Below are 72,089 nucleotides of genomic sequence, written 5' to 3'. Positions count from 1 at the left end.
ACGTGGTCGTCTCTGTTGTTGTTTCTTCTGGATGGACCAGAGGCTCAGAACGGTATATCTGTTAATGTCTCACTCCTTACAGAGTTAAGACCCAGAACCGTGTATCTGTTGTGTCTCAGCTTCGCAAGCCGGGACTCAGAACAATATCTGTTATGTCTCACCCGATGGGAGACTCAGAACGCTATATTTGTTACGTCTTCCCCCTTTCAAGGGCAGACTCAGAACAATATCTGTTACGTCTTTCCCTGTTTGAAGGGCAGACTCAGAACAAGGAGTGTCGGTAGAAAGGGTACCTTTATCCCTTTCCGATGAGGAGGAGATTGCATTTTGGCGCTTCTCCATTCGAGTGCTGTGATTGGCTGCTGGCATCAGAGGGGACACACAGAGTGTGGCCCACCCTTCTCTCCCCTGTGGAACTCATTTGCATAAAGCACAAAGTTGGAAGTCTTTACAGTGTCTTTAAAGTTTACCAATGCATTTCTCACTTTCCAAACCACCACCAGAATACCTTTGGCAATATTCTAAACAAATAGAGACTAAACATGATGGAAAAAGATTGAACTGTCATTCAATTGTACATTAACAGCTGTATTTGTATCAGATGTTGCACTACAAATGGCTGTCACTGAGAATACTTATTTCGGTGAATAAGTATCAAATGGATGTGTAGTTTGCATCAGTTCTAAGGTTTTCAAACATAGTTTTGAATGGATTCGGATGGATCTTTGTGATCTTTCTTTGTTTCACCCATTTCTGCTAAGGTCCCAAGGAATTTTTATGGCAGTCTCTGGCCAACTTTAGGAAACAATGTCTAGATGGGTGAAGGGCAGTAACTGCCTGTGGACCAATGAGAAGCCTTGTCCTTCCCAGGCTTGGTACAAGAGGTCTTCTTCTTACCCTCTAAGAGAGGTCTGGATGTTGTCCTTCCATCTTTATCTGATGGCGTTGGACAGTTTGTTTGTGTTAGGCCACCAAGATCCAATCAAAATGTAGCAAACGTTTGTCCGCTGTTACGGACAGAGAGAGGCCCGGCCATAAACTGGGCCCTAGAATGTGCTGTTCACTACATCCCCCCTGATCGGCTTGATCGAGGACCTTAAGTCGTTGATTCGGGACGATGCACTGAAAAGGAACAGTTGGAACAAAACACACACACCTCACCTCCTCCGTCTGACCAATGGCATTGGAAATAACATTTGGCTCGATATGTTCTACTTAGAGTTCAATGAGCTAAATGAAATGTCAATTACAATAATTTCTAAACAGGTTAGAAGCATTCTAGAGAAGGTACCTATGTGTGGATGAAAATCTCTAAAGAGTATTACGAGTGAGAGTAAACATTAAAAAAATGTTTAAGCAGATTTAGCAGGAAGCCAGTTCTTTAAATGTCTGGATTGACATAATTTGGTATGGCACTTTTCAAGCTGTAAGCTAAGTGCACCTGCTTTGTTAAATAGTTCCTTGCATTGCCTGATTACAAGAATCCTCAACTAGTTCACCTGGTACCACAAATGACAAGACTGTATCTATTGTCACCTTATCAGGAGCAAAGCTCACAAGTAATAATTGCACTAATATACAGACAAATTAATGGCAGTAGTCCTATTGTGTGACATACATTATCTTGGCTACCCTAGATGGTGTAGCTCAAGGGGCTGTATGTTGACCAGCAGTGGGGGTTGGGAATTTAAGTGTTCTGTCTAAAGTCTGCAGCTTCCTCTGGAGGGCTGCACCACATGTCCAATCCACTATCTCTTATTTTGGAGGTCTCCTATAAGGAAGTTTGAATGACTGGAATGGAGAACAAAATAAACAACCTTGGCTGTGATCTGCAATACTCTACATGTGGCCAGTAAACTAGCTGAATGGGAATTTCACAGGAGACTTTGACCCCCCTTTCCTGACATCCAAAGTGATTGTCATGGGCATGCAAAATAAACCTTGTGGTTTATAGAAATTGACTGAAAAGTCTGAAGCGAACATGAAGTGGAAAGTAATGAATCCTTCTTAGGCTGAAGTTGAGGTCTAAAAGTTACAGGGTTTTGATGTCTGATGAATCTAAAAGTCCCTGTTCAGTTATGGGCTACCCCCTTTCCCTGGCTGTTGTCCACAGTCTGAGATGTTAGGTGGAGGGGAAGGGGCCCCGAACTGGTTATGCTGATAAAACCAGGTCTCTGTCAGTGGAGATGTACTCCTCTGACTTAAGGTCTTTGAGGGCTTTGAGAAGTATGTGCTGGATCTCTGCTAAGTTCTCAGCATCCTTACTTTTGATCCCTCTAGATTTCCTACTCCTATTATGGCTACTCTGTTTTTGGCCATTCTCAGAGTTATCTCTACCCTTCTTCTGTCTTTGCCCTCTGTCATCCCACTGCCTGCTCTCATTTCTGGGGGCATACCTGTGATTGTTATGTCCCCTGTAACCTGAGAACCTTGGGCTCTCTGTGCTCTGCTGGAGATTGCTGCAATGGTCATAGCTGTTTTGGGGAAGTTCTGACTCTTCCATTTGAATGGGAGTTTTAGAGTCATGTCTAGATTCATGCACAGAAGCAAATGGCTCTCTATATTCCCTGTCTGTGCCTACCTTCTCACTGTCCCAGGCTCGGATGGCGAGTTGCCTCAGTTCTCCTGCAGACATGTTCTCAATGTCTACCATGGGTATGAGTGGTTTCCTAACAGTGGGGTAAAGGTTACTTACAAACAGGCTCTTAAACATTACATCTTCTTCTGCCCTAGGGTCATCTTTGCCAGCAAAATACATTTTCCTCAATCGCTCATAGTACTCTCTGGGAGACTCATGGCGGCCTTGCTTAATTCGGAAGGCTGAGAGGCGAGAGGCAGAGGGGTTCTGATACAGAGTATACTCTACCAGAAGGGCTTTACACAATTTGTCATAATTGTTAGCGATAGCTGGGCTTTGTCTATCCATGAAGCCATGGACAATCTGGGCTGTGGTCTTTCTCAGAAGAAAGACTTTGTCAGCCATGCTGGCCTCAGGAAAGTATGTCAAGGCTGCATTTACATCCTTTAAATACAACTCTATGTTGTTATCAGTGGTCTCAGGGTTAAAAACCTCTATGTCACGTGCTAATTCTCTAAGAATTTTCAGTCTGTTGCTAGATGTTAGCATGCTAGGAAGCTCAGGTAAGGAGCGGACAGGTTTAGGAGAGTCACTTACAGTTAGGCTGCTTGAGGCTGTGACATCACTGTCCTGATAATGCTTTCTCTTTTCAAAGCCATAAAACAGTGGGTCCCTAACAGTTGAACCAAAGGAGCGGGGGTGCACACTTTGTGGTTCTGGTTGCTGCTGGGGAAGACGCCTGCCTTTCTCCAATTCACTGATCCTTGTTCCTATTCCTTCACATCTCTGCCTTGCAATGCTATCTTTGTTGACCAACATAGATGTTTTAGCTGCAGTCTCAGCTCCTACTCTACCCAAGTGTTCCCTACATTGGATTTGGGTACCATTTGAGTCAGGAAGCCGTTGTTTGAACAGAACACAAGTTTTGTTTTCTATTTCTTGTTGCTTTTTCAGCTCAGAAATTTCAAGCAAAGCTGAACGTAACTCAGCTTTAGTCCTAGTCTCACTAGAGCTTAGAAAATTTAACTTCTCTGTCTGTATCAGCAGGTCATTTCGAGTATGGGTCAACTCTGCTTGCAGAGTGGCCATGTCAGTTTTGACTCTTTTAAGTTCAACATCCTGACTGTCAGTAATGGACTGTAAGCTTTTTGTCTCTGATGACAATCTGCATATTTTAGCCCTTAATTTCAAATTATCCCTACGCAGATCAGCCAGCTCATTTTTGAATTTCTGGAACAAATCTTTGTTCTGTTCTTGGGCAAGGGATATTTTGTCTGTGGCCTGGTTTGGTTGTACAGGCCAATTTAGTGCTAGGCTGGAAAGAAGCTTTATAAGTGAAGCGCCCTTTAAGGCCTGGCTTACTGCTTCAGCGGTCATATCAGCCATCTTTATTTAATATATATACTTGTCTTGTATATATAATAAATAAATACACCACCCGAACTAGCTAAACTCTGAAAGTTTACCACTAGCAGCTCTAAGCCACTCTAGACAATGAATGTCACACACACTAGGGGGTGAGAATTCTAGCACTTGTCTATAACTCGTCAGAGGGCACTACCCTTACCTGACAGGTTCACATAAAAATTCCAAAACCATATGATAGACTTAGAAGGTGAACACCATATGCTATGTTTCTAGTAGTAATTAGTTATAATCAACAATTACAACATTGCAAAAATAATGCAAGCTCTAGACAATGAAATCACAATTCTATACACTTTGCAACCAATCCTATTCATTAATAGTACCAAAGAGTCTAGCAGGGAAACTATCAATCAGGCTTAGAGAGAACCACTCTTGCTATGCAATTGGTTTCTGACTTGGTGAAAGACTTTGTTTCCTGCTAAAGTTACTTTGTCTGTTATCTTTCAGTGTATTGACTTGTGTTGATAAAACAGAAGGCTCATTTCAATCTAAGTTAGCCCACCCAGGGACGCCAATTATGTAGTGATTTTTATCTGAAAATCTGAAAGATTGGTAAAATTGCTAACTTGTAGAGCCTTTTCTGTATTATCAGCACAAGGAAGACACAAGTGTAATAAAATAAATTTTATTAACAAAAAGATAAACAAGAATAACTAACACAACTACTAAATGAATACCATGAATGATAAAGGAATAAAGTGCAGAAGATACATAGAATACAAGTGATTAAGTTGAGTGTGGCTATGGAAGAGTTTCTCTGAAAATAATAAGGTATTATGCACCAAACAAATAAACGAGAGATTATTTGTTATTAACTAACATCAGCTATATTACATCTAATGGAAATTAGGAAATTATATACTGATAAAATACAACAATGCCAAGGTCTCTGGAAAGAGGTTTGGTTAAGTGATATTTACGTTCCACTTGGTCGAGTCCGATGACGGTGACGTCTTCCACTGGTTGTGCCGGGTGACAATGCAGTGGGGAGAGGAGCCAGAATCTGTTTCAACAGTCTTGAACACGAAGCTCTGTGGGATGCTGATCTCCTAGAGCACCAAAGGGTCCTAAAATCTGGAACACGCAGACGAGGCCCTGGCGTAGGTGCAGAAGGTCCTTAACCATCTGGAACAAGCAGACGAAGGTACCTTGAAGTGAAGGTTTGCTCTCCTGAGCTTAACCTTGTTGCAGATGTCGTCACTGTCTCGCTGGACTGAAACTTTGAACGTAGTGTTGTTTAATGTCTCTTTCCTCAAAAGCTGGAAGCTTAGAACGTGGTCGTCTCTGTTGTTGTTTCTTCTGGATGGACCAGAGGCTCAGAACGGTATATCTGTTAATGTCTCACTCCTTACAGCGTTAAGACCCAGAACCGTGTATCTGTTGTGTCTCAGCTTCGCAAGCCGGGACTCAGAACAATATCTGTTATGTCTCACCCGATGGGAGACTCAGAACGCTATATCTGTTACGTCTTCCCCCTTTCAAGGGCAGACTCAGAACAATATCTGTTACGTCTTTCCCTGTTTGAAGGGCAGACTCAGAACAAGGAGTGTCGGTAGAAAGGGTACCTTTATCCCTTTCCGATGAGGAGGAGATTGCATTTTGGCGCTTCTCCATTCGAGTGCTGTGATTGGCTGCTGGCATCAGAGGGGACACACAGAGTGTGGCCCACCCTTCTCTCCCCTGTGGAACTCATTTGCATAAAGCACAAAGTTGGAAGTCTTTACAGTGTCTTTAAAGTTTACCAATGCATTTCTCACTTTCCAAACCACCACCAGAATACCTTTGGCAATATTCTAAACAAATAGAGACTAAACATGATGGAAAAAGATTGAACTGTCATTCAATTGCAACAACAACATTAACAGCTGTATTTGTATCAGATGTTGCACTACAAATGGCTGTCACTGAGAATACTTATTTCGGTGAATAAGTATCAAATGGATGTGTAGTTTGCATCAGTTCTAAGGTTTTCAAACATAGTTTTGAATGGATTCGGATGGATCTTTGTGATCTCTCTTTGTTTCACCCATTTCTGCTAAGGTCCCAAGGAATTTTTATGGCAGTCTCTGGCCAACTTTAGGAAACAATGTCTAGATGGGTGAAGGGCAGTAACTGAGAAGCCTTGTCCTTCCCAGGCTTGGTACAAGAGGTCTTCTTCTTACCCTCTAAGAGAGGTCTGGATGTTGTCCTTCCATCTTTATCTGATGGCGTTGGACAGTTTGTTTGTGTTAGGCCACCAAGATCCAATCAAAATGTAGCAAACGTTTGTCCGCTGTTACGGACAGAGAGAGGCCCGGCCATAAACTGGGCCCTAGAATGTGCTCTTCACTACAATTGTTTATAATTTTGATGAAAACTAACAAGTAACCAGCCAACCAGACAAAATCAGTGATGCAATTTTTCTTTATTAGACAATTCAAAGAAATTTATGGGCATTTTTTTTTACACCATGTCAGAGATAGAATACAAAGGGATACATTGATTTTGAGGCCTTTTAATGAATTACAACTTTAAAATACACAAAATATAAGTTATATTAACTACTTTTATAGTATGGTCCTTTTTGACAGGTCCTCATCACTGTTTGCATTCATTCTATTAAAAAAAAAAAAATTGCCATGGACATTCTGCCCAACATAATTATGTGTTCCATGAAAGAGAGTCAATCAGGTTTGGAACAATATGAGGGTAAGTACAAAACAGGGCTAGGTTGACTAAAGCCTTGTCCAAATAACCCACACCAGTCCTTGTTGTTGGGGATTTTAATATCCATGTAGATAATAAAAGACATTTTAAACTTCATGGTGTTAGACAACACGTGTCAGGACCCATTCATTGTCGTAATCATACTTTAGATCTAATATTGTCACATGGAATCGATATTGATGCCGTTGAAATTCTGCAGCAGAGTGATGACATCTCAGATCATTATCTGGTCTCATATATACTACATTTAGTCAAAGAGGCTAAACTGGCTCCCTGCCATAAATATGGTAGAACCATCACTTCTACCACTAAAGATCGCTTTATAAATAATCTTCCTAATCAGTTTCATCACCTTAGCATACCAGACAGCTTAGAAGACCTTGATGTTGCAACAGAAACTATTGCCTCTGTCTTTTCCAGCACATTAGACTCAGTTGCTCCTTTGCATTTAAAAAAGATTAAGGAAATTTATCCAACGCCATGGTACAATGAGCACACTCGGGCCCTAAAAACAGCAGCTAGAAAAATGGAGCGCAGCTGGAAGAAAACAAAACTAGAAGTATTTCACATTTCGTGGAGAGAGAAAATTATTGAGTACAGAAAGGCCTTAAAAACTGCTAGATCTGCCTATTTTTCAAAACTTTTAGAAGGAAATAAACACAACCCTAGGTATTTATTTGGTACAGTGGCTAAATTAACAAGAAATAAAGCTTCAACTTCTGATGTTTCCAAAGAGCATAGCAGTAATGACTTTATGAACTTCTTTACTTGCAAGATTGATAATATTAGAGAGAGAATTATAACCATGCAACCTACTACTACAGTATTGTGTCAGACTGTGCATTGTAGTGTCCCTGAAGAAAAATTCAATTCATTTTCTGCTTTAGGAGAGGAAGAATTGCCTAAACTTTTTAAATCATCAAAATCAACAACATGTATGTTAGACCCTATACCGACTGAGCTATTGAAAGAGATGATTCCGGAGGTCATAGATCCTCTTCTTAATATTGTTAATTCATCTTTATCACTAGGATACGTACCAAAAACTTTTAAGCTGGCTGTTATTAAACCTCTTATTAAAAAAAACACAACTTGTTCCTAGAGAATTAGTCAATTACAGGCCGATTTCAAATCTCACTTTTCTATCAAAAATACTAGAAAAGGCAGTTTCATCACAACTATGTTCCTTTTTAGAAAGAAATAGTATCTGTGAGGATTTCCAGTCAGGATTTAGACCGTACCATAGTACTGAGACTGCTCTCAATAGAGTTACTAATGATTTGCTCTTATCATCAGATCGTGGTTGTATCTCTCTATTAGTGTTACTGGATCTTAGTGCTGCATTTGACACTATTGATCACAATATTCTTCTAAATACTCGAAAACTATGTTGGCATTAGTGGAATTGCATTGGCATGGTTCAAATCATACTTATCTGACCGTTATCAGTTTGTAGTAGTAAACAATGACATGTCATATCAATCACAAGTTAAATATGGAGTACCGCAAGGCTCAGTACTAGGACCGTTGCTTTTCACTCTGTACATGCTACCCTTGGGAGATATCAATAGGAAGTATGGCATTAGTTTTCATTGTTACGCTGATGATACTCAGCTCTATATTTCTTCATGCCCTGACGAAACTTACCAAATCGCTAAATTAACAAAATGTATAGCTGATGACCAGTAATTTCCTACTACTAAATTCAGAAAAAACAGAGATTCTAATTTTTGGACCAAAAACTACTTCACGCAGTAACCTAGAATGTCTAACACCTGATGGCTGCTCTGTTAAGTCTTCATCGTCAGTTAGGAACCTGGGTGTGCTCTTTGATACCAATCTTTCATTTGAAGGCATGTTACTAGCATCTGCAAAACCGCATTGTTCCATCTTAAAAATATATCTAAACTACGACATATGCTCTCAATGACAATTGCAGAACAGTTAGTTCATGCGTTCATGACCTCAAGGCTAGATTACTGTAACGCTCTACTGGGTGGTTGTTCCTCCCGCTTGATAAATAAACTACAGCTCGTACAAAATGCAGCAGCTAGAGTTCTTACTAGAACTAGGAAGTATGACCATATTAGCCCAGTTCTGTCATCACTGCATTGGCTTCCTGTTAAACATTGTATAGATTTTAAAATCTTGTTAATTACTTACAAAGCCCTAAATGGTTTAGCTCCCCAGTACCTGAGCGAGCTCTTAATGCATTATAGTCCTTCACATTTATTGTGATCTGAGAATTCAGGCCAGCTGATACCTAGAATATCAAAATCAACTGCAGGCGGTAGATCCTTCTCCTATTTGGCACCCAAACTCTGGAACAATCTTCCTAGCATTGTTCGGGATGCAGACACACTCTGTCAGTTTAAATCTAGACTAAAAACACATCTCTTTAACCTGGCATACACATAACACATTATCAATTTATATTTTCAAATCCATTAAAGGATTATTAGGTCAGCCGGAACCGGGAACACTTCCTATAACACCAGATATACTCATTACATCAGAAAAAGAATGGCATCTACGCTAATATTAGTCTTTCTGTTTATCCCGAGGTTTACCGTAGTCAACCGGATCCGGGACGTATCCAGCTGAGACCAAGGACCTGCGCCAGAGATCGAGACGACTAGATCATCCATTGTGAAGACATCATCAACACGACAGCCAGTGCCACAGTTCCTCAACAAACCGACCATACCGGTGTGATGAATACGATCCTCAATTGGACATGACCACAACGCAGCCCTGAAGTATCAGCAGAGATTGAGTTGACTAGATCATCCACTGTGATGGCCTCATCGACACGACAGCCAGTAGCACAGTTCCTCAACAAACCGTCCATACCGGCGTGATGAATACGATCCTCAACTGGATGGAACTGAAATAAATACTTTGAATGTTGCGATCCTATCAGATTTATGATAGCAACCTGATTCGTAACAAAGCACTGTTCGCCAGATGAGAACTGGCCCCCCGACTAAGCCTGGTTTCTCCCAAGGTTTTTTTTTCTCCATTTTAACACCTATTTGCCACTTGTTTGCCACCTGATGTCACCTGTTGGAGTTTGGGTTTCTTGCCGCTGTCGCCTTTGGCTTGCTTAGTTGGGGACACTTGACTTGCTTTGATCTGCCTGCATTGACACTATTCTTTAAGAGCTGCTATGCAGCAAAAATTATGTACCATTTATCAATGTAAAGCTGCTTTGATACAATCTGCATTGTAAAAAGCGCTATATAAATAAAGGTGACTTGACTTGACTTGACACTTGCGGTCTTTGCACTTGGCCACTTGTCTACTTACATGACATATTTCCTGTATTTGTCTCAAGTGTTCAAGTGGGCATGAAGACTGCAAGTGTGTGTAGAACTTTTGATTGCCCGATGGGACACACTTATAATCTTGCAAAAAATGCAAGTGTTTACAGCTTTTGTTATCATTATTATCATTTTATTATTTTCAGTACTTTGCATTTTAAAATAGCTTACACTTCTAAATGTCTGATCAGTGGTCGCTATGTAACTAACAGAAGAGACTATTTTAAAATTGTGAAGCTTCAAGTGATAAAAAGCAAAATACACATAGCCCACTCATCTTTGCATCAATAAAATGCACAACATTTTATATTTTATTACCAAATTATATGCAATGTAAATTAATTTAACTTACAGTCATATGTTTTACTTGACATCTCATGATTTCGGGACATGCGAGTTCCCGAACATAATGCATTATGGGATACGCTTAGCCTTGAATACTGCTCAGAAGCGGTATTCAAGGTAGTGTGGTGTAACACAGTTCGTAAATATGGGAAGAAGGAGGCGGGAACCGGCGAACATTCAACAAAACTTTAATTCCAAAATAAACAAAGAACAAAATGAAAAACGACCCTCGCGGACGTCTGCCGGCCACACAAACATAATAAAACATAAAATAATATCCAGGCCTGGTCCTCTCTCGTCCTTCACTGTCGTCGCTCCTCCTTTTATGCTCCCGGAGCTCCTCCGTGAGAGACTCAAGGCCGGTGCACCTCCCAGGTATAGCTCGTTAACTCTTATGCCACCGGCCTCGTGCTGTTCCCTCACGGCTCTCGCCCACCCTGGTCGCCACATGTGGGTTTAGTGTGCATTAAGGGCACTGCACTTGGGCATTTTTAAGAAATGGGACAGTCTTGCGCATTTACTTCCTGTCGCGTGCACGAGCTCTCAAGTGGTCAAGACCGCAAGTGTGGCAAATATCAAGGGATTTTTTAGTTTAAGCCGTTTGATGCGGTTAAGCCGTTTGATTCAGTATTCAGGAGATGGCTCCCTCTGGCGGTTGGAGGAATGGATGGCAGATGCAGATGTTACACAATCCCTCCCCCTATGAACACCTCCAGGTGTTTTTCGTTGTGTGCCTGGTGGAACTCCTGGGTCAAGGATGGGTCTAAGACATCCTTGGCAGCCACACATGATCTCTCCTCTGGACCATAGCCCTCACAGTCCACCAGGTATTGCAACCAGCCCCCATGACGCCTGGAATCCAGAATCCAGCTCCTGGAATGGAGCCGGAGCTCCATCAATGTCAAGTGGTGGAGGGGGTTCCCTCTCCTCAGTAGTGGGGCCGAAAGCAGGGTAGACCTGTTTCAGAGATACATGAAAAGGAGGAGAAATATGGTAATGAGCAGGAAGCTCCAGCCTGTAGGTTACTGGATTAATCTGTCGTAAGATACGAAATGGGCCTACATACCATGGGCTGAGCTTCCTGCTGGGCAGCCGCAACCGTGGATCTCGAGTCGACAACCAGACCTTCTGACCCGGCTTGTAGTTTGGATGGGGACGCCTCCTGCAGTCTGCCTTGATTCTCTGGGCTCTGATTGCCCTCTGCAGCCTCACAAGGGCACTGTCCCACACCCGTTCACTTCTTCTGACCCAATTGTCCACCACAGGCACTTCAGAAGGTTCTCCAGACCAAGGGAACATGGGAGGCTGATAACCTAAGACACACTTGAAGGAGGTAAGTCCTGTAGATGAATGAGTGAGTGAATTGTGCATATTCCGCCCAAGGTAAAAAGTCACTCCAACGTTGTTGTTCCCAGCTACAGTAAGATCTGAGATAACGCCCCAATTCTTGGTTCAATCTCTCAACCTGTCCATTAGCCTGGGGATGATAGCCAAATGTTAAGCTCACATTTATTACGACCAGTCTAGGTTTAATCGCAATAAAAAAAAATAAAAGGAAAAGGGATGCCTTCCCCAGTCATCAGACCAAAAAAAAACATAGAAAATTGATGGACAAATAAATCACTAGATTCAGGATTCAAGAAAAACGATTGACGTTTTATTAAGATGAAAGGAATTAAGTAATAAACATTTGAAAGTTTCCAGGATAACTTAAACCAGTGGGTGCATAAACTTCAGGAAGACCCAAGGCCCAAAATAACAAACAAAACGGGTAATAAAAAAAACAAGAATGTCCGAAATAACTTCCCTCGACATATCAAAATAAAATACAACAAATTACCCTTACTACACTAGCAAAAACAGAGCGAACTTAGTTTCAAAAGAAAAGGGCAGGTCATCCCTACAGAACACCTTCACTGTAAACCAAAAATAACATAATCAAAGTTAATGCACAACATTAAAAGGTGGTCTGGCGGCTGGAGAGGAGGCAGGAGAGGTGCGACTGGCCCGAAGCCGCAACAACTCGCCGGCAGGAAACGGAAGAGATGGTTTTAAACCCTTGCTCAGTAACTGTAACCCAATCCCGGCAGAGAGAGGTGGAGCCATCCCGTGATAGCCCGCTTGACAGAAACAAAACAAAAAGAACACACACACATATAACAATAAACCAAATAAACAATATACAGGATTACACAGTTCCGTAACACATTGGTGATTAAACAGGGGAGTTGTAACTGGAGTTGGAGGCAATGGCTGTAGCAATGTGGTGACATTTTAGTAAGCTCTTTGGAATTCCAGGAAATCTGTGGATTATGAAAAGTTAGCCATGGATTCCCAAGACTACAGGATGCTGGGATGTTGATGTTGCATACAAAGAGATGGTTTCTAAGAGGAACAGGCCTATCTTGACTGTAATGGGAACAGTTTGATGAGTAATTCCTCCACCAATAGGTTGGCTATTAATGGCCGTTATGTTGATAGGTGGTATGCACGGGATAACAGGTATGTTGAGTTTATGGACCAGTTCATGATGAATCAAATTCAATGCCAAGCCGGAATCAATTAGCGCTGGAACACATTGAGCAGAATTAGCATAGGAAAGTGTTAGGAGAAGATTAAAACATCTAGTCAGCATTGTCGTTAAGGAAGTACTCACTTTGGTCTGGGTGGGCTTGTTAGGGCATGAACAACACTGATGACCTGGTTGACCACAGTAGAAACATAGACAGTTAACTCTGCATCGTTCGCGTTCCTCCATAGACACTCTAATATATCCGATCTGCATGGGCTCAACTGGTGCCTGAAAATTAGTGGCTGGGGTAGACGTTGAGGTTGCAAACAAACTTGGTGGGTTATTACATAGGAGGTTATCAATTTTTATAGCCATTGTAACAACCCCTTGGATCCGAGAGCCTCAACTGATGCGTGAAGTTTCTTTTAATTCACCATGCATGACAACGCGATGTATTCAAACAGCATCTTTATTCCGTATAAATCAGTTGTTGAAGATCTGTGCCCACGTCCTTGCATGCAAGTTCAGCCTGTAACATCTGACTGAGGCCCTGCTTAAACACTGGTTTCAGTGCTACCTCATTCCAGCCATTTTGCGCCGCTTGTGTGCGAAATTCAACGCCATAATCAGCTGCTGTGCGATTTCCTTGGCGTAATTGTAACAGCTGCAACAAAACATCTCTCCCTCCCATGGGATATTCAAAAACTTCACGTATTTGCTTGGAGAAGTAATTAAACAAGGTTCTTAAACAGTCATCTTGATCCCAAACAGCTGATGCCCACTCGAGAGCCCTTCCTGTTAATAATGACATCATGAAAGAGCACTTAGTTGAATCTCTAAAGAAAAGCTTCAGGCTGGTTATCAAAATAGATGACGCAAAAATCCTCTCCATTTTTCAGCTGAACCATCAAACTTGTCAGGTAAAAAGAATCTTACCGGATCAGGCCTGGTTGGTGGGAGGGATTGAATATATCGTGTGAGATGTTTGTTTGCATCCAAAATTACATACTCTCAAAAATGAAAATAATGTAATTTATTACTCACCCTCATGCTGTTCCACACCTGTAAGACCTTCGTTAAACTTCGAAACACAAATTAAGATATTTTTGTTGAAATCTGATGGCTCAGTGAGGCCTCCATAGCCAGCAATGACATTCAAGATCCTCTCTCAAGATCCATTAATGTACTAAAAACATATTTAAATCAGTTCCTGTGAGTACAGTGGTTCAATATTAATATTATAAAATGACAAGAATATTTTTGGTGTGCCAAAAAAACAAAATAACGACTTATTTAGTAATGGCTGATTTCAAAACACTGCTTCAGGAAGCTTCGGCGTGTTATGATTCTTCTGTGTCAAATCATGATTCATAATGCTCCAAAGCTTCCTGAAGCAGTGTTCTGAAATCGGTCATCATTATATCAGTATATCACTATATTGGTGATCACTATAGTCATCATTTATTTTTTTTTTTTGGTCCACCAAAAATATTCTTGTCGCTTTATAATATTAATATTGAATCACTGTACTCACATGAACTGATTTAAATATGTTTTTAGTACCTTTATGGATCTTGAGAGAGGAAATGTCATTGCTCCCTATGCAGACCTCACGGAGCCATCGGATTTCAACAGAAATATCTTAATTTTTGTTTAGAAGATTAACGAAGGTCTTACAGGTGTGGAACGGCATAAGGGTGAGTAATGAATGACAGAATTTTCATTTTTGGGTGAACTAACCCTTTGAGTAGGCACTTATATTTAATAAATAATTAGGCTACTTCACGACCGCCAAAAAGGTATGTTACATATAGAATGTGTGTAGTATGAATGTAATCCGGTTGTACTTGTCATGATTGAATACAGGAAGCAATAGCAAGTTAACACATTTATTGAAAATAATGATGTTGACAATACGCTGAATGAGGATCCAAGGGTGGTGCAGGGACTGAGATGGTCAGCTCGAAGAGTGGTGCGTTGGTGAGATGAAGCGTGCTGGTAAATGATGATAGACGAATCCAGACATAGAACGAAACCCATGAAGACACCGGACAGGAACAGGAAGCACGAGACTGGAACGCCGAACAGGAATGGGATGGGACACAAGCACAGAGACATCAAACAACGATCTGACAAAGGAGATGAGAAATGAGTGAGCATATGAAGGGTGAGTGAATGAGCTGCAGCTGGTGCTGTGATGAGTGTCAGCTGGAACCGGTGATGATCCATGAGGCTTGGATGTGCCCACAAACACACACACCCACAAACAACACACACCCACACACACACACAACAACGACACGAGACAAGAAGGAAACAATGCATCCAAATTCCGTGACAGTACCCCTCCTCCTAGGAACGCCTCTTGGCATTCCCCGACTCCCTTACCTGTCGATTGTAATCATCGATAAGGGAGTGATCCAGAATGTCTCTGGCAGGTACCCAACTTCTCTCCTCCGGACCGTAACCTTCCCAGTACACCAAGTACTGGAATCCGCATCCCATCGACCTTGGCCTTGGTGCGCTCCCACACCTGGAGTAGAGTCTCACAGGCTCTAGTCCAAGTGCGGTCACACCTCTGTCAGAAACCACGTCTGTCTGGAGGCCATGTAAGCGAAAGACGTGATTAACGACTATCAACGCTGTCTCCTTGGCTGATGGTAATTTGGGCAAGGGAATGAAATGAGCTGCCTTCAAGAATCGGTCCACCACGGTTAAAACTACCGTGTATCCTTGAGAGAGCAGAAGGGCAGTGATGAAATCTAGCGCAATATGGGACCAGGGTCTCGAAGGGACAGGCAGCGGTTGGAGTAGCCCATCAGGGGGTCGATTAGAAGTCTTACCAGTGGCACAAACTGAGCAAGCCAAAACAAAACTGTGAACGTCACGAGCCATAAGCGGCCACCAGAATCGATGCTTGACTAGAAATTTAGTGCGTTTAACTCCTGGATGACAAGCCACATTAGAACAATGGCGATTTCAACATTCATCTAGAGAAGCCTTATGCTTCTGACTTCCACTCTCTGCTAGCCTCATTCGAAATTAATCGGCTCATAACCACAAGTACACACAAATCTGGCAACCAACTTGATCTCATTTACACTCGCAACTGCATCACCGACAACATTCTGGTAAAACCTCTGCACTTTTCTGATCATTTTTTCATTACTTTTAATCTTCAACTCCCCATTTTTTCACCACCAACCCCGCTACCAGTTACCTTCAGACGAAACCTGCGCTCTCTTTCTTATTCTCATCTTTCCTCTACTGTATCATCCTCCCTTCCCTCACCCTCACAATTCTCATCTCTGGATGTGAATACAGCAACAGACACTTTATGTTCCACATTAACTTCTTCTCTAGATAGTATCTGTCCTCTGTCATCCAGGCCTGCACGTGCCACTCCCTCTAATCCCTGGTTATCTGATGTTCTTCGTGAACATCGGACCAAACTCAGGGCTGCAGAGAGGAAGTGGCACAAATCAAAAGATCAATTTGACCTTTGTAGCTATCAGTCTCTGCTCTCATCCTTTTCTGCTGAAATTCATGCTGCTAAATCCTCCTATTTCCACAACAAAATCAACAGCGCTTCAAACACACGCACACTTTTCAAAACATTCAACTCTCTCCTCTGTCCCCCTCCACCACCACCCACCTCATCCCTTACTGCTGATAATTTTGCTACATTTTTCACTAACAAAACATCTACCATCAGCAGTCAGTTCTCCGCTCCACACACACAGGAACTCAGACCAACCACACACTCAGCCACACACCTCCTCTCTTCATTCTCTCCCCTCACTGAGACAGAAGTATCCAAACTTCTCCTCTCCAATCATCATACTACCTGCCCTCTAGATCCCATCCCCACACACCTTCTACAAGCCATCGCTCCCACACTTTTACCAGCACTGACACACATCATCAACGCATCTGTCCACACTGGCACTTTCCCTAACACATTCAAACAGGCTCGGGTAACCCCACTGCTTAAGAAACCCACATTAAACACGTCTCTTGTAGACAGCTACAGACCTGTTTCTCTCCTACCATTCATACGAAAAACACTTGAACGAGTTGTTTTCAACCAGGTGTCATCTTTCCTCTCACATAGCAACCAATTGGATGTTAATCAATCTGGTTTCAAGAGTGGCCACTCGACTGAGACTGCACTGCTGTCGGTCACTGAATCCCTGCGGATTGCAAAGACTGATTCCAAATCATCAGTTCTCATTCTGCTCGCTCTATCAGCTGCCTTTGACACGGTGAATCATCAGATCCTCCTGTCCACCCTCTCATCACTGGGCATCACAGGTACTCCACTTCTCTGGTTTGAATCCTATCTCACAGGAAGGTCTTTCAGGGTTGCCTGGAGAGGGGAGGTATCCAAAGCTCATCAGCTGACCACGGGTGTTCCTCAGGGTTCAGTTCTTGGACCCCTCCTCTTCTCCATTTACACTACATCACTTGGTCCCATCATTCAGGCACATGGTTTCTCCTACCATTGCTATGCTGATGACACACAACTCTTCCTTTCCAATCAGATGATCCCACAGTAACTGCACGAATCTCAAGCTGTCTGGCGGACATCTCGGCATGGATGAAAGAACATCATCTACAGCTCAACCTGGCTAAGACTGAGCTTCTCGTCTTCCCTGCCAATCCGACTCTAAATCACGATTTCAGCATCCAGCTAGGCACATCCTCAATTACCCCATCAAATTCGGCCAGAAATCTTGGAGCAATCCTTGATGATCAACTGACCTTCAAAGACCACATTGCAATGACAGCTCGGTCATGCAGATTTGCACTATACAACATCAGAAAAATCAGGCCCTTTCTAACAGAACATGCAACACAACTTCTGGTCCAGGCTCTGGTCATTTCTAGGCTTGATTACTGCAATGCTCTTCTGGCTGGACTGCCATCATGCACAATCAAGCCTCTACAAATGATTCAGAACGCAGCAGCACGTCTCGTCTTCAACGAGCCCAAAAGAGCCCACGTCACGCCTCTCTTCATCTCTCTTCACTGGCTACCACTTGCTGCTCGCATCAAATTCAAGGTGTTGACGCTTGCTTACAGATCTACCACAGGCTCAGCACCCTCCTACTTCCGCTCACTCTTACGAGTCTACACTCCTACCAGAAACCTGCGCTCATTAAAGGAGCGAAGGCTTGTGGTACCATCACAGAGAGGCACGAAATCACTTTCCAGAACATTCTCATTCACTGTCCCTTGCTGGTGGAATGATCTTCCTGCCTTCATCCGGAATGCGGAATCCCTGGCAATATTCAAAAGACAGCTGAAAACCCATCTCTTTCATGAGCACTTAACCTCATCTTAAAAAAATAAATAAAAAAAAACAACTTCTTATTCCTATCCTTTCACTTCCTCTAATCCCTCTCTATTGTATTTTAGGATAATCTGAGCACTGCCTATAACTTGTATTATGAGCACTTCTTGTCTATTTGCCTCGTCATGACGACTCTCTTGTTGTATTTCCTCACTTGTAAGTCGCTTTGGATAAAAGCGTCTGCCAAATGAATAAAATGTAAATGTAAAATGTAATGTAAAATGTCCCCACTGGATGACCATGGGCCGTAATCCCTCTGGCACCAATAACCGGTTCGGTGGGCACCTGGGCGGAGGCGTTACCCCTTCTAAGGCCGTCTTGACCTTTGATTCAACCTCCCATGTGAGTGTGGAGACAACTAGAGTCTCAGGTAAAATGCACTTGGGAGTAGACGGGTGCTCGGACTGGTCAAAAATGCGCGATAATGATTTGGGTTTGATGTTTTGGAACCCGGGCGGTACGAGAGATTAAAATCAAAATGACCGAAAAAAAGTGCCCACTGAGCCTGCCTGGAGTTCAGTCTTTTAGCGGTTCTGATATATTCCAAGTTCTTGTGGTCGGTCCATACGATAAAAGGCACCTCTGAACCTTCTAACCAGTGACGCCACTCTTCCAATGCAAGCTTGACCGCCAGCAACTGGCAACAGTTACCAATGTCATAATTACGTTCAGCAGGAGATAACCGATGTGAAAAAAACGTGCAAGGGTGCATCTTGTCGTCTGTGGGAGAACGTTGGGATAACACCGCACCTACCCCCACATCTGACGCATCAACCTCCACCACGAACAGCCATGATGGATCAGGGGCAATGAGAATGGGGGCTGAAACAAAGCAACCCTTCAGTTTGGCAAACACAGCCTCGGCTGTGTCTGACCACCTGATCGTAGTTCTGGGGGAGGTCAATGCAATCAGAGGCGCGGCTAGTTGGCTGAAATTGCGAATAAAACGCTGGTAGAAATTGGTGAATCACAGAAACCTCTGTAGGGCCTTACGGGAATCTGGACTTGGCCAATCCACCACAGCCTTAACCTTCTACGGATCCATGCGTACTCCCTCAGTCGACACAATGTACCCTAGAAAAGGAACAGACTGTACATGAAAAACGCATTTCTCTACCTTGACAAAAAGCCCATTCACTAGCAACCTCTGAAGCACTCGTCAAACATGCTGCACGTGTTCCTGGAGAGAAGAGGAAAAAATCAATATGTCGTCCAGGTAGACATATATGAACTGGTCGACCATATCTCGCAGCACGTCATTGACAAGTGCCTGGAAGACCACCGGGGAGTTGGAAAGCCCTAACGGCATAACCAAATATTCAAAGTGCCCCCTAGGCGTGTTAAACGCGGTCTTCCATTCATCCCCCTCCCTAATGCGGACCAAATGATAAGTTTTACGTAAATCAACAGCAAAGGTGTTCTTAACTGTGATGTTGTTCAGCCCCCGGTAATCAATACAAGGTCACAGAGATCCGTCCTTCTTCCCCACAAAAAAAAACCTCGCCCCCGCTGGAGAAGAGGAAGGGAGGATGAACCTCGATGCCAGTGAATCAGAAATATATTTCTCCATAGCCTCCCTTTTTGGAACAGAAAGTGAATATAACTTGCCTTTGGGCAGAGATTTACCTGGCAATAAATCTATGGCACAGTCATAGGGGCAATGCGGAGGAAGAGAAGCAGAGACTTACTGAACACCTCCTTCAGGTCGCGCTACTCAGCGGGCACGTTAGATAATTCCACTGTTTCCTCCTGAAAAACAGAGACAGAGACAGACGGACATGTCAAGTCAAGTCAAGTCAAATTTATTTATATAGCGCTTTTACAATTGGTAATTGTTTCAAAGCAGCTTTACATATTAGAAGCACAGAAAAAAAGGCAAGTGGTTAAAAATAAGCTGTACAAACAAGCGTGGTAATATGTAACATATACAAGATGGTGCTACATTAAGCCAATGTCGGCTGACTCCCAGGGGTGGAAAAAAACCCCTAGGAGAAAAACCCAGCGTGCTTGCACTGGGAAAAAAGTCCTAGGAGGGAAAAACACACAGGTTCTCCATCTGATCTGGATACGGCCTGGATCCAGCACCCGGCAAACATCAGGATAAGCAGAGAGACAGATATTAGCGTAGATGCCATTCTTATTCTGATGTACAGGTATATCTAGTGTTATAGGAAATGTTTTCGGTTCCGAGCCAAGATGTGTTTAATTGCCTCAGTCTGCTTCTTTACTGCTGAGAACTACTGGGCAGAGACAAAGTGAACTTACATGCCTTGGATCCGAGCCAAGATTCTGCCAGGAGGCAGGGTTTTGCAATCGTAAATGTACCACGACTGCACGCTCCACCTCTGTGTATCCACTAGCACTGAGGGCGATATGAGGGCAACAGTTGAGGTTAATGAGAGTGGAAGAGCCTGTGAAGCATGATCTGGCAGTAAAAGTTGCCTTCCATGAGTTTGTGAGATCTTCATGCCCTTCTGGGAGGAAGGGCACTGGGTGGGGCATGGCTGTGAGCCCAGATATACCCTTTTTCCACCAAGGCAGTTTGAGTGCTGGTTCGGAGCCAGAGCCTAGTTTCAAATCAGTTCTTTGTCCTTCGACACCTAAAGCTCCAGCTCCGAACCAGGAAAAGTGGTTCATAAGTAGCACCAAAACATTGCTGGTCTAGAAGTAAGAACCGCTCTTGTCAGGGGCTGGGGATGGGTTTACCGTGACCAACAAGAAACTTGTGACCTTCATTTTAAAAATATCAGCTAATCCAGCTAATAGCAGCTCGATTTAATCTCCATCTATCTACAAATTACAGTGAGCCGTGTTTGGATGCTGATGTAGGTTCACAAAACGTCCGCCATTGTTGATGGAAGGCTTATTCAAGATGCATCGGAGCAGCACCGGCCGATCGGCAAGTGACATTGGAGTGCCACGGGAGCGTTTGTAGAGCATACGACTCTTTGTGCTTTTTGGATCGATTATGCACCGATTGCTCTGCAAGAAGCCGATACATTTTTAACAAGCTTGGTGTGTTTGTGTTTGTGTTTGGCCCTCCGTGCTAGCTTTGCTGTGAAATATGAGACGTATACAGTGACGTAAGACCTGACTCTGTGCTGGCTCTCTAGCCCATGGAAAGGCAAACCAGTCCTTAGAAGGCTCATCAGTTGAACCAACTCCGAACTGGCACTAGCACTAGCTATGAACTAGCACCCAGTTTGTGCTGGTGTAATAAAAAGGGGTAGGTAGTGGCACGTTGAAGTGACTGAATCATCCAACCGAGAGCACTCGTGACAGAGTGGAGGATTCCATTCCAGCCTGATTCACTGGGTAGCCTGGGCAAGCATGGCCGCCAACTCACAGACTGGGCCACTGCACCCAAAGGTGGGAGTCCAGTCGAGTCCTCCATGTTGGAAGGCACTAGCCCACCCTCCGATGCTGCTGTTGACAGCTCATCCTCATCTGGAGCCCTGAATGAGAAATCAGGTGCATAATGTGACACAATGTCAAACTCATCCGGAAGTTGCCCCAAGTGCAACATGCGTGGCGAAAAATCCCGTTGGGATTGACCCAGCGGAAACACTCTCGTTGTTGCCCTCATATCGCCCTCAGTGCTAGTTGTCGCTGCTTTATGTATTCCAGAATTAACAGAGTGGGGAGAGGCTGAGGTTACTCCTCTCTAACCAGAAAGGAGAATCACAATGAGAGAACATTGAGCCATCCATGAAAGTTTTCTCAGCGTGTGAATGGCCCAGACACACAAGGCAGCGATCTGTGCCGTCTGAGGCTGACAAGTATTGACAGCATCCTTTAAAATGACATTCTCCAGCGTTTTGCTTTTTTAGAGGATAACTCTTATTTTCAGATTGCTGAAGTGCCCATTGGAAGCTCTCACTACACGTGGGGTGGAGAGGTCGCTGCAATGTGCTTTAATCTTCCAGCTATGAGGTAAATGAGAATAAGCAACTATCTGTAGTGATGTCAGCTCCATTTATACACGTATGTCCGGGGGAGTGGTGCATGACAATTCCACTCACCAATTCTCATTGGCCTTTTATGAAGTATCACAGGTGTTTGGAGCTCTCAAGTGTGACCCCTAGTGTCAGCATTCGACACCACATCGAAGTGACTGACTCATTACTAAACTAGAAAAAAAGCACTATAGAGGACAATTTGATTAAATAGCAAATTACTTTAATAGTTTGGACTCTGTTTTTTATATTAACTATTAAGGTACCAACTGACAGGGATCCCTATATAGTTTACTGCTAAATAAGACAGATTTTTCCTTAAATAATGAAGACATACTGCACCTGATATATATCTAAATGAATCAATATTGAATCAAGATCAAAATCAAATTGAATCAAATTTTCATATTTGCATGAACTATTCTTTTAAATCTCAGCATACATACTTCATATGACCTGTCAACCCCCTTGCTGCTGTAACTAGGACTCCTGTCAAGGGTCACCGGAGTCCCCCCTCACCCTCAGCCCTCACATACACAAACTCTGCTGACACTGAGACCTCTTTGGGATGGGCAAGTACCTTCATCTTCTCCAATGGGCTGTCACTTTCCCTCAGCCACTTGACCTTTCATCCTCTGTGCTGATGAAGTTTCATAAAAAATGGACTTGTCCATCAAGTGGTTTTGACGGGGGTGTGGCCAGCTTAGACATTTCCTTTCCATCATCTGTTGAATCTCTATCTCCAGTAATATGCCTCCTGACCTCTCCAGGGAATAGGTGACTGACCGTTTTAATTTGTGTTATGTCTTCACATTTTCACTCTGTATACTTTCATTTTTTTTTTTTTTTAGCCCATCTACATACTAGTGCACCCCTAAATGTTGACAGAATGAACTATTCAGCAGTCTCTCGGATCCCAAACAGAGTATTTATTAGGAAGTACTGGTGCTTTTTCTCATTCTCATTCATCAAGTCTTGTCTTTCATTTTATCTTCCCATTTCTTCCTCTGTTTTCTCTTTATCTGTTTATGAGACAACGAACAGACACTTACAGCAGGTCTGCACTGTCTTAAAGATGTTCTTAAAAGGGCATTCTGGAAACTCTCCTTCTTCTTTCCTTCCTCTATCAGAGCTCAATCATACTTAATGCTGTCTTTCCCCTCACTCCATCCATCTCTGTCATTCTGTCTCTTTTTCTCCTTCCCTGAGCCTTTGCTGATGCACTCCTGGCCATTAATAAAAATTTTATACATAGTCAGGAAGTGCATTTGCAGCGGGAGCGGCTGGAGGCTCTCAGGCCGGCAGGAAATGAGCCTCTGGCAGGCGGCCAGCTCAACTATTCCGAGGGGCCGTCGGCTCAGCCAATCAGAGAGCTTGGTTCACTTAATGGAATATGGATACTTCACCCCCAAACTATTAGCAACAATTACGTAGTGCAAAGGGGGGACAGGGAGTGTGTATTTGTGTGTTATAAGAGGAGTTTGGGGGGTGTGTGTGTGTGTGTATATGTGTGTTCATATCTTCGCCCATGTCCATGTAATATGGTGATGATGTGTAAGTACTGTATCTCCATGTGTGTATGGGACCAGGCGGCAAAAGGGGATCGAGATGGAGAAAGTGGAGGGGGGTGGGCATTAATTCTGATCAGATACAGATGGTGGTGTTTACGTAGCTCAGTACTACAGAGGAGGAGGATGACAAGGCTTGACTAGTTGTTCGGAAGAATAAGCTCCACTTGACTGTTTGGGGTTAAGGCCACTTTAAAAAAAATGATACTTCAAGGAATCAGGAAGAATACCTCACTTTGCTTTCTGGGGTGTAGTTTAAAGGGACAGTTCTTGCAAAATTCATCATTTACTCACCTTCATGTGATACCAAAACTGTTTGACTTTTTATTTTGTACCAGCCACTTTTGTACCTTTTCCATGAGAGGGGTTTCAAGCTTCAAAAATGACAGAAGGACTATACATGTAATATAAGTGATCCACCTGTGCACTCAAGTCTTCTGAAGTTGAGTGATAAGTTGCCAAACAACCTGAAATTTTAAGCCGATATCCTCTGTGATTGAGTTGAACTTGACAACCAACTCAGTCTGATTCATGAACAAATCATTCAAAGTGGCAATGTGAATTGTATTAGTCAGTTCATTGAATAATAATAATAAAAAAAGTTTCATTCTGAATTGCACATCACTACTTTTCCCAATGAACTCTCATAAACATGTTAATGACAGCTAAAGTGGATGCTATTCAGTAAATAACTGACAGTAAATTTCTGTCTGTTCCTTACATCAACTATCGTTTGACTAATCAATAGTTTCGCTGTTTGGTGCACTTCGTTATTCTTCTAGTTATTTACTTATAGCAGCTCAGTTATTTTATGTGAACTGTCCCTTTAAGCGATCTAGAAGAGGCAGGGCCGTGAGTGAGGAGTGTTTTGTAACTTAATATTACAGCTTCATCTGCAGTGGTGCTTTGACATGGGAAGTGATCTTTACACTAACACTGTCATAACAGAACACACATGCACATTCACACAAACACTCTTTGTTTTTCTATTTATCAAACCCCACTATGAGCTTTTGTTTGTTTTTCTAGCATTTTTGGTCTTTTTTCTGCTTTTTATTTTCTCATTCTTTCTCTCTTTTTCATATTTGAGTTTTGAAACACACAAACGTGCAAATCCCTCTTGTTTACGCACACACAGAATACATAGTGCCGGCAGAAATGAATGACTTTGTCAGCTGTGTGCCGGTCATTAACCAGGCCATTTAACATTGATCCTTGTATGGTCCAGTACTGCCTTTCTCTCTCTCCCAGGCAGTATGAGTGCCATGGGCTGAGGCAGTTGCAGGCCTTGAGGGAAAATGCAAACCAGTCAATGTTCCCATCACACACACACACACACACACACACACGCACACACACACACACACACACACACACACACACACACATACTGGTTTTTGTGGTTTACGAGGACTTTGATGCTCAAACCAGTAGGATTGTGGTTTAGGGGGACACACCTTTCCCGATGCCCTACAGTGATGATAAAACTATCAAAAATTTTGTTTTGATCTGCAGATCACACATCTGGCTTTAAAGTTTCTTTACACACAACAGAACGGAAAATATGACAACATGACATATCAGTGGTATACAAGGACATTCCCGCCCATCCAAAAATGTTCCCGCCTATGACATAATTGTGATTTTTGGGTACAACCTGATTTATGAGGACACCTATTGTACAATACACAAAACATGTCATTTCTCTGGATTACAAGGACTAGTGTGTTTTACAGGTACATGACCACACACACACACAAACCTGACGATATGGTGTATTAGCAAGACTGAGGTGATTAATGAGTACCGGTTCCTCAATACAATACACACCTGACACACTCCAACATTACAGGGACCAGTGTGTTTAATGGTACATGACCACACACAACACACAAACCTGACGATATGGTGTATTAGCAAGACTGAGGTGATTAATGAGTACCGGTTCCTCAATACAATACACACCTGACACACTCCAACATTACAGGGACCAGTGTGTTTAATGGTACATGACCACACACAACACACAAACCTGACGATAAGGTGTATTAGCAAGACTGAGGTGATTAATGAGTACCGGTTCCTCAATACAATACACACCTGACACACTCCAACATTACAGGGACCAGTGTGTTTAATGGTACATGACCACACACAACACACAAACCTGACGATATGGTGTATTAGCAAGACTGAGGTGATTAATGAGTACCTGATCTTAAACACAATACACACCTGACACACTCCAACATTACAGGGACCAGTGTGTTTAATGGTACATGACCACACACAACACACAAACCTGACGATAAGGTGTATTAGCAAGACTGAGGTGATTAATGAGTACCGGTTCCTCAATACAATACACACCTGACACACTCCAACATTACAGGGACCAGTGTGTTTAATGGTACATGACCACACACAACACACAAACCTGACGATATGGTGTATTAGCAAGACTGAGGTGATTAATGAGTACCTGATCTTAAACACAATACACACCTGACACACTCCAACATTACAGGGACCAGTGTGTATTAGAAGTACTTTAATTATGACTTAAAATAACAACATAAACATTGAGTTTTTCCGGTTTTAACCATGTAATACCATCATGGAATGGCATTTTAAGGGGAAAATGAAATCCACAACTAAAAAACTAGGTCAATAACACATGGACAACTGTGTAATCTGTGTAATCAGAAAGCATACAGCAATATTAATGTTTTGACATATTGAAATGGCAACCATTCAAAACTTTGAAAAAATGTGAACAGAATTGTTGAGTCAAGTCAAGTCACCTTTATTTATAAAGCGCTTTTTAAACTACATATTGTTTCAAAGCAGCCCTCATAACAGGAACATTGTTCAACAAAGATTGTTTGGGCTGTACAGCAGAAGAGTATTGTGTCATTGTTCAGCCAGAGTCAGTTCAGTGTTGATTCAATTACGTTGTAAAACTCATCAGTTATTAATTTAGTTCACTTCATCTATACAGCAGCAGCAGCAGCTCTGGAGACAACAGTCATGTCATCGTCCAGCTCAGTTCAGTTCTCATACAATAGTGTCAATGCAGTCAGATCAATAATAATGTTGAATATTAAATTGTCATGTTTTTGTGACAAACTACTGCTTTAAAGAACAGTTAAACTTTAGAGATTTACAGAGTGAAGTCTTAGTATATTCATGCTCTAGAATGAAACTAACATAACCAACAACTAAAATAATAATCCTTATACAACAGCATCAAATGAGACACAATGCAACATCACTTATTTTGTGCTTTTTTTTTCAAGCTAATTCCTTGATTTCTTACAAAATCTCTTGTGTTTTGTCCACAATTTTCCTTTGGTCATATGTGCCTTAAAATGATCAATTACAGCTGTAACTTCAGCATCTGACCAGCAAACCTTTTGTCCTTTCCGTCTTGTCCTTTTCCTTTCCGTTTTTTAATTTCTGCCGAACTCTCATTCTCTGTACAGATACATACTTTATTAAGCTCCTACTCTATCAAAGCTCATGTACTTACAATGATGGTCGTACTCTAATTTAAACCTCAGGTACCTTGACAAACTCAGCAGTTTTCCAAATGGGCATCTTCTGAACATCTGCAAGAAATCAGTTACATACTGATCAGGAAACTAAGATTTAACTCTCAAATACCTAGAACTTAAAACTGGTTATACACCTGATATCTAAAAATAAAATTTCAAGTGACACAAAATATTATTCTGGAGATTAAATGTTATTAGCCTGTTAAAGGGATAATTCACCCCAAAATGAAAATGTGATGTTTATCTGCTTACCCCCAGCGCATCCAAGATGTAGGTGACTTTGTTTCTTCAGTCGAACACAAATGATGATTTTTAACTCCAACCGTTGCCGTCTGTCAGCTGTATAATGGGTGTCAATGGAAACAATTCATAAGAGTCAAAACATATACATAGACAAATTCAAATGAAACCCTGTGGCTTGTGACGGCACATTTATGTCCTAAGACACGAAAAGATCGGTTTGTGCGAGAAACCAAACAGTATTTATATCATTTTTTACCTCTAATACACCAGTGATGTCTGATTGCGGTCTAACAGTGGAAGTAATGTCTAGCACTCATTGAAGTATATGCTCGAGACATCACTGCCGCTGTCAGAGCGCGATCAGACCTCACTAACCGAGTGCTGAACGCAGTTGGACATGGTGTATTAGAGGTAAGAAATGATATAAATACTGTTTGGTTTCTCACACAAACCGATAGTTTCGTGTCTTAGGACATCAATGTGTCGTCACGAGCCGCAGGGTTTAATATGGATTTGTCTGTGCATGTTTTTTGACTCATAAATTGTGCTCCCATTGACACCAATTATACAGCTGTCAGATGGCAATGGTTGGAGTTAAAAATCATCATTTGTGTTCGACTGAAGAAACAAAGTCACCTACATCTTGGATGTGCTGGGGGTAAGCAGATAAACATCAAATTTTCATTTTTGGGTGAACTACCCTTTAAAAATCTCCAAGTCTTTTACCAACACAAAAATGATAAACTCATTTGTATCAACCAGATTTACAATGTTGGTGCAACCCTGATTCCAATAATATTCTTATAGAAAAGTTGCACTATATAAGTGCAAAAATCTCTGTATATAATAACTGATTATTGCTCATTAATTATTACAATTAATGGCAAAAGGAATGTTTGGAAATATAAACTGATATTTCCTACTGACACACTACAGCAATAGATAAAAATAACTGGCTTAAAACCATTTTTCTTTTGTGAAAATACAAATGTTAAGTTGAACTATAAATATATAATTGTATCTATGCATTGTATTTATGACAATAATCTAAAATAATAATGGGTTAAAATAATAATAAACATAAACCTGTTAGTTAACACATACCAGCATTACTGGAGACGCCTGCGCAGCTCCAGCAGGAACAACATCCTGAGAAACGCTTTCATCAGGATCACTGGCATTAGGATCCATCATACTGATCTCATCTTGAAGAAAAACAGAATTTTAAAACACAAGAACATCTTCAGTTTAACCTGTTTTCAAAAGTAATTTATGAAACTTTATGCTGTTTAATAATAAATAAAAATAAAAATAAAAATAATAACTAATACTTTTAGATGACTATTATTAGAATTATTGCCAAGACAGAAATATACTACTACTGTAAATGAAAAACTATTTTACAATACGACATTACAATACTTCTATCTTCATTTCTTCGCTTAAGCTGTTTCAGTGAAAACAGGTTTATAAATGCATCTTATTACAAATCAGGTGAAATACTTGAAACAACTGGCCACACAAATTTTGTAAATAATGCGAATGTGAAATGTGTAACTGGTGCTCGTTGCGTTCCCAAATGCATGTTAAACTGCTGAGATAGAGTTCACTACATTCATTCCCTGTGAACTGAGACATGGAAAACACCGAATCACAAGATGATCGAGTGAACAAAGTGTGATCTCCACTTTGAAACGGGGAGCGCAACGGACTACAGTCTTAATAAATTATCAGCTTTTGCAATTTGATAAGGGCACAAAGCCACATTGTGCTGTTGATTTTAGTTTGTTTGAAATGCTTTGCCAAAGCAATGAAACAAAACACAAAGACCAAAATTTATCTTATTTTGAGGTAGTGCTGGGTGGTATACCGGTTCATACCGAATACCGGTATTTATTTTTGTTATGATATGAATTTTGATGATACCGCAATACCGGTATGTGTCGCTTAACCAACGTTCAGAACGCGGCGCAGCCCGTCACTGTTTGAGAGCGTCCCGTTTCACTTGAAAGAATGAATGAAAACGAATGAGTGAATTCGGACAGCCGTTGTGTGTGCATCGGCTGTACACTCATTGTGGTGCATTGTGGGATTGAACGAGTGCACTCAATAACGTCCACTATGGTTTCGGACGCCACTACAAATGGCTGTCGCCTCAAATAATGCCCTATTTGAGGTTATAGGGGGCGATTTCGGATTCAGCCCTTGATTACAGCTGAGAATTCAACCAGCGCGCGAGATAGAGCGGTTTCTGCGCGGAGCGCCGTGATGAGATTAACAACTTTCTCCACATGGATCATATTATATAGACCGGAGCGAGCCTGTTTACGTTTTTTATGGACCTATTTCATATACTCTAGTGCTCTAAACATGAGCCAGCAGCGTGTATTCGCACATATTTCATCACGTCTTCTTCAAATGAAATGTAACGTTATGCAAAGGACACTGAACTGTACGTCTGATCACCACCGCGATGACACGATGGGTTATTCTGCAACACAGAAATAGACTGACAATTCAAAGAAGAATGGTAAAAAATGTAACTGCTTTATTTAACTGCTTTCTGTGTTAAACTTACGTGTGTCATTTGTTCAGAGACTGTAGTGCTCTTAAATGTACTGAAAATATCCTTAGTTTAAATGTTCTTCCGCGTTTCTCCCTATTTTTGGCAGTTTGTTTTTATATAGCGTTAGATTTTTAAAATGCTTAAGGTGCCCTCAACTCTTCTTTTTTTCCCATCTCCATGGTCATATTTTAATATTCATGTGTCTGTAATGAATGTGTTGCAGGTCTGAGTTTTATTGGTTGTTGTCTCCCCACAGCATCATTTTGTGGGGTTTTGTAAACCTGTATTAACTCTAGTGTAGAATTTTTCTACAATATTCACTCATCATGACAGTAAAACAGGGCATTCTAGTCAATCTACTGCAGTATTTCCTCTCTCAATCAGTAGAAAATGTGGTTAACGCCCAGTCATATATATATATATATATATACACACACACACACCGTCATATACTGTGAAACCGATATAATTTTGAAAAATACTGTGATATAAATTTTTGGTCATACCGCCCAGCACTATTATGAGGCATATAAAAATATTTTCAGCTCATTTGGTTTAAACGTTTTTTTTAAACCTGTTTACACCTGTTCACTTCATGCATTTTCTCTGAATGGATTGCTATGCAATAATAGAAAGACCAGGTGTAAATGCCCTCCAAAACGCATTCGAGACGGATTTAAATCCGATCGCTCAAATCACTTTGGACGTTGTCTAAAACAATACAGCTATGGAAAAAATTAAGAGACCACTCCAAGTTCAGAAATCAATGTTAAGTGGTCTCTTAATTTTTTCCATAGCTGTATATACATTTATACAATAATACATTTTACTCCTCCCAAAAATACTAAATAATAAACATGTGAGAATGTGTTATAGGCATGTTATAGAAAGATATGACAGCATTACTGCAGCATGCGTTGGCGCAGATGAACAGATGAGTATCTCTTCAGTAAGCTGACGTGCAAAATACCTCAAATGAAACTTAAAAAGTCGAAAACGCTCAACACACAATCATCTTCATTAAAAAAATGTGAGAATAAATGATTTGACCAGTGCTGATGCTGCTCATGATCAATAAAATGGAGCTCATAGCGGTAGCTTTTAATGATGTGAATACTGTTAAATCTGCGTATAGTAAGGGAATTGAAGACAGATCGCTGTAGCGCCTCCGCTCAAGCGGCTCGTGAATCATTCATCTCTTCCTACTAGTTCATTTATAGCATCAAATAAACATGAATGAACATCAGAAGGAATGTTGTTTAAAACACAGAAAGACATCAGTACACCATTTTTCCAAGTCCACCGAGGTTAATCTTAAACTCCTGACAGCTTTGGTTGGATGGTGGATTTAGCGTTATAATTGGTTAGATTGTTTGTCAATCAAACTCCTGGTGAAGGGTCAATTAAACTAGTATACGTTCAGCTAATTGTCAGCCTCTTACATGTCTGCGTCTCGAGAGATTGCAGAATTCAAGCGTCAAATGATGTTTTATAAACAAAATTTGGGAGGAGCGTGTTCAAGCAGTCTAATTGGCTCGAGAGGAGGTATATATACACTGACTAGAGCCGATCTCACCTATAGTTTCCTCGACCGTTTTCTGCATCCCGTCGCCACCCCGTTCCTTACTCTCAGTGGAGATATGAGGAAGTAATATGGATTTGGGCTAAATTTTCAAACTCTGATCCCTCGACCGCCTTGAACAGGACGCCAAATACACTTATTACACTTGGTTTTTTACTCTATTCAATTATTTGTAAGTGTGAATTTGTGAAAACAACTGCTACAGGTAATTGGACTTTATTTATTTATTTATTTATTATAGATTTTTGGCATTTTTTCATAAATTCAAATCTATAAATCCAAATATTTATTACATGTATGAAGAAAAGGTTCAGCACCCAAGGCTCTATCGCTATTGTCTCAATAGTGTTCAGTGTCTTTGGGCGGATTGGCATCAACGGCCATTAGGATTGTTTGTGATTTGGTCTTAGTGATTTAGGAGTCCTCTTGACTACTCCTAACCTTTTACAGATTTGGGAGCTAGTTTTAGCACTAAAATGTTTTGTGAAATACTCTTAAGAGCAAAAATTAGGACTGACACGCCGATTATAGAGTTTCTCATAAATCGGCATGTCAGGAGCTACTTTTAGCCGTAAGATGTTTTGTGAATATGGCCCCTGATTCTGTACAGACACATTTATGTGGCCAATCGTAAATGAAATTGTTTGAACAAATCAGTAAAAAAACACATAAAATGACCAGGTGTTAACAGGCCCAAAGATTATGTGAAAAAGTTCTCACTAGACTACCATTTTCTAAAAGGATGCAATGCTCTTTTTATTACCTTCTCCGTCTAACACCATCTTGATTGTCCATTGATAACTGGTCCTTCTCAGGGCTCACCTGAAAGCAAGGTAAAGAAAGAAAAATAAACATTCTACTACAGACAAAGGATTCAGAGATGATCCAAATGAAGCAGTACAGAAACTTAACACTGATTAACACTGACTGATCACTGTCAACTGAAAACATACAATGAAAACTATTTTACATTACAGGGTTTTCCACAATAAATGCGAAGAAAAAGTTTGGAATTTAACATATCCTATTCATTCACAAATGAAATAATTAATTCTGTCAGGACAGATGACAAAAGAAAGAGCTTAGAACAATTTTATATTTAAATATCTGTACATTTAAAAGTAAAAAGTCACTGAGTGGCCAGTTTGAACAAATGAACAAAATAATACATTACATTGCAAAAGTGGGAGGTCTATTATTTTTTTACATTTACACTCCAATACTTAATAAAAAGATCATTTGACACACAGCATCAAGATTATTTTGTTCCACCCATTGCTATGGTTATCAGCATCAATTGGATTTAATTGCACATATAAATACATTTGTCAATCCAGAAACTATGCAATGTGTAGTTAGCAGCATAAACAAATGTGTTATATAGGCCTACAGAAATCAAAGATCGCTGCCATATTAGCCACTGAAGCTATCGATTACAACACGAGAAACACAAAGCTGTACTTCTGCAGAAACGTCCGTTATAATAAATGAAGTTGTGTGTGTGTGTCTGTCTACGTTGTGCATCTTTTATTGGCATTGTGTCAATACTTTGTTGGTTATAATGAAAGGATTCAACATGCAGCACTCGCGCTAAGCAAAAACTCAGACTAACAAACGCATCCGATTGGCTATTGTGTTCACATGCTCAACACAAATGTCTTCAGGTATGATGGTACATTTTAAACCACTCCGTTTTAATAGTGATCAAACTAATGCGTTATAGTAGTGACCTACACATTTAAAACAGTGACAAGTTAACATTAAAATCATGCATATAGTTAAAACTCTATAAATATACTGCCATAACCAATCAGGGATTCATGATATATCAGCCACCATATCTTACTGGCCGATAAATGCTCATTTTAATGTTATCATTCTCAGTCCGAACTAGGCAGATATTTTAACACTGATAAATAATGGATTATATGATGTGCGTTGTTCTCCATGATAGTATTGAACTGCTTGAAGGAAGATACAGTTACGGTGAATCACAAATCTGTGAAATCAGAGCGTTGTTACACGAAGAGCACATCTGCGGAGTTACACCTTTATGACTAGCACAGTCAGTTTGCTTGTGCATTCGCAGCCTTTTGTGGAATTATAAGTTGAATTTTTTTATTTTGTGTATATATCTGATTAAACTCATATAGGATGCATTTGGTTGAGTTAATGAACGCGGCAGGAAAGCGCTTCATTGTAGGCCTACCGGTGATCATCTCTTCAGCATGCGCACTCAAACAGCAATGGATAACATTAATAACTATAGCTGGGACTGTCATATATACATAACATTATAATGAGAACACGACTGTAATAAAACGCTGTGAATTATTTTGGATTAGTTGCCGTTTTTTAGTGTGTTGTTGTGGGGAGCGTATCCAGAACACTTTGTGACTTAATTCATGTACATCTGTGCATGAGTTTGTGCAGGTATAAGTTGTAATTTTTTTGTATAAATATCTACTTTATCATATATAAGTTGCATCCCGTTGAGCGAAAACCATCTAACAAAGCGCTTTGGTTTATGGGTGTTCATTCAGCTCTTCAGGTTCATGCTAAAACAGTGTTATTTGAAACAGTAATGCTAAAGATGTTTAATAAAGATGTTTATATACACTTTTTTTTTTTTTCAAAAACATTACAACTTGTATTGTTCTTATTTTCATCAACAATATGGTTTGAGTAAATCATTTCCCAACAGGCTTTCATTTTATTCATCCATAGCACATGTATTGTGTTTCTTTTTATGTAGCCTAAGTAATGTTGACCAATAACTTGTTTGCATTTTTATTTAATTTTATTTATTATTAGTAGTAGTAGTAGTGAGGCAATATATATATTTTTTGCAACTTTACAATAAGGTCTCATTTGTTATTGTATTAACTAACGTGAATCAACTGAGCAAAACCCTTGTAAATGTGAGTTAATAATGCACTGTGAACTAACATGAACACGCATATTTTAGGTTAACAGATAAAACACTGGATCCTAAAATGTCTTGGGAAATGTTGAGATTAACCTTAGCTAAGATTAATAAAACTTCGACAGGATTTGTCCATTCATTGTTAGCTCATGTTAACTAATACTAACAATAAACTTTACTGTAAAGTGTTGACACTTTTTTTAAATAAAGAAAATTGGCCATATGAATGTACACCACCGTTCAAAAGTTTGGGGTCAGTATGATTTTTTTAATGTTTTAAAAGAAGTATCTTCTGCTCACCTAGCCTGCATTTATTTGATTAAAAATACAAACAAAACAGCAATATTATGAAATATTATTCCAAATTAAAACAGTTGTTTTCTATGTCAATATACAGTAAAGTGTAATTTATTTCTGTGATCAAAGCTGAATTTTCAGCATCGTTACTCCAGTCTTCAGTGTCACATGATCCTTCAGAAATCATTCTAATATGATGATTTGCTGCTCAAGAAACATTTATGATTATTATTAATGTTGAAAACAGTTATTTACATTTTTTTATGATGCTGTGGTGAATAGAAAGTCCAAAAGAACAGCATTTGTCTGAAATCTACATCTTTTGTAACATTAAACACTACCGTTCAAAAGTTTGGGGTCAGTAAGAATTTTAATTTTATTTTTGGGGGATAGAAATAAAATTAATCAATACTTTTATTCATCAAGGATAAGTTAAACTGATCAAAAGTGGCAGTAAAGACAATTATAATGTTAGAAAATATTCTATTTTAAATAAATGCTGTTCTTTTGAACTTTCTATTCATCGAAGAATTTTGAAAAAAAAATTGTACACAACCGTTTTCAACATTGATAATAATAATAAATGTTTCTTGAGCATCGCATCATCATATTAGATTGATTTCTGAAGGATCATGTGACATTGAAGACTGGAGTAATGATGCTGAAAATGCAGCTTTGATCACAGGAATAAATTACACTTTACTGTATACTGACAAAGAAAACAGCCGTTTTAAATTGGAATAATATTTCACAATATTACTGTTTTTGTTTGTATTTTTAATCAAATAAATGCAGACTTGGTGAGCAGAAGATACTTCTTTTAAAACATTAAAAATTCTTACTGACCCCAAACTTTTGAATGGTAGTGTCAAAATAATTGTAAAAGTAAAGGAATCTTATACTGGATCAAACTAGACTGCTGTACTGTATATGTTTGATTTATGCTGAAGTGTTTGGGACACGGTCTATTGTTTTTGTAATCAGGCTCTCAAAGTATATTAGAATTTGGATTTAGATTTATCTGCCAATGTATCATTTATCACCTTTCAAATATAAAAAATTATTGGTTATCAAAATTGGCCCAAATTTTCCTGTCAGCACATGCCTAATTTGATTTCCAAAAAGAAAAACAATACCTTCTGTACATCTCTGACTTCTGACTGGGACAGAGTGTTCATTTTGAGAGCAGAGGGTCCAACCTCACTGAGAGTCTGCAAACATCAAATTAGACATAAACACTGGTCTGAATATGTTAACAGCCTAGATCTCACAAGAGTCTCTGCTACATTTGCTCATTCTCTTACAGCACAACTCTCACTTACCTGGTGTAGGCCCACAGTAAGAGCAGCACAATCGTCACTGATGATGCGGGGTCTCACGGCTTATCTGAAAATAAGAAATAAAGCTTTATATACAATCACCTCAACTAAGAGTTGCAAACCTTCAGTATATATGAAATATATCAAAGGGGTAATGTACAGTTAGACAGTAATTAATGCAAATTAAACATGGACAGGATGATCAGTGTCAACCATTCACAGCTTCCGATCAATAAATATGTGCACATGAAATATTGATTTAAGATCATATACAAGATCACATAATAGATCCATTTCAAATCAATATTTCAATATTTAAAAACCCATGGTAATGTTCATGGCTTTATATATGCATTACATTATGTGTGTGTGTTCATCACAGTATGTCAGGTTGTGTGTAGCTTTACACCTGTTTTATGAGGACACGTGTTTTATGAGGACATCATGAGAACATGTTCTTCATGTTTGACTTGACTGAAGAATCTCAGTGTGTTGTTAGATTGACAGAAGCCTGGTCTATGAGGACACTAGTTTTAACGGGACACTGATAACTAGATACATTTGGATGGCGCCCTGAGTTCAGGGTTAGGGTTAGGGTTAGGGTTAGGTTAGGGGTATGTATGAGAGTGATAGTGGTGAAACGAGGTGTGCTAGTTGTACAGTAAGTGATCATGACTCACTTTTCACACACACAATCATAATTCAGTGACTGATAACTGTGGCAAACAATCTGCTTCTTAGAAACACTGAAATCTGTTCTATTCTTTAAAAGGTGCTAAAGAGGATCTTTTCGTCGACTGAGAAACCAAAGACTGTTACTGAGTTTTTGAAATGAGCGCATGCGTAAGAACAGCCCCCTCCTTCACAGCTCATTTCACGGGAACGCCTCCCAAAACTCCTGCACAAGTATTAGATCACGAGTGTTTACCACCGGCATTCGCTGTGTCGTGTTAGTGGATTCATTATGTCGGACTCACCGCAGGTAACTCATAATCTGCAGCTGTTACTCCTGTCTCCTGACAAAAACATTGCATGCGGCGCCTGTGGAGTTTGGAAAGTTACTGGAGCGCAGCCGCGCTCGTCTCTCACAAGGAACGTCACGGCAGTGATTGACAAGCCAGAGGGCCAACCGTTTACGTGATTGGCTGATGTTTTTAAGGCCCTACCTCGTGCACAGATTATGTATATTAATATTATTACTTTCAGTGCACCTAATAAATAGTCTTTTATCAGTTAGTAAACACAGTTTCAAGTAATATTGCAAAAATGTATAAAACAAAACATCCTCTTTACCACCTTTAAGGACTAACTCAATTATTACTTTACTTTTATTTGATACCTTTATTGTTGCTGTATCTTATTCTTCTGAATCTGATTCTTCTCAGTTACCATCTGAAAATAAGAAAGAAAAGCAAATAAAAATCAAATCAAAATAAAAAAAAAAACAATTATTCATTGCAGTATTACTCATTGAAAGTCAATTTCAACTGAGGGTGCTTCTTTTTACCTACTTCTAAAATGATTATATCTAATCTAACAAACACAATAATGAGTTTTCAATATTGACATTTGCTACAGTGAGCTGTGAATTATGGGTTATCAGTATCAATCCCAATCTTCCATATGGGTGCACCCCAGAGTCCCGGTAAAACGAGTGTCCTCATAGACCAGGCTTGTGTCAATCTAACAACACACAGAGATTCTTCAGTCAAGTCAAACATGAAGAACATGTTCGCATGATGTCCTCATAAAACACGTGTCCTCATAAAACAGGTGTAAAGCTACACACCACCTCACATACTGCCATGAACATGCATGTAATGTGATGCATATTAGGGCTGGGCGATATATCGCATGTGATTGTCACGCGCATTTCGTCAGTAAAGCCGGTTCCCTGATTGCCGCTAAATCGCCATCACCTGCTTTCAAATTTAATAGACAGAGCCGTAGATCACTGACAAGCTACGCAATATCGCGTTCATATCGCAGATGAATCGCCTTCGATAATGAACGCGATATTGCGTGGCTTTTCAGTGATCTACGGCTCTGTCTATTAAATGGCGCTCCATTTGAAAGCAGGTGATGGTGATTTAGCGGTAATCAGGGAACCGGCTTTACTGAAGAAATGCGCGTGACAAAAGCATGCGATATATCGTGCAGCCCTAATGCATATATAAAGCCATGTAGGGCTGCACAATATATAGTTTTGTCACTGATACCTATCTGTGGGTGTGACATTGCAGTACAAATGAAGTCAAGTAGGCTATAGGGATCATAGTTGATCTGCGATCCATACGGACTACGGCTGCACGATGTATGGTTTTAGCATTGTATCCCGATGTGTGCATCCACAAAAGTCACATCACAGGATGTGCAATGTCAAGTGTAGGGATCGTAGTTGATCCGAACGGTCCAGCTGCCCCCGGTTAAGAGCGCATGTGACTTTTACAAATGTCATTTGCTTGTGTTTTTAAGTCCTGTCAATTTAAACATCAAACGCACTATGACTGGAACTCGCGCTGTTTTCTGACAGACAGATAGCACGTGAACACAGAGTTCAGTTCTCTTTCTCTTATCTTTGAGCTTGAACAAACACTCTCAGCGAAAACAGTTGGTTCTGTGTTGTAAACAATTAAGAAAACGGATGCATATAATATTGGACCCATACATGCTTTCCTCAATGTGTGTACCTCAATACAGTTAGATTAACCTGAAAAACATAAAGCACTGCTTATTTTAATTTGTATCTTATTTTTATTGTGTTTATCTAAGCTTGTAATTCGTTTATTATTCTCTAAGCAGATGCACTACCCTACAAAATGATCCCAATCATCCTAGAATGATTAATTATTTTCAAATAGTGCTATTCAATTCATCTGGTGGAATTGTTTTCATATCGCAATATATAAATTGCAGAAAAACTAAATATTGCAATGTCAGTTTTTCTGCAATATTGTGTAGCCCTATTTCCCTGAGTAACATTTAACCTTTAATAATAAAGCAAGTAAAATCATGACTGTAAATAACATATAATATACCTGACACAGGTGAAATCACTGATGAATCTTTGTGAATACTGTATGTCTTCCTCCTGAGATTGGGCTTTCTCCATCACTGTTTCACTTCAGCATGATCTGATGTGTCTTCTGTCATCTTCTGTTTTTAGTATAAACGTCAAAAGATAAATTATAGTAAACAGCAAGTTATTTTCATACTTTATTGTATGATATTTAAGAATTATGTATAATTGAGGATCAATATTCCTTCATAAATTTTCACAATTGATAAATTATAGACAATAATACTGACAGCATTAATTTGACTGAATAAGACTGACAGTTCTGATAAATCTTATCATAGCCAGTAAATCTTTGTTTCTTAATGTCTTTAAATCAAGCAGAACTGTAGTAATATTTACAGTAGGCTGGTATGTGAGGATACTGTACTGGGTGAAATGCCGTCCCCTTCAGACTGTAGTCATGACAACGCCTTATTATGATGGCTTGGCTAGGTTATTGCATGCGATCAGAAAATGATGCAGTTACAATTATAGTTTAATCGAAAACCAGCTTTAAATGACAAGCATCGCTGATTCCCTCCTGACAGTCTTTAAACACAATCACAATCTCGCTAGCGCCGTTAGCATCGCGAGCTAGCTGTTTTATAACTGTAAAACGAGCTGCAAAGAGCTTACAAAACATGAACAAACAAGCCAAACGGACCCACAAGCATTTAAAAAGCAGAACAACTTACCTTTAAAATAATAGTAGCCTCCATCAGGTGCTCAGATGTCTTCTCAGGTGCAGCTTCTATCCGGCCCAAACAGGAAATGAACGCGAAGACTCTTATTATAAACCATACTTAATATAATATACGCGGGATTAAAATAATAATAATAAATATATGTGATGTGAGCGCACGAGTTAATGTGTGGTTGTGTTTACATGAATAGCATATGCTAACGAGCTAAATAAACTGTATAAATACTGAGTAAACAGCATTCAAGTTATTTTTATACTTTATTACATGACATTTAAGGGATATTTTTAATCGAGGATCACTATTTATTCATATATTTAATTCACAAATAAAAAATTATAGGCAATAACACTTAAATAATTAGTATTTTGCATTAACTCGCTTGTTATACAGACCTATGCTGAAGCTGAAGCTGAATGAAGCTCCGCCCACCGGCGCCATCTTGTCTCGCTGTTGTTCATTGCGTATGCAACCAATAGGAGCTGCAGAATTAGGCTCCGCCCGTCGGCGCCATCTTGTTTTCGTGATTTCCCGCCTACCAGTACCGATCTGACCAGTCACAGGCCTCAATACTTACACTTGTGTGAAAAATGCAAATTTTCGATGACGCCGGTACAGTACCAGGACCCGGCTGCAGGGGCGCACTCTCGTACACAGAGGATACACAGTGTATGGTATAAAATCAGGTTTTTGTGGTATATAAGGACATGCCGCGAAAATTGGAGAGGGTGCTTCTGGGACATAGAGAAAGGCATCTACATTGCCGGAATTACAAGGACATGGCCTGTGTCCTCATAAACCCAAATGTCCCCGTAATGCCGGTGCGTATTCAGGTCAAAAGTCCTCGTAAACCACAAAAACCAACACACACACACACACACACACACACACACACACACACACACACACACATACGTACTGGTAAAGTGAGATAGATATATGCTATTGCATCATACAGATGCGTTAAGATAAAAAGCACTTAAGTAACTGTACATCATAGCTATAAATGTATTATTTTAGGAAATTTGTACTTTTTCAGTACTATTAAAAAGTTCCTTATACTCAATTAAATTTGAGTATTTATAGATTATCATGACAGAATATGCTAATCAATGACTTTAAGATATCCCACATCAGCTACATAAATTAAGCAAATAACCATTCACAAATGTCCTGTTGCATTCTACATGTTACTTCTTCTTGAGTCTCTCCATCATTGTCTGACTCCGGTTTGAACATAAAAAGCTTAACAGTTTTTGACATTTTCAGTGAGTCTCCATGAGGTAATTGGCACTGCTAACAATATGGGCTAACATGAGCTCTTGAAACCCCGCCCTCTTCTTAGGAGCAGCAGCTCATTTGCATTTAAAGGAACACACACAAAAATGGAGCATTTTTGCTCACCCTCAAAAAGTGACAAATTTAACATGCTATAACATGTATTTTGAGCTAAAACTTCACATACACACTCTGGGGAGATCAGAGACTTATTTTAAATCTTATAAAATGGCATTATATGACCCCTTTAAAAAATTGGTAAAACTTTGATGAGAGCTCTCTTCTGTCTCTAAAGTTTCGTTTTTCATTTTTTTTTCTTTTTTTTTAATGTTAAATTTATTAACATACTGTTTCATGAAAAGTTTAATATTATGAGACCACAAATGATGGGCAAAAGTAGAATCAAAAACCAAACAGAACTTTTATTACTATTTATGCAGTAAATTAACATCCATCTCAGACAACATTATTTAGGTTATATAGAGAAAATAAATTATACAAATTACATTGTGAACATAGTTTATGTATATAAGCAGATTCTGTTTGTGGGCTGAAGCTGTTCTGTCATGCATTTTGAATGTCTTTAGTATAGAGAAACCTGATTCACTCTCCTCTCTCTGCACTGTTTGGCCATCCTAGCTATTTCCCTCTACAGGAAGCCAGGAAGCACCCCTCTTCCTGCCCCATTACGCACACATACACACACACACACACACACACACACACACACACACACACACACACACACACACACACACACACACACACACACACACACACACACACACACACACACACACGCACACACATATATACACTCGTATAAAATGTGTCCTGTTACCTTGGAGATACCTTCCATGTGCTATCAATAGACTGACATGAACACATGAATATCCTATTATATATTTATGCTCCAGCCAGTGCATTTACATTAAATATATATTATATATATTTTTATAATGTACATTTGTTCTTACTTGATCATTTCACTGCAATCATGATAAGGCAGCTTGTTGTCTGTTGGCAATGACTCAAGTGAATTGAAAAGGAATATGGGCTGGTTTCCAATCTGTCATGCACTACACTGAATTATTCACTGTTCTAGCAGGTAACCTGCTCTAGAACAGCTGCAAGTTGGCACAAACACACCAGGATGGGTCAGTGAGTTCCAAAATGTTGAGTCTACAACCACATGAAGCTAGAGTTAAAAATGGCATGTGATGTTCATATGTTCTGCTCATGTTTACCAACTGTGATGTTTTCTGAAATATCATGTCTTCCTTTTTATTTTTATTTTTTTCATATACTTTTTCCCCTTTCATATACTTGTGTAATGTTTTTTTTTTTTTTTTTATTCTTCACAGAACAAACAAATTTTTCTGAGCTATTTTAGCAATGACTTTTAGCTGGTGTCAAAGGGATTTTAGAGGATGTATGAAGACAGTTCTCCAGTTCATGCAGGTGTCCTAGTCATCACATACTCAAAATCAGAAAGTATCAATACCTATTGAGTAAATTCTGAACAGGATATCTATTCATTTAAAATGTGATATTTTGTAATGCACAGGTTCTACATACTTTGTCTCTTTAAGGTTCCATGAACTGTCACATTATTCCTCAATAAAGTTCTTGTCAGTTAACGTTTTTCTCATCTCTCTTTCTCATTGTTTTTATCACCTTTCATATTGTTGACTCATATCTTTCTTCTTTCTCTTTCTATCCATTTCTCACTGTCTTCTTCTTCTTCTCTCTCTCTCTCTTTATCTCATTTTCCCTTCCTTCATCTGTCCATCTTGTTAGGCTTAGCTCAGGGAATCTTATAGAACAGTTCCTGAGGGGGAGAAAATGAGAGATTGGGTTTCAGTCCGATGATGCCACTTAGCCATTAACTATCTCCAGCAAAACCAAGTGCCCCCCACCCCAACCCTCCTCAGCCCGGCCCTCTTTCCTTCTACCATTCATATCCAACTACCCCTCCTCCTCCTCCTCCCCATCTCATCTCCCTCCCTCTCTCCCTCACTGTTTCCCACCCTCCATCTCTATCTCTCTCTCTTACACACATACATACACACACTCTGGGAGTGAGTGGATGATCGCATGAGCAGGAAGCGCTGACCATACACAGATAGACAGAGAAAAAGAGCGAGAGATAGACAGTCCGAGAGAGACGATCCAGCACTCACACTTTCAACTCATACAGAGAGACGACAAACTACAGAGCTGTTGCTGTGGTCTTTCCACACTGTTTTGTGGAAGTACTTCTGAAAAGCGAAGCTCCTCTCAGTTACTTTGCCCTGGGGACATTTTTGTTTCTTATTCAAATAAATTGGGATATTCCGTGTGACATGTTGCCCTCGTTTCCAAGAAAATTGTATCTTTCTTCTTTGAACGTGCAGTGCTCTTTGAACTTGCAGTGCTCTGGCTGTTCCCTGATAAAGGCTGTTGGTGTTCTTCAAAGGGAATGACTGAGTGTTGAGGAACCAGGATTGCTTGCACGTGTGGGACATTTGTGAAGAAGCATCAGGAGGCAGAAGAGAGAAAACTGCTCAAGAAAACATAAAGGAAAGAAAGAAAACAAGAAACAAACAAACATAAAATACTGTTTTGGTGCAAAATGGATCTCCCTCCTTTTAGGGGTAAGCGATTCTTTATTTATATCTCTTCAAGTCTTAGTCTTAATATGTTTGTCTACTTTTCACTTTTTTTTTTTTTTTTAGCTCTAATGGTTTTCTCTTGAGATTTTCTAGATCTAGTTGTAGATGTTCTCTAAATGAAATATAATCTATCTGACATATAAATGGAGTAGAATAGCATCCGAGTGAGAGATGATCTCTGTGTGTCGCGTAGTGCCCTAAACTCAAGTCCTACCCTGACCCAGCCAATGCACTGGGCTTCAGGCATACAGGCATGGAATTGATTGTCCTCAAGGTTGGAGATGTCAATACTACCCAGTTTGTGCTGGCAGAGGCTGATAGAGAGGTTGGGAGTGGAGTAGGAGAGGACGTGAGACGGTGCTGCACACATGTGTGCTCACAACGGTCCGTAGTGAAGTTTCTGGGTATTTGCAATTGGGTTGTGATAAAGTTCTCAAAGTAGAGGCTGGCAAAAGGAATGTGAATTTTGTGAATGGTGCAGGTTAACAATGAAGTGTATTAAAATGTCTCAAATTTCCTTAGCGTGTCAGTTAATTTGTTTTATACTGTCGTAATAGTTGTCAATATCTATAAATATTAATCTGTTAATATTTAGAGTTACAGTTTTAGATTTACATGTTTGTCAGTCTTTTTTTTTATTTCTTTCACTAATGGTATCTTTATCTTATTTATTCCTCCTTTCTCTAAGTGACCCTTCCCCCATTCTCTTCTCAGTCTCTCTGTCTCTCTCTCACCCAAACTTGCTGGTCTGCAGTGTCTATTTCAGTCCTTCCTGGGGGTCGGATTCGGCACATCCGGAATCTCATACAGTTTATTGTCATTCAATCCCACTGTGTTCCCAGAGGGGCCTGTGGGGCAGATCCCAGGGTCCTGGTGCCTGACAACTCAAGTCCAGCCGCAGTTAAGCCTGGCCCCTAGGAGCATATATATGCCCTCTGCAAGGCCCCTGGCCCCTACCCCCCGCGACTACCAGCTAATCAACCCTCAGTCAGAAATTGCCAATCTGCCACTCTATCTGAGTCAGAGAGAGAGAGAGCAGAAATGGAAAATGGATATCTCTAATGACAGTTAGCCTGCAGGAAGTCAGACTGGCCTGATGGCTGGCTGCAGAACTGCTGGATGCTTATCAGTGGCAGCAGGGGTCAATGAAAGGAGACTGGAGGCTTTAAAAATAGCACCACAGCATGATGTCATTGGCCCACATCCCATCAGCCCTCAAACAAACAGACAGCATCGGCACCTCATTCACCTGATGACCACACCCACCAATAGATAAACAAGCTGAACAAACTTCAGCTGTCCAATGTTGTCCAACGACCCTTTACGGGATGACTGTTTTGCCTTTTCTCATTTTCCTGTTCTCTCCTCCCTGTTTGGAGGTTTAAAGTTTCTCCCAGTCAGTGGAGTGTGGTGACTGTTATGAATAATATGCGCTTCTCATCCTCTTCCTGTCCTGGATTGGATTACCCTGGCCAAGGATGTGTGCAAGGTAACGGGTGCAAGGAGCCTCGGGGCAGAGCCGCGAGGTACAGCTCACTCAGCACTGATACTCCCAGAGCGCAGGGGCCTGTCTTCAGGTTACCCCTCATGGCAGGCAGGGCTGAGTAAACACGGCCCTCTCTCCCTTCTTTTTCTCTCTCTGGCTCACCAGATGCAGCTGTCTCTCGCTTGCTCTGAGCTGTATGCACAGTGTTGGGACTTAAAAGGTGCCTTAACCTGGGACAGGTGTTGTCTTTGAATACATTATCTTCTTGTGCACTCACAGTCTCCCTTTTCCTTTTTTATTTATTTTTTTTTAGATCAGATGTCTGTTGCATGTCTATTCCCCCTAGTATAGTGGTTTAAATGTGATACAAAGTTGGATGAGTGCTCTTGTGACATGAAAGAAAAAGAGAAATACAGACAGCCATTAGTGGTGAATGGTTATTGGATTTGCTTTACTTCACCCAATGTAAGATATGCTATCAAATTTGGAGAATCAGATACAGCATATCCTTTTAAATAATAAAACCATCCAACAAAAAATAGAAGATGGAGTCTTCAGATGTGGGATTGAGAAACAAAAAAAACAATACTTTGGATGAATGCTGGATTGCAAAAACAGATTCTAAACTTGGGTCTAAACTGATCCATTCAAGTGCTATGCTGAAGTGGTGTAGTTTAAACTTTCTATTTCCCTCATTCCCAGTTATCACAATTTTACCAGTTTCAGCAAAGTTCTTGCTCATTTAGAGTAATGCTTTTAGAGGTCATGGCCAGAACTTACAAATGAGAAGACTTAACCTGAACGGCATAATCAAAATCTTAGTATACACTCACAATGCAAGTAGACTTGAATCAACATGTCCAACCTCTATTGAATGTTCCTTAAACAACAGTCAGTAGCACTTTGGAAGGCACTAGCAGTTATCCACAGAATTTGTTTAAGAGAAAATGTCTCGGGTTACAGATGTAACCCCTGTTCCCTGAGTAAGGGAACGAGACGCTACGTCACGTCATCCGACGTAGCGTCGATAGTTCCCTAGAAAGGGAACAATTGTGTAATCTCCACTGTAGAGACATGGTAGCCCAGTCCACAGCCCCACGGCCTCGCGGTCTGGGGCACATGGGGCTCAAGAGTACTCTGGGACTCAGTAGGTAGTGGTAGAGTGCTCTTTGTTGGTGGTTTAAGTGTTAGTGTGATCTGCTGGACTTCCTTATGTCAGAACCTTTACCTGCTTTGCCACTGGAGTGTGACTTGTCAATCCTCTGGGACTCTGACTGCTGCTGTTGGGTGTGGTGGAAGAATGTTTCAGGAGCTTTTATATAGCAGCTTCTGCTCTGGTGTTCTGCTTCACAGCTTATTTTACAAATGCACTATGCCAGTGGTTGGTGAACACTAGTGGAAGGCAGTTTACCGTTAATGGATGGTGGTTTTCCTCAAGGGAAGTAACTCATGGGATAAATGGGTATTTCATTGATGATAACTTGAGAGGAACTTTTGTGGATGGAATTAATGGTGAGCGGGCAGTTAATTAGAAAGTGGTAGTTTAGAACTTTTTTTTTTTTTTTTACCATTTCTCAGAACCCAGGAAACACATTGTTTTGAGGTGTAATTTGGGTCTGTTTTTACTGTTTTTACACAAGATCACTGCAAGTCAGTGGAAAGTTCCAAATAAACTCCAGTGTAGCAACGAGTGATAAATGCTCCCAAGTGCCGACACACTTGAGGAAAACCACATGGAGAGGACATGTGCAAATGCTCAAACAAATATGCAACCAAAGTGCCTGACATGACACAGATGAGCTAACCCAAAACTTCCTCTCTGGCTTGCTTGCAGATGCGAGACTAAAAGTCCAATGTTGTTTTCGAACTCAGGCCCCAAATAATGAGCTCATGGAAATGAACAGCAGACCCCTTTCAACAATTAGATGGACTGATAGGACCTGACTACAGCTCTCTGCTGGGTTTGATGTAATTACTCTCCAGGACTTCTCTTTCCTCCTCTGTATAATTTGCAAATGCATTTTGTGCTTCCGACCTGGGCCTCCTTATCTTGAGTTTCTGGCTGGGCAGTGGGAGCGGGGGAGGATGCTATCTTACTTTTTTTTTTTTTCTTTTTTTTTTTTGCAAGAGCATTCAGGGCTCTTGCCAGGAATTCAGCTGACTGTGCCCCCGATGCTTAGGGGACTGGGAGCAGACACTACTTCTTCTAATCACTGCTGTTGTGTGTGGATTTCCGTTGCTTGTTATGTCAGAGGCAGCTCTCTTCTCATGTCCAATCTCTTCATAGGCAGCCTAAAATATTTGCATTTGTCCCTATCACACATTGACTTTTGGAACAGTCTGAGAGTCTGACAAACATCAAAAGTGGTCTGCTATTTCTACTTTTATTGATGGAAGAAAACAAAACCCATTGCTATCTAATCAAATGCAATCCAAGGTCTTGTTTGCCTATGACATCCAATAATGCAAGCAACATGTTTCTCAATTCCAGGATGCTGATTTTTTCCATGCACATTCCAATAGCCATGTTGTTCCTGTTTATGAAGGATAAGGCTTAACAAAAGAAGGGCTGCAGGGAGGGGCAAAATTCCGCCAAGCTGCTGAGGAAGAGATACCTCAGGACACTAACACTAATACTTTTGGGTTCCCCAGATTCTCACAATTCATTGCTGTCAAATTCTTTGCTCTGGTTCCTTTCCCTTGTGTCAACAGCTGTGTTCTCCAGATGCTAAATTACAGTGTGATGTCAATGGCGTTATCTCTCCATTCTCTGTGTCTAATAATAACTGTAGCTTTAGCCATAGACCATCTGAACTTCAACCATTTAATTTGATTCTAACATTGATGCATTTATTTTCTTATTTTTCATACTACAGGTTTATCTGATGTACCCTGATATTGGTCAGCCTTGCAGCTCAGCCCCTACCCTGGTGGCCCTGAAAGAATGGATCCAGTGCCACCTTTTCGGATGGATCCTGAAAGCCTGGATCTTCAGCAGGTCCCTGTATTGTCCATTGACCAGATCCATGCTATAAGGGCTAATAATGACTATGTGGAACGCCCTGTGGCGCTGGAGCCTGCATCTCAAGTTGGTGTCTTCTATGTGCATGATGAGCGACATCCTCAGATGTCTCGCAGTCAAAGTCAGCATCAACATTCCCACTTGGCCTACTTGAGTCGCTCCAGTACCGTGAGCTCCATGTCCCGCGGCAGTGCTGCTTCAGACCAGAGACTTCTTACAGGACTAACACCTTCCCATTCTGGTCTGGCCACTGTGGTGCGGTCCCAGCCCAAAGGTGACTTGAAACCTGACTCGCTAGGCAAAGGACTGGCTGACAGTGAGGACTTGGGCCTGCATCTCTTCATCTGTGAACGCTGTGGCCACTGTAAGTGCCAGGAGTGCTGTGCCCCTCGTAATTTGCCCTCCTGCTGGACCTGTGGCCAGCGCTGCTTATGTTCAGCTGAAAACGTCTTGGAGTATGGCACTTGCCTGTGCTGTGTGAAGGGTCTGTTCTACCACTGCTCGGCAGATAAGGAGGACAACTGTGCCGACCGACCATGCTCCTGTGCCCCAGCTCACGCCTGCTCCCGCTGGAGTGCCATGGCCTTCCTGGCGCTATGCCTGCCTTGCCTGTGCTGCTACCCTCCTGCCAAGCTGTGCCTCAGTCTATGCCAGCGTGGCTACGATCGCGCCACCCGTCCAGGCTGCCGATGTAGCAACACCAACACTGTGTGCCGCAAGATCTCTGCCACCAACCCTGCGCCCTTTCGTAAAACCCTGGAGAAGCCTGTATGACAGCCTAAAGGAGCCTCTTGCAATTCTCCTTTGAGGAGACACCTCTAATGCTGAAGCAGCCAGGGAATTCTGCTAAATGAACTGACCTACTCTAAACCAATCAGGCCTCCCTGCATCATGTTCATCATCATGTATCCTGCAGCCCCATACACCCTCCCCCAGTTTTTTTTTTTTTTTTTTTTTTTTTTTTTAGTAAACCCTTGTCTTATTTATTTATTTATTAGACTTTCCAAGATATAGTTGGGTAATGTGAACCATATGTAACATACAGGGAGTATGCTATCAGAATAAATGCAGAGGCTGTACTGAGTAAAAGGCTCATCTAAGCATCGCTTTCAACAGAAAGTCAGTGCTGAGTGTGTCTTCTTTAGCCTTACTGAATGGAAAAACTGTAAGCAAGCTGGCTAACTCTAGACTTTACGTGGATGCAGGGTGCTGGTTAGGGAGGAGAGCCCAACCAAAAAAATCTGACTAAGTCAATTCTGTTTGACACCAAAAACAGGACCATTTAAAATCAGAATATTAAGCTCGCCTAAGAGGGATGTGTTTCAAGAGAGGAGGTAAAGAGAGACATTGTGTGCGAATGAGTGTGTAAGGAAGAAGAAGGGAAAATGTGTGTGCATGTGTGTATGTGTGTGCAGTCTCAGGCCGGCATCTGCTGTCAGCAGAAGCCTCTCTTTTTATTTTTAGAGGAGCTACTCTGAAAGATAAAGTGTCTGGTCAGGTTTCCAGCCCAGGGCAGCCTGACGCCAACCTCTCCCAAGCACTCTTACATCCTCAACTCATTTTTCCTCAGCTGGCCATTGTACTTTCCAACTGTTGAACAACAGTGATAGGATCCTTGACCGTTTCTGCATCCAACTAATCTGTGGGACCAAACATCAAAAGGGACTGTCTGTCCACCTTTGACAGTCAAGATAAGATACGAGCCATTACTTTGGACAAATTGGCCAGAAAACCTGTGGGACCATGCTTTAGGTTATCATCAGATACGACCAGTATCAGCAAAATGAAACTATTGTGGTTCCCTAGTTCTTCCATACATGAGATGAGTATCTCTAAAGACTTTGGCCTTTCCAGAGCTTCTCTGGTGTGCCCTGAATGCTTTGCAGAAAGTGAGGTTAATTGAGACTGTTGTTTCATCTGACAGGAAGAAGGGATTGTATTGAGACAAAGGCTTTAGTCACCTGGCCAGAACGAGGTAGAAAACCACACTTGGGAACAAGGTGAAACAGATGCACTGACATCTGAAACTGGGAAGCAAGATGAATGAAATCTGTTTCAAGTGTGTGTGTTCTTCCCCAATAATGCACATCCTTGTGAGTTCCTTTGCTATATTTTTGTATGTACATAGAATTATAATTGTATTTGTATTTTTATTCCATTTGTTTTAATCTGGTTATTATTATTACCATTACTTTCTATTACTGTTGGACATTAACCTTGTCAGAGACCTGGCTAATACTTAAGACTAACCATAAGGCTGATTTTGTATTGTGGAGGAGAGGTCCCTTGTGCATAACACTTGTTTTACATTGCAGTACAGTAAATTGCCATAAACATTTGAGAATTCTCTCTTATTGGTTACATATATCTATCATAAATTGCGTTTGTCCTAAGAACAGAAACGATCTGATTCAAAATATTTGTGGTGTTCAGACCTCAACAGCCTGAATCATATTTTCCCACAAAAATGATTGGTTAAAGGTCACACACAATCTTCCAGAGCCAATCATATGTTTTTCTACCTAAACAATGTTTGCTGACATGATAGTAAATAACATGCATTACTATCAGAGTCTGTGGCAAATTTTCACAGTATGAATAGTGAGAAGATACCTCTCCTCCACAGTCACATCCCATAAGACTGGCTTCTCTAAGAAGGGTCCATGATGTGGGGCTTCAGTGTGTAGGTACATACAATTTACAAGAATGCCTAACTGGTGCTGTCCGAAGTCTCTAAGCTAACCACTAAAAGTTCACCATGTTGTATTAGTAAATATTGCTTTGGTACAATTGGCATCTTGTAAGTTGTAAAAGAATTAAAGGAGAATATATAAATAAATAAATAAATTATATATATATATATATATATATATATATATATATATATATATATATATATATATATATATATATATATATATATATATATATATTACACTTTTTATGTTGCTGATATTATCATAAAGCCACAGATATTTATTTAAATGGTTGCAAGAAAAGCTATGTATTTATTTTGGGTGAATGATAAAAAGAAATTGAATGAAAAGACCCATGTGATGATTTCAGCTTTTTTTCAGAGGATTGGTGGATATGGCGATAAGGCCATGGATAATAAATAAAAAAAATTTCAAATATTCTGTGTAGAAAACTTGTTTTACATCTGTGAAAATGTACAATTGTGACTGTAAATCAAATTGAATCTACATGTTTAGGGAAGATAAAATGGTTGCATCTGTAGTTTTGTGGTGTTTGACACTAGGTGCAAACACACAGCAGTTCTGCAGATGCCTGAAGGAATTATTAAGTGCACAAGTTTTCTGTCTAGATGAAAATGCAGTGAATTAGCAAATACTGTATATGTGTGGACTGGACACTTGTGTTGGTTTCAGTGACAAGGGGTTCCGGTCTTTGTCTGTCTCTTTACTCCACTCCCCGCACTTCTGCCTGTTTGCTTCATAAATAAGTAATCAAGGCCAGCTCGTACTAATGGCCTTGGAAAAGAGGGACTAGAGATGTGTGTGTGTTTGTGTGCGAGTTGCTTCAGAAGTGTGAGAGTGTGCATAAGTTGTCTATGTATCACCATTTGTGCTGTTCATCACAGACACACAACCACGCCTTATTTTCCCAGAGCTTCAAAAGCATCAAGCCTGTACCCCAACATCTCAATAGCCCACCCTCTCTCTAGGCTTTGTATGAGAAGACACTGCATGAATAATACAGATACAGTCTTCCCGTTATGTGTGTGTACATTTAGATGTACAGTACATACATCAGTCTGGCATCTGCAGACACATGGTTCTTGATAGTGCAGTATTCATTTTACTCATTAAAGGGATAGTTCACCAAAAAATAAAAATTCTGTCATCATTTACTCACCCTCATGTCATTCCAAACCTGTATGACTATAAATTCCATATGCCTTGTGCACAGTATTCTAAGTCTTCTGAAGCTACAGTATGCAATAGGTTTGAGTGAGGAACAGACTGAAATTTGTGTGCATATTCAAACATTAAAGTATACTAGGGTTTATAAAATTTGTTTTGCATTATGTTTTTTAATTCAATTTGGGTTGTTTCATGAAACATGTGCTCAAAGAGTTCATCAAGATGTGTCATGGGATACAGTGCACCAGGACTGTCAAAAGTCAGAAAAGACTTCTTCACCCAAGAAGAAACTGACTCTGGAGGGATGCTCTTTGCTTTCTTAACCTTTAACCCAGCTAATAAAGAGCAAGAAGGGATGAGGTCGGTTGATCTTCTACCATCCTGACCTCATGGCCTCTGTAACCAGTGAATCCCTCTATGTGGCCCTTGTCTGGTGGGGACAGGCACTGTTGAGGACACTCCAGGGGTCGGGGATGGAGCTATAGAGGCTGTCAGTCAGAGCTCCATGCATATGTCAATCACAATGCAGCGGTGTGTGAAAATGGACCTTTTCTAAGCCACCCTAATCCAAATGTAAAAACACTCCACTTAAAAGCAGCAGCATTAGGGCTTACAAATCACTTACATAATTGAGCAATATCAAAGCTCTTATTTTAAAATAAATGTTTGTCTTTGTAATAGTTCAAAATCAAATGTGTTTGCAACCCCAAAAATCAAATGTGTTTGCAGTAGGTGCATTAGCTTACAACATGTAAGCAAAACATTTGCCTTACTTAAGGCAAGACACTACTGACAAAACCATTGTTTTTTTTTTTGCACTGAGCCCAAAATCTTTCGGTAGCAGTTACATACGCTAAACTTTCCAGATTTATTCCTATCTATATTTTGAAGGTGGTTTGACAATATAACATTTGCCTGATTTTTATATATATTTCTTTAATTTAACATTTTGTTCCTAAAAGTATGTTGTTGTTTCAAATTAGTGCATATTTAATTAGATATTTTCTCATTTGCATATTTAAACATAACTTTTTAGAAATATTTTCTTGTAATACAAAACAATTGTCTTACAGTTTTTCACAATTGCTTTGGCACATTGTTCGAAACAATCTTAACATTCTCTAAACTGTTTGTAACTGTTTGCTGGCCTCATTTATAAAATGTTTTGTTGAAACCCTCCTACATTTGATCTGATAATTTCTCAAATGTGCGCATGTGTGATTCAGAGTACGAACATATGCACAAAAAAACATTTGTACTAGTGATGTTCGATTTTTGAATGAATTGTTCTTTTGAGCCAGTTCTCAGGAAGTAACCAGTTGAGCCGGTTTACTAATCGAACTGAATCGAAGGCCCTGTTTACAATTAAGATGCATTTTGGTCAATCGGATCACAAGTAGACGAGAGAGACACATTCCCGTTTACACCTGGTATTTGGATCTATCTCTTTTGTTCGCTGTCAACCACTTCTGTACTGATTTCTTCAAGGGGAGGGTCTATGGGCGGGTAAATGTATGGATTTTTTCAGATCTTTCGATCTAATGGACAAAATAAGCAAGCGCAATTTACATATGAACGCGCACGGAGATGACAGAAAAATATACGGAGAGCAGCAGCTTTCATTTCTGCTCTAACAGCTGCAAGACCACGCTGAACCCTGTGTGAGTGATAGAAATCATAAATGGTGACAGGACATTGTGCTTGGTATGTTTTTTGTCTTCAAACCAAACTTGGGTCTTCAGCCGAAAAAGTTTAAATCCTGTCTGGCTAGCGCTCTTTTCATAATGTTTACGCATTAGGTCAGTAGGTGGAGAGTAAGCAATCTTTTGTGGCTGTTCGAACACATTCAACTACATGAGCGTTTACACTATGAAAGCAATCCGGTTGAATGCGTTTTTGCAGAAAGTGGACAAGCTTAAAAAAATGTTAGACCCCATTTACACCTGTATTTTAGCATCGTCCACTTGTGATCTGATCGACCAAAATGCATCTTAATACCAGGTGTAAACAGGTAAAATTTTACTGGGAAAAGTAAATACTTTATAAAAAAAAGTTCATACAGTACATTTATTTTGTAGAAATGTGTTGCATGCCAACGGTAGATTCACAGTTGCTTGTTCATTTTTACACACTCTATTATGTCTTGCCCTAACACCACCACCATGCATTCATATTTTCCTATTGCTCTTCCACGACAAGCAACTGTGAATTTTCAGTTTACATGTAAAACATTTCTACAAAAATAAATGTGCTGAATAAATAAAATGTATGCTGCTGCTGCTGCTATTTAGGATTATGATGTTCCTCCATTTTCAAAAATGGTGGTGATTGTGCTGGGACGAAGAAAGTTTTGAAGTTTGAAGACTTAGACAATTTCACTGAGAATCAGCTCATCAGTTTAGATCAACAAGCCATGTGCATTTAGTTATTGTGCATATTGCAGACAATTGCACTTACCCTTTTGCACACATGCCAAAACACATGCAGTTTGCTTAAAAATGAAATTCAAATCTGATGTGAACTACAAACTAACCGTTCAGAGATCTGAGAACTGTAGTGTCTTAAACACAAGCCATTTGTGAATGCGTGGTTACTTCCAGCATGGTGACTCCCAAAAGGTGAGACTGGTGGCTGGGGGGGTGCTGGAGCCTCAGAGGCTAGGGGAGAGCTGGAGCTGTTGACAGGTGGAGGTGTGATGGAGAAGCAGGCGCCAGAGAGAGCTGAAAGGGGCTGAAGAGGGCCACAGTGCCGGGGCAGAGCGGAGCCAGCCTACAACACCTAATAACAGGAATTTTGGAAGTCTGGGCATCATTGGTCATATATTTGTATTTTGTTTTTAGTGTAAAATAATATTGGCATGAAAGCACTTTTATTATTTTATTTTTTTTGGTTGTTTTGTTTTGTTTTCTACAGCAGCATTAGTTTTAGACTGAACTTTGAACATTTTTTTTTTATTTTTAAAGAAACCATTTGTTTTATTAACATTTAATTTTTTTAAATTACTTATCTTAATAAGAATTTATAATACATATTTCAAAATATACAAGAAATTACCTATATATATATATAATATATATACACACATACACACACCGATCAGGCACAACATTATGACCACTGACAGGTGAAGTGAATAACACGGATTATCTCTTCATTACGGCACCTGTTAGTAGGTGGGATATATTAGGCAGCAAGTGAACATTATGTCCTCAAAGTTTATGTGTTAGAAGCAGGAAAAATGGGCAAACGTAAGGATTTGTGTTAGTTTGACAAGGACCAAATTGTGATGGCTAGACGACTGTCAGAGCATCTCCAAAACTGCAGCTCTTGTGGGGTGTTCCCGGTCTGCAGTGGTCAGTATCTCTCAAAAGTAGTCCAAGGAAGGAACAGTGGTGATCCGGTGACAGGGTCATGGAAAGACAAGCCTTTTTGATGCGCGTGTTGAGCGAAGGCTGGCCCGTGTGGTCCGATCCAACAGACGAGCTACTGTAGCTCAAATTGCTCAAGTTAATGCTGGTTCTGATAGAAAGGTGTCAGAATACACAATGCATCACAGTTTGTTGCGTATGGGGCTGCATAGCCACAGACCAGTCAGGCTTACCATGCTGACCCCGGTCCACTGCCGAAAGCAGCAACAGTGGGCACGTGAGCATCAGAACTGGACCACAGAACAATGGAAGGTGACCTGGTCTGATGAATCATGTGGATGCACGTTCATGCACTTACTTGGGGAACACATGGCACCAGGATGCACTATGGGAAGAAGCCAAGCCGGCGGAGGCAGTGTGATACTTTGGGCAATGTTCTGCTGGAAAACCTTGGGTCCTGCCATCCATGTGGATGTTACTTGGACACGTATTACCTACCTAAGCATTGTTGCAGACAATGTACACCCTTTCAAGTGTGGCAGGACACAGAGGACTGATGGAACAAACAATGAAGCGACTACGCCACTCTGGCACTTTGCCAGAGATAATAACTTGCCCTTGGGCAACAGGTTTGTGTGCAAAAAATGGCAGAAGACGTGGGTAAAACAATTATGAAATTTTATTAAAAATAAAGTATCTGAAACAATAGAAAACAAAAATGAATAAACTCAATAAAATGCAATATGGGTGACCTGCATTCTCAGACACCGCAAAAGAATAAGTACAGGAGCCGAGGCACAACAGGAGGGAGTAAGGGCACTAATAGGCCTCCACAGCACAATTTGGGTACACCTGTGTGGAAACTCTCTCTCACACACACACACACACACACACACAGCACTTGTGAAGAAACACCACCAAAATCCACCCACCTTCAGCACTCAGCTCCTGTAACAAGAGATGGTGCGTTACACTTGAGGATAGTCACAACAAAATCACTGGTAAATTCACGAACACACTACATCTAGCATGTCAATGCAAGGGATGAAGGCACTTTTAACCCTTAATCATGCCTTTCACCCATAGATACAAAATCACAATATACTGAAAACAAAAAGAAAAGAGAAGGATATTAAATCCCTCTTTTATACACAAAATAAACTTAATATACAATAAAGAATTCTAAGAAGGTTGTACCAACAAAATGAATTAACCAAGAACATTAAAGAAATAAGAACAAACATTTTACAACCAAACATAAGAAAAAAAAAAAGAAAAAAAAAAACACTACAAATGTACGAAATGACAGGCAAAGCAACAGCGCCCCTGGATGATAATTCCCACGAAGCCCCGACAGCCCGAGATTTAATGGCCTATAAGCGCAAGTCTACCTGTGAATTTAAAATATAAAAGACAGATCAGACAGCCCAACCCAAGTGCCAGCTTATCACTTCCAACACATACCACTGTAAATCGGTTGAATCGGATGTCTAGCACACGTTACCATTAAGTGCACCGGTGAACCAGAAAGCTGCGGGCTCGTTCGATCAATCCGCGTAAAATACGTGCACAGGGGAGGACAAGGAACCGCTGATACACAGCAACGCAATCTATAATACAATTAACAATAACATAAAACACACTCTTTTATAAACACTAACAAACTTTAAAACCACATACCGTATGCGTGCATCCGTGAGCTCACGTCACGCGCTCCAGTTCACGCGCCAGTGATCGCGCCCGCGCCTCCATGTCATGATTATATTGTCTGTTATAGGCCTATTTGCTTCTTATTGATTACATCCAGGCAATTGGTTAATGAAACATTGATTAAAATTAAGATACAATTTTTACCAAACGAAATTCACTTTAAAGAAAGGCTTTCTAGAAAATAAAACTTAATGAAGTGTTTAAAATCATGTCTGACATGTCATGTCTCCGGATATACTGCGCATCTCATGATGCATCATGCTGTTAACTTTTCATAATAAAATAGATGATTTTAAAATATAACATAGGACTATTTAAACATAAATATGAAACTATGTTTTCTTTAATGGCTACCAACACATAGCCTATACAACAGTCACGTTACAGAGAAATTTCGCGTGTGAATTACCCGTCATATTAATTTTCATATTTTAATTATAATAACACATTTAATTGCTTTTATTTTTGTTCAAATGTTATAATAACACATTTAATTGCTTTTATTTGTGAACAAAAATAAAAGCAATTAAATGTGTTATTATAATTAAAATATGAAAATTCAAATGACGGGTAGTAATAGATTATGACGGAATTTTTACGACCCTGTCCTTCAAAATGACGGACAATGTTAAAGTCTAACGCAACCTCTGGTCAGGACTTTAGAATTTGAAATGAAAAGTTGATTTAAAAAAATTAATAATAAGTGTTAGACCTGTTTTTAATAAAGTTGTTTTTCAAATAAAGGTTTCGGAGTCAGTGATATCAGATTGTTTGCATTTTATTAATTACTTACCCTGTAACTACATGAAATAAGAGGGTAACAAGCACCGCTTTAATTTACGGCCCGTAATGTCATATTTACCCCTTAGATATTAGTCATAAGTACCCCTTAGATATAAAATATTTACAGTATAAATAATTTGTTATTTTCCTGGTTGTTACCCCTTTATTCCCAATACTTCACATATTGTTCCCCTATACTTACACATACTTACTGTATAGTTACACTATAATTATTGAAAGTTATACTGTAAATTCATTGTAATTACGCAGTACTTTCCGGGCTGTAATCTAAAGCGTTACCCACTTTTTTTTGTTTGTAGAGATAAATAAGTGGAGTGAGGGAGACAAACAAAAAATGAAAATATAGTGAAAAGGGAAGAAACATGTCTTAAAAGTTTGAGTGGGAGCTGGAGGAGCAGAATTCCAGAGACTGGAGAGCCATGGGGCCGGCAGCGGAAGTGTGCTAAAGCTCTCTCCAGTGACCCCTGACCTTGCAGATACCATTCCCATCAACTCCTCCTCCAGCTGTCTGCACTCAGCCACCCAGCAGGCCCGCAAACAGTCCTCCTCCTCTCCTCTCCTCCCCCACTCCCTCACTGTTTCTTCCCTTGTGCTCTTCTGTCTCCCCCGTCGCACATCACTCTTCCACCACACCATCCTTTAATCGAGTACAGTCCCACCTCAGCTCAAAGCATGAATAGATAGATAGATTTAGTGTGAAACACATTTTAATAAAATCTGCCTTTTTAATTAAATAATTGAATATTTCCTATTTCTCAAGGGATGATGCGAACAAACTGCCTAGAATGTCAATCCCACAGGGTTGAAATTGGTTTGGTGAGAACTTGTTAACAGGGAGGAAATCTCCCATCTTTTCCAAATTTCCTCTTTCCCACCATCTCATTGCCCACATAAGAGCAGGAGGACACACAGATCTCAGCTAGCCCCACTTTAATACACACTTTAACACAAACACCGCCAGCCTCTAACTGATCACCACAACACAGATGGGCCCTCGGCAAGTCAAAAGAAAACTCTATCAGAGCCATGGCATTCAGTCATGTCTAGACAGTCTATAATTGAGATTAATTTACTTGGACCATACCCATCCATTAACAAACTGAGTTGAGGATAAAACATTTTGGACAATTTTAGGAGCGTACTGCAATTTTTATTTTTTTTCTGGCCAATATATATTTTAAATATATGCTAAATATATTGTAGACAATGAAGCATTTTGAAACTGAAAATATATTTAATTTCAACCTTCATATACCAAAATATATTTTAAAATGTATTTTATTTCAGTGGCAAGAAAATATATTTCCAATCTTATAGTAGCCTATATGTATCTGTGTGTGTGTATGTAAGGAACAATTGACGACGGGCCATTGAATTCTTAGAAAATAATGCACACCCAACGTGAAGCGGAGTCAGTTATTCCACTTATACTATGGCTACCACACCTCAAGACACTGTTCTGATGTTGTATTTCGGAACAGTGTCTTGTATTTTACAGTTGTATTTTGTCCTTAAAACACTCTTGTGTGTGGGACTAATTTCTTACGCATCTCATCCCAAGCCTCCGGTACTAATTTCAAAAAGTCATTTCAGAGCTATTAATGGAGGTTTAAGCCTTGATAGCAGAATAATACAGTTGATACATGTATTAACGCAGTTGAGAGAGAGAGGGAGAGTGTTGTTAAACTTGCTAAACTAAGTTTTTAAGTTTTTTAAGTTGCTAAACTAAGCTTTTAAGTTGCTAAACTTTTACTGATTAATTCATCATAGCAGTGCTGACAAAATGTTTCTGTGCGAGTGTGCATCCGTACTTTATTCGAGCATTCAACAGCCCTGTGTGTATATATATATATATATATATATATATATATATATATATATATATATATATACACACACACACACACCGATGAGGCATAACATTATGACCATCTTTCTAATATTGTGTTTTTTGCCTTTTGCTGCCAAAACATCCCTGACCCGTCGAGGCATGGACTCCACTAGACCCCTGAAGGTGTGCTGTGGTATCTGCCACCAAGATATTAGCAGCAGATCCTTTAAGTCCTGTAAGTTGCGAGGTGGGGCCTCCATGGATCGGACTTGTTTGTTCAGCACATCCCACATATAATAATTAATAATATAATAATTTGTTACATTTACTGCTTTTCTGGGTACTCAAAGTGCTTTACATATGGAAGGGGGAATCTCCTCCACCACCACCAATGTGCAGCATCCATCTGGATGATGCGACGGCAGCCATATTGCACAGAACGCTCACCACACACCAGCTTATTGGTGAAGAGGAGACAGAGTGATGAAGCCAATCAGAATAGGGGGATGATTAGGAGGCCATGATGGACAGAGACCAATGGGCAAATTTGGCCAGGATTTCGGGGTAAAAAACCTGCTCATTTCGAAGGACATCCTGGGATTTTTAACGACCACAGAGAGTCAGGTCCTCGGTTTAATGGCTCATCTGAAGGATGGTGCTTTTTGACAGTTAGTGTCCCCATCACCATACTGGGGTGTTAGGACCCACACAGACCACAAGGTGAGCACCCCCTGCTGGCCTCTCTAACACCTCTTCCAGCAGCAACCTACTTTTCCCAGGAGGTCTCCCATCCAGGTACTAACCAGGCTCAGCCCTGCTTAGCTTCAGTGGGCAACCAGTCTTGGGCTACAGGGTGATATGGCTGCTGGAGATGCTCATTTGGATTGAGATCTGGGGAATTTGGAGACCAAGTCAACACCACAATCTTCTTGTTGTGCTCCTCAAAGCATTCCTGAACCATTTTTACTTTGTGGCAGGGCGCATTATCCTACTGAAAGAGGCCACAGCCACCAGGGAATACCGTTTCCTTGTGTGATAGAATTAACGTGAGTCGTCCTGTTGGATTGGGTTGGTTATGCTCATTGATTGTCCTATTACGGTGCAATGGACGGGTATAAATTTGGCCGTCAGGTGGTATGGCATCACGAGTCACGCCCCTTTGCTCTGCGTCATTTCTAATCGCCGGTCAGGTATGTTTGGTGATGTTGGCTAACTGTTAGTAGTGCGCTGTATCACATTAGTATTATCTTTGTTTAGAGCTGTAGCTTGGGACAAACCTTGCGGCAGGTGCTTGGTTGACGTGGTTTCTTTTTGCAGGTAAGTGAAACCGCTGTATACATTTGTTTAGTGCAAGATGACATTCGTAAGGGCTGCGTCTATTTGTTTGTAGTTTCAATATATGCGGTCTCCTGACGCTACAGACTCGTTGTCTTCCGTTGTGTGCTGTATTACAGGCTAAATGAAACGAAACTCAGCGGCTGCTTGCCTCACATACATGGGCTTAGGTTTGGTCTCAGCTTTGGTGGGGACACACCATCCTGTATACTATCCCTAAAGAGCTAGTATAACCATATAATCTCAAAAATGTACTCTCTGAATCTGCATTTGAAAGCCTGGTCAGTCACTACTGATAGTTTATTTGTGTGGCTAGTTATTTTGCCTACTTATTCATATATCCCCTTTCTTCTTCATGGGTGGCATCTACAAAGTACAAAAAGGGGCAAAAAAAACGGAATATTAAAATGTTTTTTTACTCTGGCCTTTGTATGTGGCAGAGAGACAGCCCTGGTAACTTACCGTCGGCGTCGTCAACATGCGCGCGCACACACACACACACACGCCACCCGCTCGCTGCTAGTGCAAGCACAAAAGTAGTCCCGGCCCGCGCGTGTAGCCTGTCAGATACCCCGCCGCCAAATTACGGCGTTGTACTGTCGTCGTCCTGGCCGTTAGAATCGATCCAAATAGCAGTGCAAAGATCCAAATAGCAGTTCAAAGGAGCTTGCTAAATATTGGTGGGGACAAATTGTCATCTCAAAATATTGATAGGGACTAGTACCTAGCGTCCCCCCCTAAACCTACGCCCATGCTCACATACATGAGAAATATATCTACAGAAAGCTTTAAATACCTACTTTAACGAAAACGAATTAATTCAAAACGAAAAGAAATAGGCTACTCTGATTATGTAGACTAAACCGAATGAAGTGCATTCTCTCTCTAGCGCATCCATAGATGATGAGAGTCAATATCAACTTCATCTTTGCAGCCGACACTGATTCAGAAAACATTACTTTATTAATAGACAATTAAAATGTCTCCTTGCTGTTTTGCGCATTCATGAGACCAATATCGAATCGTAAACCATAGTCGATCTCTTGGTAGGCTATTCTGTTTTCAGTTGATGATTAAACAGTGCATTGTGCGCCTCCCATCCAATAAATCGCAATAGGCTTAACGCTTTGTGTTGCTTTTGATATGGAACAAAAGTCTCAGATTTCAAATTCTGTCCATTTCATTAAGAAATTCAAGCAATAAATACCGTTTTGGCGGTCTTTAATGTGGCGTGATAGAGAGTTGTAGCTTCTGGGTAGGCCTACTCACCTGTGCGTTATCAGTATCAAACGCATAGCAAAAGATTCGTGCCAGTTTTTTTTTTTTTTTTGTTCTGGATCCAGTGCTCTGCTGCTACATTGGAGCGCACTCGCCACCAACTGGATAGGGGTGTGAATTACAGTTACAATTTATAGTAGATCACCCTGAGTGTAATCTGTCACCGTGACGGACGGCCTTCAGATTTTTCCGTCATTGATAAAAAAATTCCGTCAATGACGGAAAATTTTCGGTTCCCTTTCGATACTTCACTCGTACTGCGTATGGGGAAAGGTCTCCCTTTTTCCCCGCTGCTGAAGCCTTTTTCAATAACGCAGTGTAACTGCACCGTCATTGGTTCACTCATAGACAAGTTGTTGAACCAACCTATGGCGACAAAGCGCGCGAATATTCCCGCCGAAATGGGCGGGGTATAGGGCTATATAAGCAGGCGTTTCGCCATAGGATTTCAGTGTTTTCTCCTTCAGCGACGACATCTACTTCTCTTCGCTGATCTCCGCCTGAAGCCGAAGAAGCTCGCCGCCTTCTGCTCTCGCCGCCGTCTGAAGAGGCTCCCGCAGCGGACTCGCCTGGACTCGCCGGTGGAAGAAAGCGCCGGCGCCCTCGCGGACTGCAGCTTCTAGCGCCGTCGCCGAGCCGCCGCCTCCCGCTTCCCGCTTCCGGCCGCTTCCTGTGCGTCCCCTGCCGCCATCCGGCGCGCCGCCTGAGAGCTTCATCCGCGGCTTAAACGCCGCTCTAAAAGAGCGATTTCCAGCGGTTTTCACCGCTCTAAGAGCTTCCGCGGCCCTCGCCGCTCTAAAAGAGCCACCCAATTGCCGTTTTCACGGCAGCGGCGTCTCACGATGCCCCGCCACTCATGTGGTACTTGCAGGGCCCCCTGCACGACGACGATGGACACAGCGAGTGTGTCGCTTGCCTGGGCAAGCCCCACGCAGACGGCGCGCTCGCTGGAGACTCATGCCCGCACTGCGAGTGTATGAGTCTCGCTTCCCTGCGCTCGCGGGTCGCCTTCTTCACTGAAGGCGATCTCGCCGCTCGCGCCCTCCCGTCTCCTTCCTCCCGCGAGCCGGCGAGGAAAAGACAGCGGGGTAGAGCGACTCAGCGCCAGGAGTTGAGCGAGCTCACGCCGGCCCAGCCCCCGCGTGCCTCGCCCTCTCCTCCCAGGGAACTCTCTCCCGTTCTGTTCTCTCGCCCTGAGCAGCGTCCCTCCGCAGAAGCGAGTGACCTCGTCTCATTCGGGGGAACAGACGACGAACAAGACGACTCCATGTCTCTTGCGGCTTCCGAAGCGGAAGGATGGGCTGGCGAGCCGGAAGACCCCGCTCCACCGCCTCCCTTGGAACCCATCGAGCATGGCCAGGGCATGGATGCCGAGCTCTTCCGCATCCTGTCTAGAGCCGTTGAAGAACTGGACCTCGAGTGGGCCCCTCCAGAGGAGCCGTCTCGCAGCCGCCTGGACGAATGGTTTCTGCCAGGCCGCCGCCAAGCACCTCGCCAGCGTTCAGCGCCCTTCTTTCCTGAGGTCCACGAAGAGCTGACGAAGTCGTGGCGCGCTCCTTACTCTGCCCGCCTCCACACTACGCACCGCTCCGCCCTCACCGCCGTCGACAGCGCCGAGGAGAAGGGATACGAGCGCTTGCCACCCCTAGATGAAGCGGTGGCTGCTCACCTCTGTCCTCCCGCGGCTGTGGGTTGGAAGACGAAGAGGGCCCTTCCTTCCAAGCCCTGTCGGACCACCTCTACTCTGGCTGGACGGGCTTACACCTCGGCGGGCCAAGCTGCCTCTGCGCTCCACACCATGGCCATATTTCAAGCATTCCAGGCCAAACTCCTCCGCTCTCTGGATGAGTCTGGAATCGACGCGCCAGCCTTCAAAGATCTCCGCAGCGCCACGGATCTTGCCCTGCGAGCTACGAAGGCTACGGCCCAGGCCATCGGTCGTTCCATGGCCAGCCTGGTCGTGTTGGAGCGCCACCTGTGGCTCAACCTAACGGAGATCAAAGACCTAGACAAGACGGCCTTCTTAGACGCCCCGGTCTCGCCTTCTGGTCTCTTCGGGCCTGCAGTGGATGGCTTCACTGAGCGCTTTACTGCCGCGCAGAAATCGTCTCAGGCTATGAGGCATTTCTTGCCTAAGCGCTCCAGCTCCGCTTCTGCGTCTAGCCGCCCCAGGACTGCGCCGGCTCAGCAGAACAAACCAGCCCCACCTGCAACACAGGCAGCGCCGCCCCAGGAGCATCGCCAGCGCTCGCGCCCTGCGAAGCGCCCTCCCTTCCCGAGGCGCCAGGGACCCCGGCCCAGGATTGTGCTGGACCCGGTGCCTCCGAAGTCGTCCTGATTCGTCGGACAGGAAGAGGATGGGGGACCGTCCCGTTACGACCGGACCACCCCAAAAGCTCCCACGAGTAATTTCCCCTCCGCCTCGTTTATTTCCGGGCGTGGGAAACATACTCCAAGTGACAGCTGGGCCCACACCTGTTGCGCCCACTCCAAACGCCGTTTTCACGGCGGACAAATTTTTACCTCATCACAAAAAGAGCAAATTTCCTCTTCCACCCCTCGCGGTGTATGACCCTCTCAACGGCGGTCTGTCACCCAACATTATTCAACCCCTAGCCACTCGGGCCGAGGCCTGGCAGGCCATCCCCGATGTGTCAGAATGGGTCATGGGGATCGTAAACCAGGGCTACTCGCTCCAGTTTGCACGACGGCCCCCCGCTTCGCCGGGGTGCTTCAAACATCGGTCAATCCGGACGACGCTCATGTCCTCCGGGCCGAAGTCATGTCGTTGCTGGAAAAAGGAGCTGTGGAAATGGTTCCTCCGTCAGAGAGCGAGACAGGCTTTTACAGCCGCTACTTTCTGGTCCCCAAAAAGGATGGCGGTCTCAGACCCATCCTAGACCTCAGGCTTTTGAATCACTCCCTCATGAGACGGAAGTTCAAAATGCTGACGCTGAAGCAGATCCTCGCGCACATTTGCCCCGAGGACTGGTTCTGCTCGCTGGACCTGAAGGATGCGTATTTTCACATCCAGATAGCCCCCGTCACAGACGATTCTTGAGATTCGCATACGAAGGGGTGGCATACCAATATACGGTCCTGCCCTTCGGGCTGTCTCTGGCTCCCCGCACTTTCACCAAGTGCATGGACGCGGCGCTTTCCCCTCTGAGACAGATGGGAATCCGGGTTCTGAATTATCTCGACGACTGGCTCATCTTAGCCCGTTCGCGAGACGAGCTGGAACGCCACAGATCCGTGCTCCTCAGCCATCTACAATGCCTGGGTCTCAGGGTCAACTTAGCCAAGAGCTCGCTATGCCCCACTCAACGAATTTCGTTTCTGGGAGCAGTTTTCGACTCGGTCCGTATGACGGCAGTAGTCTCGCCAGAGCGCGCCCTGGCAATTCAGCAGCTCACGGCATCTGTCACGAACAAAGCCTATCTCCCTCTGAAGTTTTTCCAGAGGCTGCTAGGGCTGATGGCTTCCGCCTCCCCGGTGCTGCAGCTAGGCCTTCTTCGGATGCGGCCTCTTCAGTACTGGTTGAAGTTCCGGGTTCCTCCCAGCGCATGGCGGCACGGCCGCCTATGTCTCAAGGTCAATCGGGCCTGTCTTCTAGCCCTGAAACCTTGGATGGATCCAGTATGGTTCCAACGCGGAGTCCCTTTACAGGCGGTCTCACGGAGGACGGTGCTCTCAACAGACGCCTCCAACTTGGGCTGGGGCGCTGTGTGCGAGGGCAGACCGGCCTTCGGCTCGTGGAGCCACGAGGAAAGCCATCTACACATCAACTGTCTAGAGATGCTAGCAGTGATGAAAGCCCTTCAGTTCTTTCAGGCTTACTTGACGGGACGTCATGTTCTAGTTCGGTCAGACAGTATGACGGTGGTGTCATACCTGAACCACCAAGGCGGTCTTTCGTCCAGCCGCTTATGCGCTCTGGCGAAACGTCTGCTGGAATGGGCTCTTCCGAGGGTTCAGTCGCTCAGAGCGACTCATGTTCCTGGCAGGAACAATCTGGGTGCGGACATGTTGTCACGGAGCAACATCCCCTCCGACGAGTGGATGCTCCACCCCCAAGTGGTCCTCACGATCTGGGAGTTCTTCGGGAAGGCAGAGGTAGACCTCTTCGCCTCAGAAGACAACTCTCATTGCCCAACATTTTTCTCGAAGGAAGTAGATGCTCTGGCCCACACATGGCCCAGCACGCTCCTTTATGCTTTCCCTCCGATCGCACTGATCCCCCAGGTCATCAGGCGTATCAGAGAAGACCAGCACAGAGTCCTTCTGGTGGCCCCGCTCTGGAGGAACCAGGTTTGGTCCTCAGAGCTATTCAGGCTCTCTCTAAGAGCCCCGTGGCCGATTCCCCTGAGACGGGACCTCCTCTCTCAGGCAAACAGAACAATCTGGCACCCACAGCCGCAGCTCTGGGCTCTGCACCTCTGGTCCCTCGATGGGAGCCGACTAGCCTCCCCGAGGACGTCCTAAATACCATTTCTCAGGCTAGAGCCCCATCTACGAGGCGCCTCTACGACCAGAAGTGGTCAGTCTTTGTTGATTGGTGTTCAACACGCAACATAGACCCTGTGGAGAGTGACGTATCTTCCATACTGTCTTCCCTCCAAGAACGCTTGGAAATGGGGCGCTCCCCTTCCACGCTTAAGGTTTACGTAGCAGCCATTGCAGCGTTCCACGCTCCTATTGCTGGCCAATCGGTGGGACGAAACGGGCTCGTGATCCGTTTTTTGAGAGGTGCTAGGCGTTTGAATCCTCCTCGCCCTCTCACTATTCCCTCCTGGGACCTCTCGTTGGTCCTCAGGGCCTTGAAAGGAGCCCCATTTGAACCAATGGGTTCAGCCGACCTCAGGCCCCTAACACTAAAAACCGCTCTGCTACTAGCACTAGCATCAGTAAAGCGTGTTGGCGATTTGCAGGCCCTCTCTGTGAACCCTGCATGCCTCGAAGTCGGGCCTGGTGACTCTAAGGTCGTTCTGAAACCTAGGCATGGCTACGTCCCTAAAGTGCTCTCAACTCCGTTTAGAGCTCAGGTCATCTCGCTCTCTGCTCTTCCTCCCTCGGCGGACGAACCAGAGCTGCAGCTACTCTGCCCAGTCAGGGCATTGAGGACCTACATAGACCGATCACAGTCTTTCAGACTGTCGGATCAGCTCTTTGTTTGTTTTGGCGGCCGCACCAAAGGGTCTCCGGTCTCGAAACAACGCATTTCCCGTTGGATAGTGGATGCTATTAACCTGTGCTACTCCTCACTGGGCACTAATTGCCCCATAGGAGTCAGGGCCCACTCCACTAGAGGAATGGCTTCCTCGTGGGCTTGGTCCAACGGAGTTTCCATCCAAGACATCTGTGAGGCGGCCGGCTGGTCTTCGCCGTCCACCTTTGTCAGGTTCTATCACCTCGATGTCCCGACCTTACAAGCTCGGGTCCTGTCGGTGTGATTAGCGGCTTCCAACAGGTCCCGCTTCACGCCACCATAGGAAGTATCTTCCTTCAGTGTAACCATGGGTTCGGTTAGGCTTTGCCTCCGCTTGTCCTTTTTGCCCCCTCTGGGTGGCCAAATGCAAGCTATATCGTTCCCAGCCGTGGCACGGCGTGGTTGAATTCGTTCCCCATACGCAGTACGAGTGAAGTATCGAAAGGGAACGTACTCGGTTACTAACGTAACCTCGGTTCCCTGAGATACGGAACGAGTACTGCGTCACTTGCCGTGCCACGAGGCTGCGGCTCAGGGTCGTCGCTTCAGTCGATTGACACTGAAATCCTATGGCGAAACGCCTGCTTATATAGCCCTATACCCCGCCCATTTCGGCGGGAATATTCGCGCGCTTTGTCGCCATAGGCCGCGCAGCTATGCCGCGCCGCCATTGGTTCAACAACTTGTCTATGAGTGAACCAATGACGGTGCAGTTACACTGCGTTATTGAAAAAGGCTTCAGCAGCGGGGAAAAAGGGAGACCTTTCCCCATACGCAGTACTCGTTCCGTATCTCAGGGAACCGAGGTTACGTTAGTAACCGAGTACGTTAACGCGACCTCTGGTCCTGACATAAACTAACACATTTTGTCCGTTTTTTGGTTGTTGTTGTTTCTCGCTTGGCTTCCTCCTGCTCTTGTTTCTCAGCTGATGAATCTTAAGAAGGAATCCCATTGCTATTCTGTATTATAAGAAAATACAGTACACCCCGAAATTTTCTCATGGTTTAGGCTATTCATCTTTTCGCTTCCGACCAACTGTCACCAGCGCCTACATGAGAGTCGACTTCGCGTTCGATGAAGCACATTGAAATGAGCAACGTGAAGCTTTCAAGATTCGTGTGAAACTCGCGCGAGAACTGCCGTCTCTGTTATTCTATCTTGTTTGTTTCTCATTCTCATTATCTGCTATTCTGTGTATTTTGTTGTGAGCATTACTAAAAAATAATAATAAAAAAAAAAACCTGACGGCATCCAACATCTGCGTGAGTTTCTCGGCACGCCTCCGTCACGCTTCAAGTTACGTCAAGCATGAACTCTCAACCCTCGCATGCACGCGGAAGGAGACAGCTGGTCGAAAGTTTTAAAAACATTCAAATATTTGATATTTTTCTTACAAATACGTATCTTTCACTTCAGAAGACATCGATTCATCCATTAGGGTCGTATTACTGTAGTTATTGCTGTTTGTGCTGTTTGATGCTTCGACTTTTAGGAACACGTGAGCTTGCATTATAAAGCGTTCAAAGAGGATTTATTTTTTTCCTAAAATCCTTTTTGTGTTCATCTTAAGAAGGAAAGTCGTATACATCTCAGATGGCATGAGGGTAAAAGATGAGTAAACGGTGAGCACATTTCCAGGTGTTCTGTAATTTTTAAATACAGAATAGTAAATGGGATTCCCTCTTAAGTTTCATCAGTGGAAAGAAAGAAGAAGAGGAACAAGAGGAGGAGGAAGCCAAGCAAGAGAAACAAATAAGAAGTGTTTTAACTTTAAATCTGTTTTGAAATAAGTTGTTTTTCAAATAAAGTTTTCCAAGTGATATGACTGTTTGCGTTTTTATTTATTTATTTTTATTAATTACTTACCATGTAACTACATGAAACAAGAGTGTAACAAGCTCCACTTTAATTTACGGCCCGTAATGTCATATTTACCCCTTAGTTATGTCATACGTACCCCTTAGTTATAAAATATTAAAAGTATGAATAATTTGTTTTTTTTCCTGGTTGTTACCCCTTTATTCCCAATACTTCACATATTGTTCCCCTATACTTACACATACTTACTGTATAGTTACACTATAATTATTGAAAGTTATGCTGTAAATTTGTTGTAATTACGCAGTACTTTCCGGGCTGTAATCTAAAGTGTTACCAAAAAGTGTAATAAATGTTTATTGGATGAGGTACCATGATATTATTGTGTTTTTGGTAACATGCACTGCACTGTAAAAATATATTTTTTGAAGTTGTAGATAAAATAGATTATTAGAGTCTTTCTGTTTCAGAATTTCATGTTAAATTTTAATGTTTTACTTGCCGTTACTTTGCAATTTACTAGTGATTTTTTGCAAGTTTAATCCTACACCATTTTTTCAGTGTATATAAAAATACCTTGAAGTCATGAACACATAACATGTCCAGATAGATAGTTAGATAGATAGATTATATAAAGGATGCATGCATTAACTATGCTTCTGTCATGGTTTATGAACTTTTTAGTCATTTCCATCTGTGCTGCAACAGTACTTTTTTCATAAGCATTCAAAGACTTTTTTTTTTTTTTTTTTTTTTTTTACATGTTTCTCTCCACTCCATGGCCTACATGCATATTCCTGTGTGTGCTCCGTCAGTCAATCAATGGCAGTATGGATCTACCGCTGCAGCTGTAATATAGATCTGCCCTTGCTCGATCCATGCAGTCCTGTCATTTCAACAGCGGAAATGCTGAGCTCTTCTCTCTCTCCTGGTTGCTCGCATATCGAGTGGCTGTTTTTCTCTGCGCTCTCTGATGGCCCTTGCTACAGCCGTGCAAAGAGGCCAAACTATGATGAGGATAATATCTGTTATTTGGCCCCAGCCAGGGAAGCAGCACACACTGCACTACCATTAAAGGGCATTAGTGTGTGTGTGTGTGTGTGTGTGTGTATGTGTGTGTGTGTGAGAGAGAAAGAGAAAGAGAGAGTAAGCATATATCTGTAGAACGTTTGTGTGGAGGAACAAGATAGCATGTGCTGAATGCTATACATGCATGTTTTTGTAACATGATTCTGTCATCATCTGTGTGTTTCTCGTTTAACGGCCCCCCGCCTGTCCAACCCCCTTCAAGCACACACATACATACATGCACATGCAGGGGAATGAGCAGTGCAAAATCTCCCTGCAGATGTTCTCGATTGTGGTGATCCAATATCCTCTTGTGTTCCGCTGTCTAAAAAAAGAGAGCTGTTTTACATTTCCCCTGGGGGCAAGAAGGGAGAGATTCTCACAGCGATAGAGCTGACCCAGGTCCTTCGAGGGCTGCCCCACATTATTTTAGACTGAGTCTGTTTTTTTGTTTTTGAGAGTCATTGACTGTCAGATATGGTGGGGAAGATGGGATAAAATCTTGTCTGATGTATTCATTTGATGTATAACAATTGCAATCACAATCAATTCATGTGAATCGATTGAGCATAAATGAATCAGTGTATCGAATCATGATTCGGATCGCCTGTCAAACTGCCAACGGCTGAAATCACGTGACTTTGGCGCTCCGAACAGCAGGTTCACTACACTGTTCATAACGCTCCGATGCTTCCTGAAGCAGTGTTTTGAAATCGGCCATCACTATATAATTCGTTATTTTGTTATTTTTTGGCGCACCAAAAATATTCTCGTTGCTTTATAATATTAATATTGAACCACTGTACTCATATGAACTGATTTAAATATGTTTTTAGTGCCTTTATGGATCTTGAGAGAGGAAATGTCATTGCTCCCTGTAGACCTCACAGAGCCATCGGATTTCAACTAAAATATCTTAATTTGTGTTCCAAAGATTAACAAAGGTCTTACGGGTGTGGAACGGCATGAGGGTGAGTAATTAATTACAGAATTTTCATTTTTGGGTCAACTAACCCTTTAAACTCAGTTGATGTTGATTACAACAAAAACTTATTTTGACTTGCCCCTCATTTTCTCAAGTTGCAGTGATTCACAAATGGAAAGTTAATGAGTCCAATTTCTGGAAGTTTTAAAAGCAGAAATATAAAGCTTATAATTTTATAAAATCACAATTATTTCTGTTAAAATGTGTGATCTGTAAAGTTGTTCTTGTCATTTTAGGGTTTTAGGCATTACGTTGTCATGAGAGCAAAGTTGTAAATTTGGATCGCATATTATTTACATCTATTGAAATTGAGTATGCTTATTGGCCCCATTTACTT

At 41.7% G+C, this 72,089-nt stretch overlaps 1 protein-coding gene, 1 long non-coding RNA gene and 1 pseudogene across 4 annotated transcripts; 1 reads left to right on the top strand and 2 right to left on the bottom strand.

Annotated features, from left to right (window-relative positions):
• Positions 1 to 36,310: 36,310 nt before the first annotated feature.
• Positions 36,311 to 40,907, bottom strand: LOC137012957 (uncharacterized). Of its 3 annotated transcripts, XR_010893639.1 has the most exons (4): positions 40,016 to 40,907; positions 39,301 to 39,418; positions 37,602 to 37,654; positions 36,311 to 36,329 (listed from the first exon to the last, which is right to left on the bottom strand). It is a non-coding gene; the product is annotated as an uncharacterized lncRNA (long non-coding RNA). The 3 variants fall into 3 exon arrangements; XR_010893640.1 differs by lacking the exon at positions 36,311 to 36,329 and having other exon boundaries at positions 37,428 to 37,945; XR_010893638.1 differs by lacking the exon at positions 36,311 to 36,329 and having other exon boundaries at positions 37,428 to 37,654.
• A 2,473-nt stretch (positions 40,908 to 43,380) lies between these two features.
• Positions 43,381 to 51,281, top strand: LOC137012529 (protein sprouty homolog 2). Its single transcript, XM_067375813.1, has 2 exons — positions 43,381 to 43,935; positions 48,316 to 51,281. Exon 2 carries the CDS (start codon positions 48,384 to 48,386, stop codon positions 49,233 to 49,235), a length of 852 nt encoding a protein of 283 aa, XP_067231914.1. The 5' UTR covers positions 43,381 to 43,935; positions 48,316 to 48,383; the 3' UTR covers positions 49,236 to 51,281.
• Positions 51,282 to 60,811: 9,530 nt separating this feature from the next.
• On the bottom strand, positions 60,812 to 60,928 carry LOC137013362 (5S ribosomal RNA; annotated as a pseudogene).
• Positions 60,929 to 72,089: the final 11,161 nt, after the last annotated feature.

Source organism: Chanodichthys erythropterus, chromosome 22 (genome assembly GCF_024489055.1).
Source record: "Chanodichthys erythropterus isolate Z2021 chromosome 22, ASM2448905v1, whole genome shotgun sequence".
NCBI classification, from domain to species: Eukaryota; Metazoa; Chordata; class Actinopteri; order Cypriniformes; family Xenocyprididae; genus Chanodichthys; species Chanodichthys erythropterus.
The sequence above is the reverse complement of the archived record's forward strand: the minus strand, read 5'-3'. Positions and strand labels throughout refer to the sequence as shown.

What these genes read in the sequence shown, in the direction of transcription:
- LOC137012529 (XM_067375813.1), top strand. Translation starts at nt 48,384, where the DNA reads ATGGATCCAGTGCCACCTTTTCGGATGGATCCTGAAAGCCTGGATCTT.